Genomic DNA, 68,226 nt, shown 5'->3' on the forward strand with positions numbered 1-68,226 from the left:
CTCGTGTAGCTGCTCAGTCTGGGAGCATTGGGAGGTGCACACGAGTCCTGGGCTCTGCTGCTGTGGTGGCAACAGCCGCTTGTCCTCTCCTGCGCCGCGAGCCCAGGCAGCGGAGCAGAGCGCCCAGGGACAGCGGGACGTGCCAGGGCCAAGGCGGCGCGGCTGGGGTCAGCTCCCGCCCCCTGCCCGCACCGGTGTCCGCGGGGGCCGGGCCGGGCCGTGCTCCAGCCTGGACGTTGCTCTGTCCTGGAGTTCCCCTCGCAGGCGGGTTTGGCTGCCTGTCCGCAGCCTCCTCTGCTCATGCTGGAAAAATGTGTTAACTTGATGTTTCTGGTTGAACGCTTCTTGAATTGGCCCAGCCCTGGCTGCCGACATTCCCAGGGCTCCCGGTGACCCCGGCGTGCTCGCCCGCCGCGTTCCTGGGCTGCCGGTGCTGGGACACGCTGCTCCGCGGGCAGTCTGGGCTGTGCCCGGCTGGTGCCGCTCCCGGGGACACCGGGTGCCCAACCGCTGCCCCAGCGCTCCTGCCACGGTGCCCCCTCCATCGGCACGGCTGAGGGGCTCAGAGAGATGGGAGCCAGGGGACGCTTTTTCCTATTTTTTTTTCTTTTTTTCTCCTCTTTCTTCCATTTTTCTTGGTTTTCTTTTTTTTCTTTTTTTCCCTTTCCTCCCCCCTTTTTCTTTCTTTCGTGGTACTTCCCTGACCAGCCTCTCCCTCCAGGTCAGGCTGGCTTCCCTGTCTACAAGTACGTGCCCTACGGCCCGGTGGACGAGGTGCTGCCCTACCTGTCCCGGAGGGCCCTGGAGAACAGGGGCTTCATCCAGAGAGCGAAGCGGGAGCGGGAGCTGCTCTGGAGGGAGGTGAAGAGGCGGCTCCTGGCCGGCAGCCTCTTCCGCCGCAGCCCCTGACCCGACCCGGGCAGCCCGCCGGGGGCTCCTGTGCCTTCACCTACAACCACTGCTGCCACTCCCCGTCCTGGTTCTGCTGCAGTTTTCCCCCCCCAGCACCCTTTGTCATGGGAGGGGACGCATTCTTGTTGCTGTTCTGGAGATCACTGCTATGGGATTGTCCCAGCCGGGGCTGCCCGAGGGCTGTCCCTCTGCCAGCCCGGGGGTTCTCCAGCAGTGCCTGCCCTGGGCTGTCTCAGGGGAAACACTGGGGCTCCCCTGCCAGCCCCCCACCCTGGCGATCACCCTTCCAGGGTTCTCCCGGTGCAGGATTGCACAGAGAGATCCGGCCGCCTGCTTTGTGCCACGGGCTCAGGTCCAGCATGGGCTGGGTGGCCTGGGGACAAGCTGGCATTGGTCAGAATCTCCTCCAGCCTCTGCCAGGGCTTGGTCTCTTCTAGCTCTGTGGAGGTAGGTGCCAAACCAGAGGCCACAGTGACCACTGAAGAGTCACTGAGAGGACCTGTCCCTGCAGCCTGTCCCAGGGTTCCCTGGCTGGACAGGTCCTGGGCAGGAGCATCGCACCAGGCTGAGCAAAGCCCAAGCTGCTCGGGGTGCCCCAGCACCCATCCAGCGGGGCAGGGCGGCCGAGGGGAGCGGGCCGGCCCCGGCCCCGCGCTGTTCCTGCCCCGGCCCCGCGCTGTTCCTGCCCCGGCCCCGCGCTGTTCCTGCCCCGTCCCTGCGCTGTTCCTGCCCCGTCCCCGCGCTCCCTGGCCCCAGTGATGACCGGGGTGTTGGCTGCATGGGAGCACCAGGAGCTGCGCCAACACTCAGCTCCACCGTACACTGGATTTGCAGAGAACTGTGATGATTAAATCATAAGTGTTCTTGCTTCTGTCTCTCTCTTGGAGTTGCTGGGCAACACCATCTGTCCCCAAGCTGTGCTTCAATGCCCTGGTCGCAAAGTGGGGTTGGTGCCTGAGCCAGGGCTTGGGGAAAGGAGCCAGGGAGGGGCTGCAGCAGGTGAGGCCAAACTTCCCTGGGCTGGGGCATGGAGAAGCGGTGGAGCTGTGGTGCGTTTGGGCTCGGGGGAGCCAGGAGTCCTGGAGCACGCTGTGAGGTGGGGTGGCAGCTGGAGGAGAGCCTCTCCCCAACCTGCCATCTGCTTCTGGGGCGCTTGCACCCTGCAGGCTTTCACTGCCTCCCGTTGGGGGCAGGATTTTGTGGGCTTGTTTTGCCTCTGCAGGACCACAAGCATCTCTGGGCTTTCCTGCCCAGCAGCTGAGGCAGGGTCTGCTTTTTCCCTGAGCCTGTTCCTCTGCTGCTGGTGAGCCACCCCCAAGCCAAAGGGGTGAAATTCAGGGTTCCCAGAGATGTTCCCCCTCTGGCTTTTCTCCAGCTGTGACTCCCAGGCCTTAAAAACCACCTGGGGGAGCAGGGAGCGTGGCTGCAGCACGGCGGCAGGGCTGCTGGTATTTGAAAGCAGTGCTGGCACAGGCAGCAGCTGCGCCCCTGGTATTTTGGGGAGGATGTGCTGCCAGCCCGGCGCTGCCTCTCCAGCCCGTGCCGGGCGCTGTGGCGGTGGCACAGAACACGCTGCTGCCCACGGCCGGCGCTCTGCCGCTGTGCTGGACCCAGGGCTGGATGCACGAGCAGCTGTTGCCAGCTGCAGGCTTCTGCAAAGCCCCCCGGGCACCTGCACAGCTATCGCAGGAGCGGCTGTTGCAGCCCCCGTAGCAGCAGCTTTGCGCATCTGTACAGAGCCCTCTTTTTGGAGTTAACCCCCTCCCCAGGCCCTTTCAGGACAGAAAGGTCTGCAGCATGTCTCTGCGGTGCACGTGCTGCTGTTTGCAGGGCTGCGTGTGGGGTCAGGGTGCAGGGAACCGCCTCCTGCCTCCCAAGGCACTGGATGCCCTTTCAAACCCCCAAATCCCCACGTTCCCAGCAACCGTTATCCACACCCAGCCAGCAAACAGCAAGTGCTCCTCTCATTTCTGGGTGCATTGACCCGACCAAACCCTCCCTATATATATCCCTAACCCTACCTATATATCTCAGGCTTTGCCCACCCTACTCCGTTCTAGCTTTTGCAGCTGGAAGCTGTTTTCTGCCTGTCCCGAAGGCAGGGGAGCCATGACCGGTGGCGGGTGTGCCGGCAGCGCGGGCTGCAGCGCGCGGGCCGCAAGGATGCTGGCTGCAGCAGCAGGGGGAGTTGCAAGGGGAAAGAGCCGTGTCCTTGCAGCAACCATCTCCACAGCCCTGCGCTCGAACGCCGCGAGCAGCCCGAGCGCGCACGTGAGCTGCGGCTTCTCCCGAGGAGCAGAGCCCGGCTGTGTCCCGGCGGGTGGTGACAAGCACCTCAAATCGCATGACTCCCCGCTGCCCCACCGTGCGGTCCTGCTCGCTCAAACAGCTGCGGGGGGTTTGAACCGTTGGCAAAACAATGTATTTTTCCTTAGTTTGGTCTTCAGAAATACTATAGTACCGATGTTTCTTTTTTTCTCTGATATTTTCCAAAACACAGTCCAACAGGGAGGCAAGTACCTGGTGGGTCATTTCCAGCCTGAAATCCGAAAAGGGAACTGCAGATGGTGGTGTGATGGAAAGCCTCCTGCCACGCTTGCAGGGTGCTGGCACAGGCAGCGGCCGCACTGGGAGCGGGATGGACGGCTGGTACCCATGGGATGGGTTGGACAGCTGGTGCCCATGGGATGGGATGGACGGCTGGTACCCATGGGACGGGATGGACGGCTGGTACCCATGGGATGGGTTGGACAGCTGGTACCCATGGGACGGGATGGACGGCTGGTACCCATGGGATGGGTTGGACAGCTGGTACCCATGGGATGGGATGGACGGCTGGTACCCATGGGATGGGATGGACAGCTGGTACCCATGGGACGGGATGGACGGCTGGTACCCATGGGATGGGATGGACGGCTGGTACCCATGGGATGGGATGGACAGCTGGTACCCATGGGACGGGATGGACGGCTGGTACCCATGGGATGGCATAGACAGCTGGTACTCATGGGACGGGATGGATGGCTGGTACCCATGGGATGGGATGGACAGCTGGTACCCATGGGACGGAATGGATGGCTGGTACCCATGGGATGGGATGCACAGCTGGTACCCATGGGATGGGCAACCCCAGGGCAACCCCAGCCAGCCCAGGCCTGAGCACCATCAGTCCTCCCTCCACCTCCTCCACGCAGCATCCTCAGCAGCTTCTCTGGCTACCAGAGGGACCAGCTTATCTCCCTGGCTACAGCCCAACTTCTGCCCTCGTGTGGGTCAGAACTGGTGAAAACAGAGCAGCAGCAGCATGGGATCTGCTGCCTGCAGGCACAGAAAACTGTTTACTGAAGCAAGAAAACAGCAGAAATCAAACGCATCCTTGCACAAAGCAACAGCAGGGAAAGGTGTGGTGGTGTGAGCCCGCCCTGGCTCATCGGGAACAGGGCAGAGGAGCACCAGGCACAGATGGGGGTGATGGAAAGAGCTGCTGGGAAGGGAATCCCAGTTACGGAAACAGCCGGAGCAAGGCCACAGCTGCAGGTGGGCACAGCTGCAAGGGGATGCGAATACCAAGCCCAGCTTCCTGCCCAGCCTGGGAGTGACCTCCTGCCCAGCCTGCGTCCTCAGACAGACAGCGGTGCTGAGCTCAGCCTGGGGCTGAGGGACACCCCAAGAGACCTCACTGCAGCCAAGTCACCGTGGTCTTGGTGCTCCTGCTCCAGCCATGGGGGCCAAGCAGGGACACCCCGGTGTTTCTGGGCACCCTCCAGACAGGTCCAGCAAGCCAGAGGGGCGGAACAGGGAGACAGGGATGTGGAGGCAGGGGAGGCTGGGCAAGGGATGCTGCTTCCTGGTGCTGCTGCCAGACAGGGGACTGGGGGCATGTGGAAAGTGCTGTGGCTGTAGAGGGGAAAACGGGGGCTACACAATGGTCACAAGCCCATTTGAAAGCTCAGGTCTGAAAAGGAAAGTTGTTGGGTTTAACCACCAGACTTCCTCTGCATCAAGGGTGCTGCCACTGGGATGTCAGCCACAATGTGCACAGGGCATGGGGAAAAGGCAGCCTTGGGCATGGTTACTGCCATTTCAGTCCCCACTGGTGGCCCAACACCAACGTCGCTCACTGGGAAGCAGGAACACATTCAGCTTTGCCTTCCCAGCTTCACACCACAGAGAGTCCTGACTGTTCCCTGCTGTGGCATCACACGTGCAAAGGGCACGGGCCAGTCTCTGAAAGCCAATGCCAAGAACACGTTTGCAGGAGGCAGTCTTGCAGATGTGAAACCGCCTGTGCACTTTGCACAAGCTGCTGCTCACGGCTGGGCTTTGGGAGGTCAGCGAGGCTCATGCAGGCAGATATATCGGGATGTAACTGCAAAAAATAATTCCCACTAACAAGACCATCAGAGACTTCCCCATTGGGAACCTCTTGTCTGAGCAGGAGAGAAGCCTTCCCCACACACCCGCCCTACGTACTGCAAACTCTAAAGGATGTTGGTGGTGAGAACCCACCGAACTCATTTACTCTTTGCTGGGTGGGAAGATCCCAGGTCCCCAGGACACTACCAGGACTCCCTAATCCTCTCTAGAAGGATGCTGCCCAACCCATGCCTGGTGTGATGGAGGCTCCACACACACAGAAAAGCCCCGGGGGTGTGTGGTGCTCAGCCCCAGCTCCGCGGAGGTGCACACTGTCCGCACCCTCCTCCACAGCTCCTGGATGCACTCGGCCTCGGCAGCAGGTTGGTGTAGCTCTTTAGCTGCATTCGTGCTACCACATGGGAGATGGTTGTGGTGTCCTCCATCCGTGCTCTGTCATACAGCTGTCAGATGTCCCTGGAGCTCAAACAAGCTCAAGCTGTCTCCTGCAGTGGCCATGAGGCTGAGAAGCCAGCTGGCACAGGGTGGTGGCCCAGACAGTGATGCTGTCCTATCAGACCAAGAAGGCTGTTTGCCCAGGCTGCCTCACTGAGCCGGGGGTGTGGGAGCACTGCGGGTGCCAAGTGTGTCCCCCCGATTCCCAGCTGTGTTATGGTGGGTTAACCAGTGGCGGCTCAAAGGCCCATCTGTCCCTGTTCAGGGACTCCCATGGCCCTACCACTGCAGGCACTGCTGGGCTCCTGTGGGTCCCTGGCTCCCAACAGGCTGGTCCAGGGGCTGTTGGACACCCAGGACTGCTGGACACATAGAGCTGCCAGATGAGCAGGACAGCTGAACCACCAGGACAGCCAGACTCTGGGGCTGTTGTGTACTCAGGACAGCCGGATCCCAGGGCTGGTGGGCACCTGGGGCCATCAGACCCTGGAGCTCTTGGGCATGCAGGGTTGTTGGGCTCCGGGAGCTGCTGGAACCCCAAGTCAGGGCTACGGGACTCCTGGACACCTAAAACTGCCAGACCACCACTGCACACCTGGGGCTGTTAGATCCTTTGGATGGGCAGACCCAGGGATGTCAGGCACCCAGGACAGACAGACCCTTGGGACGGCCAGAGCTGTCAGGCCCCTGGAGCTGCTGAATCCCCGGGACAGCTGGTCCCTGATGCTGCCAGACCCCGGAGCCGCTCGACCCCGGGCACCTGGGAGCTACTGGACCCCCGGGCTGAACTGGAAGCCAGGACTTCGCAGACTTCGCCCCCCCGGCAAACCCCCCGCCTCTTCCCGGGGCTGCCTGCCCGGCAGAGACCCCGGGCCCGTCGGGGCCGTCGGGGCGGCGCTGCCCCGCGGCTGGGGAGGCGGCGGCCGGCGGCCCCCGGAGCCTGGCCCGCCGTCAGGGGAACCAATGCGGAATTTCCTGGCTGGCGGCGGGGCCCCTCCCGCCGCTGCCGAGAGGGGCGCGGGGGAGGCGGCGGCGGAGCGATCGCACTGCGGCTTCCGCCCGCCGAGCAGCAGCCGGGACAGGGCGGGTACCGGGCACCGCGGAGCCGGGGCGGGGGGGGCCAGAGCGCCCGGCCCCGTATGCGATGGGCTGGGTCAAGCCGGGCCCCGCCGCTCCGACGGTCATGGCGGCCCGTGGGCTGCGACCGCCCCGCCGCGCCCGAGCCGGAGCCGGAGCCGCGGTGCTGCTGCCGGTGCTGCTGCTGGTGCTGAGCCGCGGAGCCGCGCAGGAGCTGAGCCCCCGCGGCAGGAACGTCTGCAGGGCCGGCGGGTAGGACCGGCGGGGCGGGCAGGTGTGGCGGGGCGGGACGGGACCCCCCCACCCGCCGGTCGGGGCCGGGGCGCGGTGGGGTGCGGCGGCGCTGGGCGGGGGGACACTCGCCGCTCCCCTCCCCCGGGCCAGTAGCGGCGCTGGGCGCCTTCCAAAACAAAGTCCGTGTTGTGCGGAGCTGAGGCGGGGGGAGCCGGGGAAGGGGCGAGGAGCTCAGCCCGAGCGGGGCCGGGAGTGAGGGGCCCCGGGCGTGCTGCGGGGAGCCGGTCCTGGGCACATCGGGGCCTGTCCTGCTGCCCCTTGGGTCAGTCCTGCTGCGGGGAGCCGGTCCGGAGTGCGCCAGGGCCGGTCCTGCGCCCTCGGGGCCGGTTCTGCTGTGTGGAGCCGGTCCTGGGTGCCTCCGGGGATCGGGTTGCACTGTGAGGGGCCCGTCCCGCCCCCCCGGGCCAGTCCCACTGACGAGCCAGGGCTGGCAGGATGCAGGATGCTCTGGGTATCCTGGTGGAGCTGCTTGGGATGGCAGAGTAGCAGCTCGAGGGCTCTTGGGTTTGGCTTCACAAAGTGGGCGCTGGCACTGCCGACTGTCCCTGGGGTCACGTCCTGCCTGCCTGGCCAAGGGCAGAGCCCCGGGAGCTGGCAGTGCCTTGTCCCCCTCTCCCAGCACTCTCCATGTACCACGAGTGGCTTTGCAGAGCATCACCTCTGTCACCTCGGGCCAAGCTTCTCTGCAGCACTCAGGCTTGGTGCTGAGCAGGCTCCTCAGCCAGGCTGGCCCCAGCAAAGGGGGGAGTGCGCCCACCACCACTCCCTCCCAGCTGGGAGAGCAGGATCCCTCCCTTGATGGGGGGCCCAGGCCATAAATGCACCTTTACATCTCGGCCGTGAGGTCAGACGAGTCCACAAGGAAAACATGTGCTGCAAGCGAGAGGGGCCGCATAATGGCTCCATTCAGCAGGGCCACAGGGCGCTGGTGCCCCCTCCTCAGATTACAGGCTGAGTTTCCGAAGGGAGGCATTTCATGAGCCAGAGCGGCTGCAGCTCCCGGCGCCGAGCTGCTCCTCGCAGGGGAGGATGCGGGGAGCAGCCTCTCCTCGGTGGCCCATGAGCTGCCAGGCTGGTTCCCTGAAAAACTGCCACCACATCCCGGGATGGCAGAGGGGATGTGAGCAGTGTCCCCCCGTTCCCAGCATCCTGCCCTATGGGCTGGGGATGGGGTGTCTGGGTGCTCCCCCTCGCACAGGGACTGCCCCATCCCTGCGGGGTGCAGGGGGGGGACATGCTGCACCCAGGCCCGCAGGGCTCAGAGTCGCTCCCTGTGCCACCCACGGGTGCCGTGGGGTGTGAAGAGGCACTTGCTGGTGAGCAGGACAGGGCGCACAGGATGGGCAGGTGGTGGTGTCCATCCTCCTGTGGAACGGGGCGTGAAGACAGCCTAGGAGCCAGACAAGGTGGGGAGAGGATGGTCCCTAGGAAGCTGAGATGATGTTTGCATCTTTTTCCACCCCTCACCCTTCTGCAAACCCTTCTCCCTCCCCACCCATATGCCTTGCACCCACCCTTGTCTTTACTGTGCTGCTCCCCTTGGCATGGAGGACACCCCATGTGTCACCATCCAAACCCACCTTGGTGGCCCCAAGAACCTGGGGTAGGTGCTGCAGGTCATTCCCTGTGCCTGGGGCTGGGGGCAACCAGGCTGGCGAGGGCTCGGGGTGTCCCCTGCCCAGGCTTGGTGAAGCTGCTGGTGGACTCTGGACCGCGTGGCTCTGCCAAGCACGTGCGGGCATCCCTCAGCTGCGGCTTTTGGAGGGCTCAGGAGGAGGATTCTGCTTCAGCAACTCCTGCAACCTCCTGAGACCTGGCTAGCGAGCAGTAATCCGAGGAACTACTTAGGGAAGAAGAAAAGGGCATATTTGGGAGCTATTTGATGTTAAAGTTTTGTATACAACGTACCACTTGCTCTTAAATTTGAAGCTCTTTTCTAATCAGTTACAAGTTGGTGTGACCCTGTCCGAAGCTGCCGTTTGGGATGCAGGCTGATGAGAGCACTGCGCGCCTGGCCATTGCTTTGTTCATCTCCTGCTCTCATTAATGCTCTCTTTTGGTAATCTTTGTTTTTTAACTTATTTTTCCTTTCGTTCTCTGCCTGAAGAGTTTCTGTTTACGTACACGACCCTATTCCTGTCCCTGCCCCACCAGGGGCTGGGTTCGGGTTGAGGAGCTGCAGCCGGCGTTGGCTGTGGGGGATGCCACTGGCTGGGAGCCGGTTGTCCCCAGAGCCCTGTGCGCCACACGGGGAAGCTGGTGACACGGAGAAAGACGGAGCTCAGTGCTGGGGTGATGCTCAGGAGGAGCAGCGGGGCGGGGAGCACTGGGGGTGGCCATGTGGCTGAGGAAGGTGACAGCGATGCTCTGGGCTTTGGGGACATGCTGGGTGCCTGCAGGGCTGAGAGTGGGGATGTCTTGTGTGGGACCACAGGCAGCAGCTCTCAGACACACCCCAGGTCTCTCTCTTGCTTTCGGGGGTGTGAGCCCACTCCTCATTGTTTGGGAGGCTGCGCTGGTCTGGGTGAGGAGCCTTCTCCATAGCTGTAGCTAAAGGGCACCAGGCTTCAGGGATCAACATGGGATGCTAATCCACAAGAAAAATATTCTGCCTCTGTAGAGACCCCAGAGCATGTGCAGAGGTTCTGTGTTCTGCTGATTCTCGATGTGAGCAGGATGTGACATGCGCTGGGGACAACGCTGGCGTTGAGCGCTCGTCCCTGCAGGTCTCAGCTCTGGCTCTGCCCACATCCCCGCTCCTTTTCCTCCACATCAGCAAGGCTCCCAAGCCCTGGCCATACCTAGGAGGCAGCTTTTCATCTTTTCATAGTATTTGTAGTGCTTTGAAGGAAAGAAGAAGAAATAGAAAACGTGTTTGCACTGTGCATGTGGGTGGTGGCGTGTCCATGTGGGTCAGGAGCGAGCTTTTAAACACATCTCCCAGTTATCCCAGTTCCAGTGGTCGCAGGGCACATGGAGCCGTGAGACCACAAGACGTGTTTCAGACCCGCACCCCGGTGGGTGCTGGACCCCCTGCAGCCAGCACCGACCCTGCCCGGGACTGGCTGCGCTCAGGGACCGGTCCACGTGCTGCACTGGGAGCACCAGTTACCCAGTGCCACATCCCAGCTGCCTCTCCTTGCAACAGCAGCCAGTTTATTTGCTGTCAAAGCTGCTGATAAACGAGGCGGGGGTGAGCGAAGGGGTGCGGGATGCCATCGGCAGGCGCGGTGAAGGAGAGATTAGCTATCGGTGGAGAGATAAGCAGGAATCCTGCGTCCGACCAGGCGGTGGGTGGGCTGTGGTCCCAGCTGGTGGTGGTCGCAGCAGGAAAAGGGTTTTTCCCTCCTGCCACCATGTTTCGGCAGCTCCCAGCTCCCCGCCGTCAGCTCGGGCTTTCATCACGGGTGATGCTTTTTGGTGCATCACCCACGATGCCCGTTTTGGTGGCCAGGCTGAGCTTTCAAGGGTGGAGGTTTCCCAAGCGCAGGGGTTTCCCTGTGCAAACCTGCGATGGTTTCATCTAAAACCCACCAAACACTGAATTTCTAAAGGGTGGAGGGGCAAAAGCAACCCCAGGTGGGACAGCAGATGCTTTGGTCACACTGTGGGAGGGTCAGGGCACCACAGACCCTTCCCTGCCTGCACCCAGGCATCCCGGCACAGCTTTTTGGGGAGGGCAGCCTGAAGCCCCTTGCAGAGAAGACCCTTGTCTCGAGCCCACGTGCTCCTCGGGTGGGTTGTTGGATGGTTGGGCCCTGTTTGCCATTATCACTGCGCACCCCCACGCATGCTCAGCCGGAGCAGAGCCCCCACTCCAGCCCCGGGTTCCCCACGCGGGGGGTACGTGCCGACTGCGATCGCAGCGTCTTGCAACCGCTTCAGCGGGCTGAATAGATGGAGCTATTTTGAGCTCCGGCTGCAAGGCATTTTTTCCAGGCCTTGAATCATTTTTGTGGTTCTTTTCTGCCTCCTTTCCAATTTTTCACCGTCCGCTGCAAGAAGGGGGACGCAGAGCCCCGGGCTGGGCCGCGCGGGTGCTGCCCGCCGAGGGGCCGGCGCTGGGAGCTGCAGCCAGCCCCCGGTACCCGCGCTTGGCCGGGGGGCTGCTGGCAGCTCCCTCCCCGGCCCCAGGACAAGGCGGTCTGGCAGCCAGACGTGGTCCTGTGACTGTGCTGGGTTTCGAGCGAATACTTCCTCGATGTCTCCTCCTCCTCTTCTGCATTTGTTACATATAAAGAGGAAAAGGGAAAGAAAAAAAAAGAAGAACGCATTCCAGGCTGCGTCGCCGGACCAGCCCGGGTGAAGTTTTGCTTGACTGCAGCATCTGCTCAGGCCGTTTATAACCCTCCAGCATCGCTCCCATCACTGGCAGGGACCTGGCAGTGTGTCACCCCGGGGATGAGCGGGACACCCGAGGGATGAGCGGGACACCCCGGGGATGAGCAGGACACCCCAAGGATGAGCGGGACACCGCAAGGATGAACGGGACACACCGGGGATGAGCGGGATGCCCCGGGGATGAGCGGGACACCCCAAGGATGAACAGGACACCCTGGGGATGAGCGGGACACCCCAGGGATGAGCGGGACACCCCAAGGATGAACAGGACACCCTGGGGATGAGCGGGACACCCCAGGGATGAGCGGGACACCCCGGGGATGAGCGGGATTCCCCTGCCTGGGGTGTTCCTACCGTGTCACAGCATGGGGAGCGTGTCCCCCACACCTGGGTTTCAGCATCGTGAGCGCCCAGCCATTTGCTTGGCGGGTCATTGAACCAGTGTGGGTGAGATGTCCCCGTGTGTCCCACGCCAACAGGGATCTGAATATCTCTGGCTGAGCCTCTGGGGGGGTCTGAGACCCCATTCTGGTATTGGCTGGGGTTAAGCTTGTGCCAAAACCACTTTGGCTGATGATCCTATGCTTCCTGGAGGCGGTGGCACTCCGGGACACCCAAAGGTTCAGGGACACATCCCAGCTGCCTGCAGTTGGCATCACCCAGCTCATAGGTGGGGGATGTCCCCTGTGCTCCAGCCATACCAGCAGGGTGGTTCTGGCCTTTGGGGTGCTGACCCCAGGCCCCTGAGCAGCTAACCCAGGGTTTGGGTCATGTTCGGTCCTCCTGCAGCAGCCAGGTAGAAATGTGCGTCCCCTGAGCTGTGCTGCCCAGTGCTGGCAGGGCTGAGCACAGGGGGCACTTGCTGCCCGTGGGGGGGTTGCAGGTGCTGCCGGTGCTGCAGGGATCCTTCCCACTCTGCTCCGGGTCCTGCTGGCACCTGGCACGGAAGGGGCGAGCAGGCAGGGGAGTGTGCAGGCAGGGGTGTGTGCAGGCAGGGGGTGTGCAGGCAGGGAGGGTGTGAGGAGGCAGGGGTGTGTGCAGGCAGGGGTGTGTGCAGGCAGGGGGTGTGCAGGCAGGGGTTGTGCAGACAGGGGGTGTGTGCAGGCAGGGGGTGTGCAGGCAGGGAGGTGTGTGCAGGCAGGGAGGTGTGCAGGCAGGGGTTGTGCAGACGGGGTCGTGCAGGCAGGGAGGGTGTGAGGAGGCAGGGGTGTGCGCAGGCAGGGGGTGTGCAGACAGGGGGTGTGCAGGCAGGGTGTGAGCAGGCAGGGGGTGTGCAGGCAGGGTGTGCGCAGGCAGGGGGTGTGCAGGCAGGGGGTGTGCAGGCAGGGGGTGTGCAGGCAGGGGGTGCAAGCAGGCAGTGGGTGCAAGCAGGCAGGGGAGGGCAGTGTGGCCCCCACTCCCCGCAGCACCCCCTGAGCAGGGAGATCCAGCAGCCGGGGGACAAGCCGGGTGTCTGGCTGCGGGCACCGTGCCGCCCCATCCTGGGAGCCGGCTGCTTTGCCGGACCCTCGGGCACAGAGCACTTGTTTTCCTCTGGGATATTTGGAGCCTTCCCTTTTTACCCAGCTTTTGGGTGTTTGGGGGGCTTTTTTATTTTTACAGTAGCAGTTGCAAACCTGACTTTCTTTGCTTCATCGCTCCCGATTAATGGGAGAAACTGGTCCTGTCCTCACTCCCAGCACCTCAAGCGGGTGCCTGTGGGAGCCCCCAGCAGATCTGTGCTCCGGCAGCTCCCCTGGCCCCGTGGGGGTGCAGCAGCCCCTGGCCAGGGTTCAACTGACCGGATCAAGAGCCCTCACCATCACAGCATTGGTGCTCCCAGTGGGTTTTTGGGAAGGACCAGGACTTGCTGAGGGTCATAACCATTTGTGGTGCCTTTTCTCCCCTCTGCAGCTCCTCGGTGCTCACGTGCTGCCCGGGATGGAGGCAACAAGGAAGCGAGTGCTTAATAGGTGAGCACCGGTGTTTTGCTTCATTGGACAGCCTGTGCTGTGCCCTGCTGGCCTCACCACCACTGCCAGGGGCCACCCTGACGTGCCCTGCAGCCGGGACCCCCTGTCCCGGGGACATCGGGGGGTGTCCTGCCTCCCCGTGGGCTCGAGGCCAGCAGCGTGTGGATGGAACGGGTGCTCAGCCCCAGTTCTGGGGTGCTGGTCACAGAGCCCAGCCCTGGGGTAGGCCCTGCCCCACAGTGGTGCCCTGGGTTGCCCCAGCCCCCCGTGGGCTCCTCCGTGGGGACCCTCAGCCGTGCTCCCAGGCTGGGGGATTTCTCTCTCTGTTAGTCAGCTTTGCGTCTAAGGATTTGGAGGTGTTGCTCTGAGACCCAGTGGACAGTGAGGTGTCCCCCCGGGTGAAGTGTGGGGACAGGGAAGGTGCAGCTGCAGGGATGGGACCCACAGAGTTCCCATGGGTTCTGGGCAGTGTGGGGAGCCAAGCCAGAGCTGTCGGTGGAGGAGAAGCCGCCAGGACCAGCCTGTATCCATCGTGGCCACCTGGGGAGCGGCTGCCAGGGCAGGTTGGCTGTTGGGCAGGGGCCACTGGGCCCGCAGGCTGGGCAGCCCTGGCTGGGGCCACGCCGGGTGTCACAGCCCTCACTAGGGTCCCGGTGAGCCCGGCGGGGATGCTCGGCATGGAGCCCTGGGAGGTCTCATCCCCTGCACTGCCGTGGTGATGCAAGCAGCTGTTTTGGGGTTCCTGTGCTGCTCCCCATGGTCCGGGCTGGCCTTGCCCAGGAGAGCTGGAGGATCTCCACACGCTGGCCACAGGGCTCATCAGTGTGCAGCTGATGGTGAAGACCACGTAACCAACTAACCCACCGTGCATGAGCCCTCGTAACCGCTCGCTGCATGCGATGGGTGCCTGCGCACCGGGAACAGGACGCAGTGCCTGCGGCCGGCAGGAAGGGACGGGACAGGGCCTGCCAGGACAGTGGGGGTAGGACGGTCCCGCCAGTGCTGCCCCATCTCCTCGCCCCCGCCTGCTCTAACCGTTAGACTCACTGCTCCTAACCTGTGTAATCTGTCTATTTTAGGGGTTTCTATAGTATCCATCACCGTAGGTCTAAGAACTCCCAGGTAAGGTGGATGGGGTGGGTGGTCTGCTGTCCCTCTCCCGGTGGCTGAGGAGCCTTGTCCAGGGCCACGGGGGATCTGCCTGCGCCTGCCTGCGCCGCGGTGCTGCCTGCGCCCGTCCTGCGCCTGCCCCGCCAGGCAGGGCCCCGGCAGGACAGGGGCTGGTGGCTTTTGGGGGCCGGTGACCTGCATGGGAGAGGCGGTGGTGGGGGTGGCAGTGACGCCACTGCCATTCATAAGGAGTGCAGGGAGGGGGACAGGGGGACTGCGCTCGTGGCTGCCTGCAACTCCCACCCATGTCCCTGTTCTCCCCCGGCGCTGCCTCTGCCGGTGGCACAGAGCTGAGCGAGGGACGCTGCTGCCGGTGCAGCGGGTGGCAGGGACGGGGCCGCGCTGGGTGGCAGGAGGCTGGTGGCAGGGATGGAGCTGAACAGGGTGCCAGGAGGCTGGTGGCATTTTCCTGGTGAGTGTCCCATGCAGCCTGCCTGGCCGCTTGCCAGGATGGTGCTGGTGCCACAGCTCAGCCGCAGCCAGAGAGCTACGGCGCAGCCCTTCCCCTGCTCTGCGGGGCCGGGGGAGTTTTGGGCTAGCAGGGACGTGCCCGGTGGCACCTGCGCTCATGCCGTCTGTCTGTCCATCCGTCCAGCTGTGTGCGAGGGGAACTTCACCTGCAAGGAGAACGAGGTGTGTGTCAGGCCTGGCGAGTGCCGCTGCCGCCATGGCTACTTCGGCGCCAACTGCGACACCAGTGAGTACCGTGTGCCCATGTGTCCTCAGGGGGTTTGACAGGGCGGCCCTGAGGTGCTGGCTCATCTGGGGTGACTTTCCAGAGCAGAACATCAGGGATGGAGCTGCAGATGCTCTTCTTCTGCCCTTTTCTGTCCCCCAACCTTGTCCCCAGGGCGTCGTCCCTTTGGAGGGGTCTCCTCTGAGATCCAGTGTGCTGGGAGGATGGGGTCTGTGGTCAAGAGGTCCCATTGGGACTGTGGGTCTCCACTGGTGCCCAGTGGTGGGGTTGTCCCACGGGCTGATGGCTCTGCCCACAGAATGTCCCCGGCAGTTCTGGGGTCCCGACTGCAAGGAGATGTGCAGCTGCCACCCCAATGGGCAATGCGAGGACGTGACGGGCCAGTGCACCTGCAACCCCAACCGCTGGGGTCCCAAGTGCGAGAACGTCTGCCTCTGCAAGCACGGCAAGTGCGACCAGAAGACGGGCAAATGCACCTGCGAGCCCAACTGGTGGGGACCCCAGTGCTCCAGCTCCTGCTATTGCAGCCACAACTCCCAGTGCGACCAGCAGACGGGCAACTGCCTGTGCCAGCCCGGCTGGTGGGGCCGCGGCTGCAACAACCAGTGCTCCTGCAACAACTCGCCCTGCGAGCAGTTCACGGGGCGCTGCCAGTGCCGGGAGCGGACGTTCGGGCCCCGCTGTGACCGGTACTGCCAGTGCTACAAGGGCAAGTGCAACCAGGTGGATGGGACCTGCACGTGCGAGCCGGGCTACCGGGGGAAGTATTGCCGCGAGCCGTGCCCGGCTGGCTTCTACGGGCAAGGCTGCAGGAGACGGTGAGTGCCTAGAGCCTGCTGGGCCTGATCCGGCACCGTGGGCTTGGTAGGGAGTGGTGACAGGAGGCTTTGGGGATGCTGCACTGGGTGACAGGTCCCTCCTTGGCCGTTGCAGGTGCGGGCAGTGCAAGAGCCTGCAGCCGTGCACGGTGGCGGACGGGCGCTGCCTGACCTGCGAGGCCGGCTGGAACGGCACCAAGTGTGACCAGCCCTGCTCGCCCGGCTTCTATGGAGAGGGCTGTGAGCAGCTCTGTCCCCCCTGCAAGGACGGGCACACCTGCAACCACATCAACGGCAGGTGCTCCCATTGCAACCCGGGCTGGATCGGAGACCGGTAATTGTGGGGGGCACGGACGGAGCTGGGCCGGGGGAGCTGTGCGCGGCCTCCGGTGCTCCCGGCGAGCAGCAGGGCTGGCTGCAGGTTTGCAGCCAGGAGGGGAGGGCAGGGATGTGCCGAGCCCGCTGGCACAGCTGTGGGACTGGAGGGAGCCTGCGAGCCCCCTGCCCCCAGGGGATGGTGGGTGCTTGCGGAGAGGCTCAGCTCTCAAGCTGGGATGCTTTCTTGTGCCCAGGATTGGTTCCAGGGCTTTGCAGCACCCAAATGGGGTGGCAACACACAGCCCCATCTCCCTGCCCGCAGGCGCGGGGCTGGGGGTGCCACAGGTTCCCTGGAGCCCTGGGTGCTCCAGCCACCTGCCCTCATCCCTCCCCAGGTGTGAAACCAAGTGCCGCAATGGGACGTATGGGGAGAACTGCGCCTTCGTCTGCAGCGACTGCGTCAACGGCCAGTGCCACTTCGAGACCGGCCGCTGTCTCTGCCACCCCGGCTCCCACGGCACCTAGTAAGTGACCCTGGCGAACACCTCGGGGTGCAGGCATGGGTGATGCTCCAGCACCTCCTGTGCCCTTGGGTCCTGCGTGGTTCCCACCTGAGAGGCTTCCTGCAGTGGAAGTTCTCGCGGGCAATAATTCGGATGGTGTTTGGAGTGGAGGGGAAAGGTCTCGCTCACAGGGCCGTTAGAAGCAAGGTAACGCCACGAGGTGGGGGGTTTTGCTTTAGGAAATTGTTTGGCAAAAACAAATGCTGTCGACAAAACGGCGGTTTAGGTCTTTTTGTTTTTTTAAGTCCACAGTGGAATTTCTAACTGAAAAGAGAGAGAAAACCACATCCCAGAATAGCAAATAGCCTCATGGGCACGGCATCCATGGGGTGCTCCTGCTGCAAGCTGCAGCTCTGGCCAGGGTCTTCCTCACCCCCGGGAAGAGCCCCCACATCGTCCCCCTGCCCAAGGAGGGGCCACAGGGACGTCACCGTCCTGCTCACATCCCCTCGTGGGTTTTCCAGCATGAGACTGCAATGCTGTTTGAAAAGGCGAGGAAAGTGTTTCCCCCCGAGCCGGGACGTGCAAACCCTCCCCAGGTCCTGCCGGCTGCTGCTCAGGTGTTCCCAGCAATTAACTCAAGGGTGATGGCAGCAACAGGGGTTCGGAGCTGGCGTCCTGCCCATGCCAGTGTTTCATTCAGGGCTTATAAACAGGGAGTGTTTGCATTTTAGGTGTTTTTTTGGGGGGGCTACACCAACTGCTTGTGCTGCCGGAGGAGCTGGCTGGGCACCGGTGCCAGCCCAGCGTGCCTTTGGTAGCCCAGGCAGAGCGGGCCCTGGGGCTCAGTGGGGGTGTGGCAGGATGCTTTCGGCACGGTGCCAGGGGACAGCACGTGAGTTAATCTGTTCTGAGACCCCGACACAGCACTGGGGATGTGGGTCCTGGGTTGCAGCATCTTGGAGCTGCAACCACGGCTGAGCTGTGCTGGACGGTGCTCGCCGGGTGGGCGCAGGGACGCCCTTGGTCCTTGGGTGGATCCCTGTGACTACGTGCCAACTAGTGTTTTTGTCAGCAGCATATAATTTTGCTAAAAAGGAGATGATTTCTGGAAGGAAGGCAGAAGCGATGTCCTCGCTGTGCAGGAGTGTCCCCTCAGCTCTACGTCAGGAGGATGCTAAAGGAAAAACTGCTAAAATACTGTGGTGTGCAAAAAGTGGCTTATCTGGCATTGCCAGAGGCCCCCGGACTCTCTTAGAAAAAAACACCCCCTCTGCTCTCCCAAAACCTCAGCCCAGGGCAGAAATAGTGGGGTGAGGTTTGGGTTGCAGAGGAAATATCCCAGCTCCCATCCTGCCACGTTTGCTGCCCTGGCGCAGCTGGCCGGTGCGGCCGCGGGGGCTCAGCGCCGTCCCGGCGGGCACCCGGCACCTGGCAGGCACGAGGCTCAGCCGCGCCGGCGCTTTGCAAGTCTGCAGAGCGTGAAATGGGCTGAGCCGCCTCCGGGCACGGCGCCCAGGGCCGGGGCAGCTGCGGCCCCGGCGGAGCGCGTTGGGGCCGGGATCCACTGGCTCCTCACGGCTGTAACTGCTGCTGCCAGGGAGCAGCTGGTGGACGGTTTGGTGCCCAGCAGCACTGCCAGCATCCCCCAAATCCATCCGGGTCCTGCACCACGGTCCCTGTCCCACAGCTGGGCTGACAGGTTGGGGTGGTCCCACCGACACCGAGAGCCCCGGTTCCTTTGACGTGTGCCTGGCGCATGTTTTCTGTGCTCAAGCCCTTGATGCTCGTGGTTTGGGGCCTGTTCATGTGTGTCCCCATTGCCTTGGTGATGCCCCCAGGGAGGTCATTGCACCAGCGGTGGAGATTTGACTCCAGGCCTAGCTGAATCAGGGGGGTCCGCCTTGCAGAGCTGATGCCTCAGTTAGTTGTGTTTTCCTTCCTGGAGGCCAAAAAAATACAAATGAAATCAATCTGTTCACTTTCCCAGCTTGCGGCTGCCACCGTCCTGCCTGGCTAAGGGCAGGGGCCAGGGGGTGCCCCGGCCGCATCACCGCCGAGCCACGCTGGAAACCCTGCGCATGACACCAGGGTGTCTTTAAATGTGACTGCTGGGTTAATGACCTTTCATAATTGCTGTGCCTAATTGCGAAGCCTTGCATGGGGAGTGGTGAGAGCATCTGAGCTCCAGCTGGGCCAAATCCCCCAAGTGATGGGCTCAGCCACCGGGTGGGTGATGGGCTCCTGCTCTCCCGGGCGTGGGGTTCTGTGTCAGAAGAGGCTGGGGAAGTGTCCCCCGCTTTTACCCACGGCACTGGGGGCTTGGGGGGAGCCGCAGCCCAGGTGACAACGGCTCTCACCCGGCCCCTTCCCTCCAGCTGTAACCTGACTTGCCCTCCCGGCCGCTACGGAGCCAACTGTGCTGAATCCTGCGGCTGCCACGATGGCGCCTGTGACCCGCTGACGGGCGCCTGCCACATGGGTGAGTGCCGGGCGCGGGCCGGGGCGCGGGGCTCTGCCGCAGGCGGCACCGGGCTGAGCGGCCGGTTCTGTCTTACAGAGGCCAACCAGCGGATGGGGGTGATCGGGGCAGGAGCGCTGCTGGCGCTGCTCCTCATCCTCCTGCTGTCCCTGCTCTGCTGCTGCTGCGTCTGCCGTAAGAAGGATGAAGCCCACGGGTGAGTGCTGGTGCGGGGGGGCTCTCAGTGGGCTCTGCCGTGAATCACAGCATCCCAGAATGTCACGTGTTGAAGGGCCCTGGAAAGCTCATCCAGTGCAATCCCCCCATGGAGCAGGAACACCCAGATGAGGTTACACAGGAAGGTGTCCAGGCGGGTTGGAATGTCTGCACAGAAGGAGACTCCACAACCCCCCTGGGCAGCCTGGGCCAGGCTCTGACACCCTTACTGAGAAGTTTCTTCTCAAATTTAAGTGGAACCTCCTGTGTTCCAGTTTGAACCCATTATCCCTTGTCTTACCAACCCCAACCCCAACTCGTGTTGGGGTTACAGGGACCACACCGGGACAGCAACGCTGTAGGGAAACTGAGGCAGAGCAGCGCTGCCTGCCCAGCACCGGGTGGCCTACAGATCCTCGGGGTCTGAGTGGTCCGGCTGCATCCTCGGGGCAGCACCCATCCAGGAGCTGGTGGGGGGACTCAGGGGCAGCCCTGCCTGGGGATGCACTGCCCCATCTCCCCAACTTCCTTTCCCTCTTCTGGTCCATCACTTCATGGAGACCCACGAGGTCCCCTCCAGTCTCCAGGGAGCTGGAGTCGCTCTGCAAAGGGAACCCTAAAATACAGTGAAGGCATAGAGATGTGGCCACAACCCTTTATACAACCCATGGGGTGACACCTGGGGTGACGAGATGTGGCACCGCCAGCTGTCCCACATGGGGACATTCAGGGCCAGGAGGGTGAGTGTCTGCAGCTGCGTTTCAGCAGCACTGGGTGACATCTCGCCATGGAGGCAGGGCTGGGACAGTCCTGCTGCAGGGGGGAGGCTTGTGCTGCTCAGCAAGGACCGAGCGGGTGGTGGGAGCTCAGGAGAAAGCCTCCCCTTGTGCCGCCAGCCACTGCACAGGAATTTTCCGGAAGCCTCCCCTTGCGGCCTTCCCAGCTCAATCCCAGCCCAGCACATCTGGCTTGGAGAGCCTGGGGGCTGCGTGTAATAATCCCACTGCTAAAAGCACAAACGCAGCCTCACATGGTGGGATATCACACGGGGAGGGGGAAATAACTCAAAATAGATCCATCTCTCCCAGTGTTCCTGGACACAGCAATGTCCCCAAACAGCTGGGTTGCCATGGTGCTGTCCCAGCAGCAGTCCCTCGCCAGAGCATCCCAAGGGACTGCGGTGGCAGTGGGCACGTCGCAGGTTGCCTTGCATCAACACATGAAGCTGCTCACTCCTGCGGCTGCAGTTAATTGCTTGAGACGTCAGCCCCCGGAGGCTTCAAAACCAGAGAGCAAATAAAGAGAAGCCATGTGTTTGGTTTGGGGTTGGGATGATTTTTACTTATTTAAAGATTCACAGAGTATTGGTCTAGTATTGCGGGTGTTTTGGGGCTGGGCTGCCAGTGGCCATGGCTGGATCTGGCCCTGCTCTGCATCCTGGTGTGGTGGGAGCTGGTGGCCAGTGCTGGCAGCAGCCCTGGAGTGTCCCTGACCCCCTGTGCCCCCTCCCCACAGCCGCCTCAGGCCCTTCTGCAAACCTCCTTTGCATCTGCAGCATCCCTGAGCTCCTGGCGCTGTCCATGTCACCGTGAAGACTGTCCCCACCATGGGGCAGGTGCCGGTGCCTCTCTGATGGAGCTGTCACCTTCTCTTGCAGCTCCAGCCAGGACCCGGCAGCAGCCAAGAAACCGCCAAGACGCTTGTGCGGGCGTTTCAGTCGGATCAGCATGAAGCTCCCGCGCATCCCCCTGCGCCGCCAGAAGTTGCCCAAGGTCGTGGGTAAGGTGCTGGGGCCTGGGGGGGGCACAGAGCCAGACCCCTGGGGCTTTACTCCTGGCAGGGCAGTGTGTGTGACTCACGGCATCCTTTCCAGCCCCAAAGCCAGGACGGTGAACACGGCAGAGCAGTGACGGGGACACGCGGGTTCCCAGGACTGTGGCAATACTCCGTGTGACCTTCCTAGCTTGCCAGGGCTCAGCCCTTTCTCAGGCTGCAGGTTCTGGATCTCAAAGTGCGCTGTTTTGCTTCACATGGGCAGGTTCGCTCTGCCTGGAGCTCTGCTGGGCAGGTTTGTGAGGTTTTAGGTTCCCCAGGTAGAGGAACGCTCCCCGCCACTGCAGTGAAATGCCTTGTTTGCCCCTTTGGCCCTGCCCCAGCTGTGCGCGGGGCAGGAGCCTCCGAGCGGGGCAGAGCCCACCCTGCTGCTGCGCACAGTGGGATGGAGGGGCAGAGATGTGGGGTGAGCTCCCCACACTGCCCGGCCACAAACTGGGGTTGTAGGAGGCTGCTGGCGCCCAGCAGAGCCCCTGACCTGGGACTGTTGGGGATGTCAGGGGCCCCCCACATCCCGGCAGCAGAGGGACACGGTCTGCTGCACGCTCACCCCAGCGTGAGGAGGGGGATCTGCTGCCTCACAGGGGACGCCGGTGCGGGGAGAGCTCAGCCCTGTGCCCCCGTCCCAAGCCCCACACCTCCCGGGGGTGCGATGCCAGTGGGATGCCCCAAGCAGCCGCATCCCAGCGCTCGCTGTGAGGCCAAATCCCCCATCCCAGGTGGGGCACGGAGGTGGCCCCTGTGCCAGCACGCTGTGCCTGAGCTCCAGCATCAAAGCTGGGGGACAACTCACTGCGCGGGGCACAGCAAAGCCCTGCCCCTGAGCAGGGTGCGCCGGGGCCGGAGAAACATTCCTGCTGCAAGGATAACAGAGGCCGTGTTTGTGGAAGGGGCCGAGCAGGGCTCAGGGAGGACAGAGGGTGCCTGTGTGTAGTGAGGGCAGGGGGGGTCTGGGGGCTGCCTGCGTCTGGCTGGCTCCCACCCAGCTCCTCTGTGTAAACAGGGCGGCAGCAGCCCTGGGAAGGGCAGTGGTGCCGGAGGGATGCTCGGGATGGTTCCGGGTCCCAGCAGGACTGGGGCAATTTCCGGAGCCTGGTTGTGGGGCTGGGGCTTGTTTCACTGGAGGGAAAGGCTTCGGTCAGGGCTTGCCTCATGTTCATGGTATCTTACGCAACACAGCTGGTCTGGGTTTCTGCAGCCCCTGGTCCCTCTGTAGTCTGGTCTGGTGATGCCTCCAGCTCTGCTGAATCTGGGTCCCCCCTCGGAAAGGGGGATCTGCCAGGGTGCCTGTGGAAGCCACATCCCTGTGGTGCCCAGTGACCATGGTGCCACATTGGCTCTGCCTGGAAGCCACAGTGGCCAGTATGTGGTGGCAGAGGCCGCCTGTGCCCCACGTTGGTCCTGCCCCAGCAGGAAGGTCCAGCAGATGCTGAAACACCCCAGCTCAGAGCTGGAGTTGCTCAGGACTCTGGGGGGGTGTCATGGTGAAATTGGTGCTGGCCAAAGCTGAGGACACCCGGTGGATGGTCGCTGCAGGACTGCTCACATCCTTGCAGAGCTGCTGCTGTGGCCCTGCGTTCACTGGCGCTGGCCGAGTTTTCCCCTCTGGGCTCAAACATGACTATGGTCATGAGCAGCACAAGCCTATATGTGGTAGAACCTCCTCGGTTCGAGCAGCAGGTTTTGAAGCCTCAACAAAGCTCATCAGGTGCCTGGACCCCCAGGTACCCCCCTTGCAAGCTGCTCCCCAGCCTTGGCACCAGTTTTGGATCCACAGCATCTCCCTTGGGATTGCACTGAGCCAGCAGCCACGTGGCCACGTCCTGGGCTGACACCAGCGGCCCCAGTGCCAGGTTTGGGCATCCCCGTGTCATGGCAGCAGATGGAAGCTGCAGCTCATGGCCTGGATGGTGTGCCTGCGATGGATAAAGAACTGGCTGGAGGGCCGGGCCCAAAGAGTTGTGGTGAATGGAGTCAAATCCAGTTGGCGGCCGGTCACGAGTGGTGTCCCCAGGACTCAGTATTGGGGCCAGTTCTGTTTAATCTTTTTATCAATGATCTGGATGAGGAGATCAAGTGCACCCTTAGTAACTTTGCAGATGGCAAAGTGTGGGAGTGTGGGAGTGTTGATCTGCTGGGGGGTGGGAAGGCCAGACAGAGGGATCTGGATCTGGCCCAGCTGGATCGCTGGGCTGAGGCCAATTGTCTGAGATTCAACAAGGCCAAGTGCCAGGTCCTGCACTTGGGTCACAACAACCCCATGAACCCTCGAGGCTGGGGAAGAGCGGCTGGAACGGGCCCTGGGGGTGTTGGTGACAGCGGCTGAACATGAGCCAGTGTGCGCCCAGGTGGCCAAGAGGCCACCAGCATCCTGGCTTCTATCAGGAATAGTGTGGCCAGCAGGACTAGAGAAGTGATTGTGCCACCGTGCTGGGCACTGGGGAGGCCAAACCTTGAATCCTGGCATCAGTTTTGGGCCCCTCATCATCAGAAGGACATTGAAATACTGGAGAGAGCGCAGAGGAGGAGACGAGGCTGGTGAGGGGCTGGAGCACAAGTGTGATGGGAGCGGCTGAGGGACCTGGGGGTTCAGCTGGAGAACAGGAGCTGAGGGGAGACCTTCTGATCTCTGAACTGCCTGGAAGGAGCTTGGAGCCAGGGGGGGTCGGGCTCTGCTCCCCAGGAACAAGCGCCAGGAGCAGAGGAACTGGCCTCAAGTTGCGCCAGGGGAGGCTGAGGTTGGATATTAGGAAAAAATTCACCACAGAAAGGGCTGTCGGGCATTGGAACAGGCTGCCCAGGGCAGTGGTGGAGTCACCATCACTGGAGGGGTTTAAAAGGTGTTCAGATGAGGTTTTTAGGGACATGGTTTAGTGCTAGAGTTATGTTATGGTTGGACTTGATGATCCTGAGGGTCTCTTCCAACTGAAATGGTGGTGTGGGGTTCAGTTGCCCAGAACACAGGCAGTTCCAGTGTGGGTCTGGGTTGTGTGTCACGCCGCGGTGCCGGGGCCGCCCAGCTCTGCACCGCACGGGCCCGCTCCGCACCCCCCGCCCCACCTGCTCCCCGTGGCAAAGCTCAACCAGCCCCGGGTGGTGCTGACCACGGGGACCGCGGGTGCGTGGCGGCGGCCAGGAGGGCTCTGGGGCCACCCTCTGTGTCCCTTCCATGGCTCCTCAGCACTTTGTCCCGGTCCTGACAGCGATGGGCTGCTGTGCGAGCAGGGCTGTGGCCGACATCCCCACACACCCCCATGCTGTAGGCCGGGGAGCTTTTGGGGTGCAGCAGCAGGAGAGGACCTGTGGGAAGCTTCCATGTTTCCCCCAGCCCCATCAGCCCACGGTGTATCAGCTAAGGGGGATAAACCCCAGGGGACCAGGCAGCACCCAGCCCTGGGTGCGCTGCACGTCCTCGTTTGATCCTTCGGCCACATCCCGGGTCTCACCGAGCCCCAGAGACACCTCATGGCTGCGAGTCCCAGCCGCCCGTCACGCCCCGCTCAGGAAGCATCTCCCTTCATCCGCTTCCAGCCGGCTGCTTTCAATTTTCCCTTTTTGGTTTTTATTACGAGGAAAGCCATGTTGAAACTGCTGCTTCCCCCTCTCCAGGCCATTTGCTCTTTAAATATCGACGCTTTTTTTTTTCCCTTTCTCCAAGAAGCCAAACTATGCAGGGGCGAGCGTGCATCGCTGCCGTCATTTTCATGAGCTTGCATCTCTGAAGCCAGATTCCCTAATAAAGAATAAATGTTCCAGTGGGCATCCCAGTAACGCTTAAGAGTTATTTTATTGTAAAACAGGGACATGGTGCAAGAATCAAACAGTCTGAGCAGGAAATTGCAGGACAACTTAAATGGTTGGGATGCGCAGGCAGGGGTTACAAATACCTGGAAATGTCGACGTACAGCAGCTGAGCAGGGGGAACCCGCCCTGCGCCTGGGTTTTGCGGCCCCTGCTGCAAAGCAGGGCTGTGCTGCTGCCACCACCCCAGGGGACAAAAGCCAGCGGGTGGGGGGGACAAGGGCATCTAGTGATGTCCAGCTTCCTGGGGGGGGTCAGTCCCCTCTGCCCACGTCCTGGGGGTGCCCTGATAATGATGCTGAAGCTGTAGGTGCTCAGGGAAGCCCCATTGAGTTGTTTGGCAGATGAACTTACCCAACAAAAAGCCTCTAAAAAGGATGAAACAGAAGCACCGGTCCCTCCCAGCCCAGACAACTGCCACTGCTCAGCTTTTGGGTTTTTATAACTGTTGAAACCAAAAATATATTTAACAAGTTTTTCCTCTCCAGTGGTTTTTCTCCTTTGCTGAGTTTCCCTGCGGGCAGCCCCGCAGCAAAGAGGGCAGTGCTGGCACGAGGCGGGACGTTCCTCCTCGGCGTTGGGCTGGGAGAAGCTGGGAAATTGGAAAGTGGCAGAAGGGAAGAATGGTTATACACATCCCCCTGCCATAGGCATCCTTTTACCATCCTTCTAACCCCTTGTGCAGAGGAGAAGGAAAATGCAAACAGTGATGGTGAAATAGAAATTTATTGCAATTAAAACCAGCAGCTCATTTCTTTCCCCGGGAAAGGGATGGTCGCAGCACCAGGACTTTCTTTGCTCTGGCTGTGCTGGGTTGCACAGCTCATGGTGACCGCTGGGACACTGGCTGGGTCCTCGTGGGGCCCAGGGGTCTGGGTGGCTTGTGCCTCCACCATGTGCATCCCCGATTTGGGCAGCTGGAGACCTGCCATGGAGAGGGGGGACAGACGGGAGGTGTGAGGCTTGCCTGGGCTCTGCTGACCACAGCCACTTGTCCCCAGGCATGGGGGTTGCTGGTCACCACCACTGCTGGTTGGTGACTTCAGTGGGCGCTTGGCTGGGGGACCTGGTGAAGATGCGCAGTGAGAGCTGTCCCCATGCCTGGGATGCTGTCCCTGTGCCTGGGATGCTGTCCCTGTCCCTGTGCCTGGGATACTGTCCCTGTGCCTGGGATGCTGTCCCTGTCCCTGTGCCTGGGATACTGTCCCCATGCCTGGGATGCTGTCCCTGTGCCTGGGATGCTGTCCCTGTCCCTGGGCCTGGGATACTGTCCCTGTGCCTGGGATGCTGTCCCTGTCCCTGTGCCTGGGATGCTGTCCCTGTGCCTGGGATGCTGTCCCTCTGCCTGGGATACTGTCCCTGTGCCTGGGATGCTGTCCCTGTCCCTGGGCCTGGGATACTGTCCCTGTGCCTGGGATGCTGTCCCTGTGCCTGGGATACTGTCACTGTGCCTGGGATGCTGTCCCTGTGCCTGGGATGCTGTCCCTGTCCCTGGGCCTGGGATGCTGTCCCTGTCCCTGGGCCTGGGATACTGTCCCTGTGCCTGGGATGCTGTCCCTGTGCCTGGGATACCGTCCCTGTGCCTGGGATGCTGTCCCTGTGCCTGGGATGCTGTCCCTGTCCCTGTGCCTGGGATACTGTCCCTGTGCCTGGGATGCTGTCCCTGTTCCTCTGCCTGGGATGCTGTCCCTGTGCCTGGGATGCTGTCCCTGTCCCTGTGCCTGGGATACCGTCCCTGTGCCTGGGATGCTGTCCCTGTGCCTGGGATGCTGTCCCTGTGCCTGGGATACTGTCCCTGTGCCTGGGATGCTGTCCCTGTCCCTGTGCCTGGGATACTGTCCCTGTGCCTGGGATGCTGTCCCTGTGCCTGGGCTGCTGTCCCTGTCCCCATACCTGGGATGCTGTCCCCATGCCTGGGATGCTGTCCCTGTCCCCGTGCCTGGGATGCTGTCCCTGTCCCAAACACCCACTGTCAGGTTGGGCGGGGGGAGCTGTGCAGCATCCCACCCTCCTGTCTGACATGGGGGACAGGGGGCTCCGGCAGGATGGGCGCTGACAGCAGTTCCTTGCCCTCGCAGTGGCCCACCATGACCTGGAGAACACCCTGAACTGCAGTTTCATCGAGCCGCCCTCGGTGGTGGAGCAGCCTTCCCCATCCTGGTCATCCCGCGGCTCCTTCTCCTCCTTTGACACCACAGATGAGGGGCCGGTGTACTGCGTCCCCCATGAAGGTGAGCAGGGGGACAGACACTTCCCTGGGGGACTTTGGGGTCATTGCCAGAGGCCACCTCCTGCTCAGTGGAAAGACGTCACCCTTGCACGGTGGGGACTGTGCCACCCGCCTCCTCATGCCCCAGGAAGGGAAGCAGGTACCAGTGTTGCCTCCCACACAGTTTCAGACCTCCCTCCTCTGGCACTGGCTGCTCCAGGGTTGTTTTAAGAGCTCTCTGGTGCTGGGGTCTCTGCCTGGGAGGAGGGAACAGGGGGACCTGGGGACACAGTGGGGTGTGGGGGGGAGCCGGGTGAGATGCTGTCCCACTGTGCTGCGGGAGCATCTCAGTCCTTCCCCTCCCCGGCACATCCCCATCTGACATCCCCATGCTCTCTTCCCACAGAGAGCGTGGGTGACAGCAGGGACAGGGGGACACCTGCCAGCCCTGGGGACAAGTTGGTGGCCCCGGCCAGCGGGGAAGAAGCAGGTGAATACACCTTCCTGAAGGAGACAGGCTCTGTCAGAGCCTTCCCAGCCGACAGCAGCGAAACGCCCCTGCTCAAGTCCTCGGACAGCGAGCGGTCCTCCTGCGGCTCGGGCTCGGCCGGCGCCGTGCTCTACGCCCGGGTCGCCCGTCTCTCCAAGCAGTCCAAGGAGGAGGAGGATGCCGCCACGGAGCCCCGCAGCCCTGGGAAGCCACCGTCCCCAGAGAGGACCAAACCCCGTCCTCCGGACCCAGCCACGAAGCCCAAAGTCTCCTGGATCCACGGCAGGTACAACTCCAGCCAGTCCAACTCGCTGCCGGCGCCCAGCCGGTCCCCGGAGCCAGCAGCCACCCGGTCCGGCAGCCCCGAGCACGGCCAGGGCTTGGCCAAGAGGAAGAGGAGCCCAAGTGAGACGTCAGCCGGCGTGCAGGGCAGAGCGGAGGAGAAGGGCAGCACGCGGGGCAAGGAGAAAGCACAGAAGCAACCGAAGGATCCCGGCGTCCCCGAGGGCAAAGCTGGCCTTAGCGGGGAGCCCCAGTCGCCCTCCAAACCCAAGCAGAGGAACAAAACTGGCTCAGAGCCAACAGAGAACATCAACGGGGCAGTGCAGAACGCCTTCCGAAAGATGGGTGCATTCCAGCCGGAGCGGCGGGCTGGGGACAACAAGGATGCTCCCCGCAGCCCCGGCACCAGCAAACCGCGCTCCGAGCCCCTCCATCCCCAGCTGGCCTCCGAGCTGGCCGCCCAGCTGAAGGAAAAGACTCAGAGCCTCAACAAGGGGGATGGCGGCACCCGGGCGAACGGGGTGGGCGCCCAGCGGGAGAAGCCAACCCCTCCACAGAAAGCCAAGCGCTCGGCGGCCGCCGGCGGCCAGAAGACCAGCAAGCCCTTGCTGCCCACCTCTCCCCACCTGCAAAAACTGATCCCCGGGGTGGCCGAGCCAGCGGCTGGGGAGGCCAAGCGGGTGGAGAAGCCGAGCACCAGCAGCAGCCATGAGCAGGCTCTCCCCAGCGAGCAAGTGGCCAAGAAAACCCCCATTAAAAAGCCTCCCAGGAAGAAAAGCCGAGAAGCCAGCCTGGAGCCACCCCGAGCAGCCGCTGTGCCCGCGCAGGCTGTGCAGTGACCGGAGCCGGGCACCGGCCCCGCGCCGGCCGTGCGCCGGGAGGAAGGACGTTTGCTGGCATAGCCGGTGGACATGGAAGCCTGGGCTGGGCAGGGGGCACTGGAAGAGCCTTGAGCCTCCGTTTTCCCCCGCTCCGTCTCTCTCATCCCCCTTTTTCGTTTAGTCTCCCCTGCCCCAGGACCTGGTCCTCCCCACCCGTGCCCTGCTGCCTGCTCCCTGCCCGGCTCTGGCCGCTTGCCCTCCCGGCAGGGCAGCACCGCAGGGAGCCGGCCCAGCCGCCAGCCCGGGGGGTCCATGCCTGGCATATCCCCCCACTTTTTTGTAGCAGTATTATCAATCGCATAAGCAGCGCTTGTTGTACTAGACGTACCCACGGTATATTCTGCAGTAACGGAGCCGCTCGCTTCCCGCACCCCACTCCAGTCTGTGCGGCTCGTGGTGCATGGGAGAGGGAGGTGCTGCTGCTCGGCACCCAGGGCATGGCCGGGCACCTGCCCTGCTCCATCACCAGCAGCAAACCCCGTGTTCCGGCACCCTGGGCTCCAGGCACGGCTCCACGTTGCCAGTCCCACCGCAGCTGCACCGTGCCTGGAGTGGGGTCGAGCTGGTTTCGACCGATGCCACCTTCCCCTCCGCCCCGGGGCTGCTTCTGGCCAGGAGGAAAGCACTGTTCATGGCCGGAGCTGGACGTCCTTCAGGCTCCCACATCCCATCCAGCGGAGTTGGAGGGATCAGTTGGTACGACAGAGCCTGGCACCTCTGTAGAGCGCTTTCCTAATAAAAATGTATTTCTTACACAGCTGGGTGCCGTCTCTCTGTGCCTCAGGATCCCTGTAGACAGGCAACATGCCGGGCATGACCTTGTCTCGCTCAGGTGCTCAGCCCGGTCCTGAGCAGGTGCGGTGGGGAGGTGGATGACTTGGCAGCAGGTACAGGTGGTGGCAGACAGGGAGGCAGATCCCCGCTGCGGCTGCTGCTGCGTGCTTACCTGTCAGCACAGACCAGCCCTGGCAGCAAGGTGAGGAGCCCCTCCATCCCCCTCTATCCAGCATCCTCCCCCAGCTCCGCAAGAGCCCCAGGGAGCACACTGGTCTTGTAGCCAGGATTGGCCCCTGGAGCTCAAGAGGGATCTGGCAAAGAGAGCCCATCCCTGGCTGGGTGCTCAGGGTGCTGGGACACAAATGTGGGGGAACATGGGGAGCTGGCAGTGGGGTGCAGGGCTCTGACCCCAGTTTTCTAACCCACCTGCCAAGGGGACAAGGCTGGGACAAGCCCAGGGGCCAGATGAGATGGACTTTCTCCCACACAGCTTCTGCCCAAGATTCCTGAGGAGTCCTGAGGAGTCCATTTGCCTGTGTGCTGCCTATGTGCTCTGTGTGCATTTTGCAAGCTGTCTTCCTGCTGCTTGTGCTCTGCCTGCTCTCTGCCTGCACTTTGCACACTACCCGCACGCTGCCCGCACGCTGCCCGTGCTCGCTGTCACAGCCGGGTGTGCAGCAAGGGTGCTGCCTGGCCCAGGAGACTGTGGCAGCAAAGCTCTGCCTGTCCTGCCGGTGCCGGTGTGTGCCCAGGGCCCACAGCCTGTGGGGCTGGAGATGCTGGGTCCTTGGGGGCAGCAGCTCTGCCCCTGCCAGGCTCCTTCAGCCTCAGCCGGAGCCTCCGCGGCACCCACCACTCTGCCCAGCTCTGCCCAGCTCTGCCTGAGAAGCTGTAGCCGGGTGGACCTTCCTGGCCACCAGAAATGAAAGCGGGAACTGGGAGCCAGGAGAACTGGTGCCCACCATGGAGCCATCCTGAGCTCTGCCCGCAGTGGGAATGATGTCACAGGAGAAGAACCATAGAATCACAGAATCATTTTGATTGGAAAAGAGCTTTAAGATCATCAAGTCCAACCATTAACCCAGCACTGCCAAGTCCACCACTACGCCATGTCCCTGAGAACCTCATCTCTGTCTGTCCAACCCTCCAGGGATGGTGACTCCAGCACTGCCCTGGGCAGCCTGTTCCAATGCCCAACAGCCCTTTCCAGGAAGAAAGGTGATGGAGGGCAGCTGGTGGACATCAGGATGGGATGAGGCCAGCTGGTACCATGACAGCAGCCCAGTCAGCATGGTACTCAGGGATGGGGCTCTGGCACGGTCCTTGGTATTGCTCAGCATTGTGTAGCTGGAGCTGGTGCCAGCGCAGTGTCTGACACTGCCTGGGGAAACATCACCTCACAGCAAAAAGCTGAAGAATAAAAGGAATTGGACATCATGTGACTTGTTGGTGTTGCTTACCAGATGATGAAGGACAACGGCTGAAGCCACTCCTGGGACATCACGTAATGCAGTAACAGAAAGTGATGAATCAGCTCAACATCACCAAAGCCAAAACTGACAAAATCAATAGAAAACTGGGCACACTGAGCCTATGAGACCTGGGACAGCATCAAAGCTCCTCTTACTCCACTGCAGAGGCCATTGGAGAAACAAAAGAGGCTTCCAGAAGGCTCATAAAGGCCTAGAAGAAGAAAAGGAGTCAAATTCAGGCAAGAAAAGTGCAAAATTAAATACAATTAAAGAGGAAAGAGGTTATTGCAGACATCACACCATTCTGTGCAAATCTCTTCATATCAGCGCTGAAGAGCATTTGGGGAGAACCAGCCACAGTGCTCATGATGGTGAGCCAGCAGGGTGAATTTGGGATATCCCCAGGCTCCTCCCAGGGCACGTCCTCGCTGGCACCCTGCGGTGCCGCAGGGACGTTGGGCACCGCGAGCTCGCCCCAGCGCCCAGGCTGTCCTGAGACAGCGGAGCCTCACCCAGGCCTGAGCGCGTCCACAGGCTCCCACCACAGCCCCAGCAGGCCAGAGCTGAGCCTGCGAGCGAGCAGCCTCCAGGGAAGGCAACATCCTGCGTCACAGACAGACACACGTCCTGGCAAGAGGCTCCAGTCCAACCAGGCAGCCATACGTCATGTCAGGACAGCTGTGGCGTTGTCTGGCTGAGCCTTGAGAACGTGTAAGAATGGACATCCCCAGCTCCCAGTGACTGTCCCAGGCTGCGCCGCTTTCCTGGGGAAGAATTTTCTTAGGGGTCAAACCTGAACCTCCCAAGCGGGTCAGTGGCTGTTGTCCCCCTTCGCATCATCCAGCACCACCAAGAAGGATTTGACTCCATCATTGCAGCGGTCGGCTGCTCTCAGTCCCCCTTCACCTCCTCATGGCCAGGCTAACCCAGCCCAGCCTCCCCCACCTCTCCTGGTGCAATGTCCTCCAGCTCCATGACCATGTTGGTATCCCTCCCCCAGGCCTCTCCAGTTTTTTCACATCCCTGTTGAACTGGGAGGCCCCTCCACCGGGTGAAGAAGCAGCAGCTTCCTTCCCAGTATCCCCCACTATGGGCTTTGCCTTTCTCTGGAGAAGAGCAACCACAAGCTGATGTTCAACCTGAGGTCCACTGCAGCCTCCAGGTTCTTTTTAGCAGAGTCCTTCCAGCTCAGATGGGTCAGGTGCTTCTCCAAGAAAAGTCCTGTGATACCACGGGCCATCACCATCACAATGGATGAGGCATTGCCACACCTCAGCATCGCGGAGGGCTGAATTCTCTGCATAGTGTGTCCATGGATCTCTTTTCTAAACATCCTGCCGTGGCCTGCAGGCTTTCCTACCGCCACTATATTTTGGTATCTCTGACTGATGGCATCTTGTGATAGACACCAACTTTGTTTAAGTGTCCACAAAGCAGCAGAGGCTGAAAACCATAAAACAATTTCCCTGCACCTCTGAGTTCCATCAGAAAGATCATACATAACGTAAATACACCTGCTTTTCTTAACCACTTTCCACCAGTCACTTGGACACACAGAAACCTTTGACCTCAAAGGAAAAACAGCTGAACCCAGCCACAGGAGGAACTGTAATGCCGACCAAACCCAGGTCTTCTGCTCACCCAGGATGGAGCAGAAGCCACTTTCTTCTGAAGCCACCATGAGAAGCCACCTTCCAAAAAGTCACCATCCCCAACAGACAGGTCAGAGGTTTTTGCTGACAATGTGATGGCTTGATTAAGCACATTGCACGGCCTCCCATGAGCGAGGAGAAGCAGTGGATGGGGCTGGCAGGAAATGCTGTGATGGAGCAGGACCTGCCCGGTGGCCACCATCCCTCCTTTCCACCAGGACATTGTCCAGGAGAAGCAGAGGAGCACAAAGGCACTTGGGGCCCCTTTTCTTTTCCATCAACACCGTAACACTGGTCTTCCTCCCAGTTCATTCCAATTTCCCAAACTGAAGAAGGAACCACTGGGTTGGACAATGACGTATTTGTTTTGGCTTGGCCGGCGAGCGGCAATAAAAGCGATCTCATTGCCAACAATCCATTTCCTATTTCAGGCCCTACCAAAAATAAACTCGGAAGGGAAACTCCAATGAGAACGAAACACGCATGAGAGAACGGGGTCCTGAAATCATACAGGGAATTTCTCTCTCCACGCTCACCGGGAGGGGGGACGGTGGTACCAGGGCTATTCCGTGCTGGAGGAGGGATTGTGAGGGGCCTGGGGACATCCACCAGCTCCACCAGCACTACAGCATGAGCCAGGGTAAGCTGAGAGGAGTATAAATGTATATTCAGCCTACATACAATGTAGGGGCTTTGTGTGGATACATGCTATCCATGGGGAAATTCCTCCTTTACCCCCAAAAGTGGATGTAATGGTCCTTGGCTGCCTTTCCTGGGTATGTTCGGATCCAGGATGGCCAGGCTGGGGGCACTGGAATGTCCCCTGTCCATGTCAGTGACATCTCCACACAGACACCATGCAGCTGGCACGGGGCTGCCTGTGGCCGGGCTGAGCCGATCACCTGTGGACTGGGCCCCAGAGAGGAGCAGCCACCTCAGTGCCACCAAAATCCTTTCACATTCCTCACCACAGCCGTCAGTGACCTCATCAATGTCCCCAGAGGACGGAGCAGCCTTTTTGCCGGCCATCACCTCCTGCTTGCGTGTCCCCCAGCTCAGCTGCTGCCAGCCCTGGGCACGCAGGAGCCGGCGGTGCCACCAGCACGGTGCTGCGGTCCCTCGGGGAGCCGGGGTCCCCACCAGCACGGGCTGTGGCTCCGGGACCTTCTGCCACCAGCCCTGGAGCAACATGAACACCTGGAACCAGCATCTGCAGCAACCCCTGGGTTGATGGAGCCTTTGGCTGGTTTGTTCGCAGCCTTTGCCCCCACAGGGGGCTGCTGGGGGCAGTTTTGTCACTGCAGCCTTTCCCTGTGCCCAAAATGCCATGAGACACAGGACATCAATACAAATATACACTCCAGGAGTATAAATTTTTATATCTATATACACACACACATAGGTATACACTCCTATATACTCCAGGAGCAAATTTATATATGTATGTTTTTATATATATGCATAAGTACTCTCGCATATAGTCCTGGAGTACATACTATATATACTTATAAGCATACAAGTATAGATATCTACGCTTATATATTTTAGATATATACTTATATTTTTATATGCTTCTATTTATTTTTTGTACATACTAATAGATGCATATATATATGTGTACATATAAACACATGTGTCTATAAGCTCCAGGCTGAGCTGAGCATGCCCGCAGCACCAGGTGCCAGCCCTGTCACCGCTGGCCACATGGCAGTGCCACCAGGCACCTCCAGACACCACGTCCACAGATCAGGTCTTTGTGGCATTGAATCCAACAAGTGCCACGCTGGGCATCTCCCGGAGGAGCTGGGGTGCGGGAGCCACGGGTGCGGGGTCCCCCACACGGAGCTGTGGGGAGCAGGACAGCGGGGTGTCCAGCGGGACTGTCCCTCCCTGCACACCCTGAGCCCAGCAACAGCTCTGGGCTCTGTGAGCAGGACTTGGCATCTCCATAGACCAATTTTGTCCCCGCTGATGGGCACCCAGCGCTGGGCAAAAGGCCACAGGGATGCTTCTGTGCCCTGTTCTCTGCTGCAACACTTCACGTCAGGGTCTCTGGGGGGCCCTCCACAGTCCCTGACCCTTCAGACCGAAGGAAGGGGTGCAGGTGAATGTGCCACTTGGGCAGACAGTGCTGCAGCCTGAGCAGCCCCGGGGCACTGGGGGGCTGCAGCTGGAGCCCCCGACTTGGCAGGCGTTGGACGTGTGTGCAACACCTCCCTGGGCAGCAGGCCAAGCAAACCCACTTTGGCTCCATTTCAAGACTCTCCCTCACCCAGTGCAGTAGTGGAAGTGTTTGCATGTGATCCAGGGCACCAAGGCCTCTCTGGCTGCAAGGAACTGCAGAGAATAGCTCAGTAGCTGCAGCGCCTTGGGTTGCAAATGCATTTCTAGCACATGGAGCCATATCTGAGCAGATCCAAGAGCCTGAGCCTTTATTCCAGCCTCCAGAAGCTCTGTTTGGCACCATCTTGGAAAAAACCCTATTGTTGCATTACAGAAACCACGAGCTTTTGAGCAGAATAATCAGGAAGAAGAAAGGCAGAGGCATCCGCAGCGCCACTACCTGATCTATCCCCACGCCCGTGCTGGCCCGGCCACACGCTGTAATGCACCCGGCCGTGTTTAGTCTGTGTGGGAGTACAAATCACGGCGCGATGTCATCGCTCTGCCAGCGTCTGGATTTCATTAGGAGCCACATGATGGGCCGCGGCTGCTGCTGGGGGCTGGCCGGGCTCCCCCCGCGGAGCTGCACGGGATGCAGGGGCGGCAGGTGAGGGCGCGGGGCTGAACCGGCGCCTTGGCTGCAGGTGAGGAGCAGCAGCCGCCTCAGTGGGATGTGGTTTGGTCCCTCTGGGATGTTTGAGGACCCTGAAAATATCCTGAGGCGAAGGGAGCATGGCCTGAAGCTGTTCCCTGCTATCATGGCGACTGCAGGGGCATGGCGAGATGGAGCCCCTGGAGCACCCTTAGCCCAGAAGACAGGACCCCCACGTCTGGGTCTCTGCCCCTCCGCAGAAGCCAGGCTGCTGAAACAGCTGGGCACAGCTGGGAAATGGGCAGCCCTGGGCCAAGGGATGGAAGGAGCTGGCTGCAGAGTCTGCTGCATCCCTTGCAGTCCACATCCTTTGCATCACTTGCAATCCACTGCAACTCTTGCATCCCTTGCATCGTTTGCAGCTTGCTGCATCCCTTACATCCTGCTGCCGCTTGCAGCCCTTCCAGCCTTCGCAGCCCCTGGCCCCTGCACAGAGCTCCCAGCCAAGCCCTCACGCTCCTCCTGACTGTCACCCCCTCTCTCCCAGGACGAAGCGCCATGCAGTGACCCCAGAGCACCCGTGCCAGCCAGCAGGAGCACCCCCAGCAGCTCCCGTCCCTTGCCAGGAGAGAGCCCACGCTCCCCAGGCAGGGCCATGCTGTCCACAGGATGGTCTAGACCCATTGCCCTGTGTCACACAGATGTTCTGATAACCACTCTGCTCTGCAGGGAATGGAGACACAAGGAGCTCCTGGGCTGCTGAACCGTAACACAACTTTGCCTTGGCTGAGCATCTGCATGTCCTCCTGGTGAAGGAGCCTCTCCTCCTGTGCAGCCAGTACGCACATGTGCAGTGTCTCTTTCGAGTCCCCATGGATGCCCCGTCCAGATAACAAAAGCCTGGCCATGTTTTGCAACATGTTTCTGACCAGGCACGTTCATCCCAGCAGGTCAAACCCAGCTGTTCCAGCTCGGTAGCCCTTGCTCTGCCCGCTGCATGAGCAGCCGATCGGGGAGCACAGAGGTTTCACCCAGCACCACCGAGAGCCAGCGAACACCTCCATCCGGATCTCACTTTAGCTGCAGCTCAGGGGTGAAACTCCCATTCAGATATTCAGCTCCAGAGGCCAGAGTGGGGGAAACACATTTACTCCACAATGTTTAAATTGGAATAAATCCGGTGAGCCTGAGGCCCCGAGGCTCTGGCATTCCCTGCCACAAGCTCTCCTTGCCCAGGTGACGAGTGTGCGTGAGGCTGAGCTCAGACACAAGTCTAAAGTGGCCCAAAACAGGAAGGGAGGCTGGGGATAGGTGTCAAAGGCATGTGCCCAGCAGCGCCACGGGGAACAGAGCCGCTGGTGGGATGCTCACCAGCTCCCAGCCCAAGCCCCAGATGATGCTGCTTGTCCCCCACCCCATGGTAAAAGCAGTAAAGCTACATCTGGTGCAACAGCTGCAGCGCATCGGCATCTTTTGGTGACGCTGGACGCCCAGTGGAACCGCGCTCGCAAAGGCTGAGCAGCTCCCAGCTCCGGGGCGGTGACTCAGAGCTGTGGTGATGTGGCAGCTCTCCCCGGGGACACCAGCCTTGGGCAGCTCTCTCCTGCAGATGGGTTTCTCTGGGGGATGATTCCTAATCACAGTGTGCTCCAGCTGCAGAAATGAGCTGTCCTGCTCCACGCATGTGGGCACCCCACTCCTGCTGCTGTCTCTGCATAATGTGGGGTCCAGCAAGGCCATAAAAATGCTGGTTTCCAGCATTTCTGAGCGTGCAAACATGCTCTTTGGGAGAGAGCTACACCCAGGCATCACTTCCTTAAATGGGAAGCCTTTGGAAATCTTTCCATGCTGGGAGATGTTTTTCCTGCAGGTGAGTGCAGGAAGCCTGAGCCCCACAGGGGACACTTTACCTGGCGGAGAGGAGAGCGGCTTCAGTGGGAAACAGAGTCCCTTTGCCCTTCTGGATGTCCTTGCACGTCCCACGCTGGGGCAGGGGCTCCATCCCATGACATGTGCTTGTACCCCTGCTTCTCACCACTCACCCTTCCACCAAAAGTGTGAGGAAATCCCCGTGGTTGGTTTAGGGGCTCGAGAAAGAAGCAGTGGGCCAGGCTCAGCCCCTGGCTCCCTGTGCCAAGGCAAGGAGCATCCCTCTCCCCCATTGCAGAGCCCCTCATCGTGAGCACCTGAATGTGGCCTCATCGTGCCCGGCCGGGCGCATCACCCCGCACACGTGGGCCAGCGGCAGCCAGAGCAGGACCATGTAGTGAGACCACCTGCAAGTCCCATTGGGCTCTTCCCCAGACCCTCTCGCCTGTGTGAGCTCCGTGGTGGGGGTGGCGGGGTGGGGAAGGACAGGAGGAGCTTTCTCGCTCCTTTTGTCCCCCCATCGCTCCCTCCAGGCCAGGTTAAGGCTCTTGCTGGACATCACAAGCCAATTGTGGGGCTGTTCTCAAACCCCTGGGTCCAGCCACTGTGATCTTCTCCTGGGTGCCAGCAGGTCCTGGGGAGCACGGGAAGGGCCCATGTTTTCTCCTCCCACGCCGTACCACCTGAGCTGCTTGTGGCACCGCTGCTGGGTCGGGTACCTCCCACTCCAACTTGACCCCACACCCCAGGAGCTTCACGCACATCCTAAGGGATCATGATGTGCTCCCTGCCTGGGACACCCGGGGCACATGGAGCCTGGGACATGCTGGGGTCACCTGTGCTCTCCAGCCCTGGTGCCACCCACCCGCCCCTCCCCATGCTCCCAGGCCCAGGCTGGGGCTGCGCATTGTTCCCAAGGGGAGACAGCTGCTTTCAGCTCACTGAGCTTCTTCCCTCAACTCAAAGCACCGGCGTGCCCCTTGTCCCTCTGTCCTCATGGCACTTGTGCATGTCCCTGCAGAGCCCCCTGTCCCCCAGCTCATCCAGCACAGCGAGCTCACCCCGAATCTCCGCTGCCATCCCACCGCATCCCGGCCCAGCACAAAGGCAGCACGAGCCCTATGCAAACCAGGGCCAGCTACCTGGTGGCATGCACACGGGCTCAGACATCTGCTCCAGGTCCTCAAAAGCCCAGCCTGTGCCGGCCCCAGACTGCAGACAGCAGCGCCCGGAGCCTGCCGGGCTAATGAGAAGCACATGGGACCCACATCTGGTAGCGATTGAGCAGGGAGCAGCGCTGGGAAGGAGGAAGCACAGATTTCCTGCAGCACAAAGGAAGGGAGAGGAATGTCCGTGGCAGAGTGGAGGCCCCGATGTCCCCCCTTCCCTCCGCCGGCTCGGCCGTGATGCCTTCGCTAGAGGTGCAAAGGCACCGGATCGTGCCTTGCTCCTTTGCTGGCACCGCTGGATCTTGTCCCAGAAGATGTGCTCCATCCTTCCCTGGGCTGAGCCCCCCATTCCTCAGCTGCCCCCCTTTCTGAGTACAGGGGTGCACAGGCTCCCCGTGGCCGCTGGGCACGGCTCTCATGGCTCTACTGGCCCTCTCAGGCTCATGCATGTTCTCTCCCCTCCAGTCCGGTGCTGACCAGGGTCAAGGTCAAGACCTTACTGCTCAGAGTCTGGGGTCAAGACAACTCTCCTCATGCCCAGACACCACTGGGCTTCAGCTCCCCCTTGAATCGGCTTTGCGAACAGAACAGAAGCCCTGACGAGGTGGTGAAGGTGGCAAGATTAAGGCAGGGTCTGCTCCATGGCATGATGATCAGATGCGACGTTTGGATGGGGACAAGGCAAGGGCTGCATTTAGGTCCTCACCAGTGCAGGCAGCCGTGCCGGGGACAGGCAGTTTGCCAGCGCAGTCTTGGCCCCTCCATCCCCAAGTATCCACGGCTGCCGCAGGGATTTTGGGCTGCATTGCCGGGGGAACACCCCCGGACAGCAAAATCCTGTGACAGCAAACCCTGGGTTCAGGTGACACCAGGTAAGGACATTTAGCAAAAGCTTAATGGCAGAGGATGACAAAGTGTCAGCGATGCTCCTGTCCTGGTCTTTCACACCACTCCAGCCAACACTGAACAGCACAACCAATAGCTTTTCATTAAAGACTCTGTTTTCCCTTCCTGAGCAGCTCAACACGGTGCAGCCCCCCAGGCTCTGCGCCACAGCTCTGCCTCAGGCAGCTCCAACACAGCAAGACCTCTGGTGGTTCCCAAGGGTGGGCTTGGGGTGATGTCTGTTCAAAATATGGGGCAACAATTGCATGGGGACATTGCTGCCAAGCTGGGAAAAGAGCAGGCAGGGGATGGGCAGGACAGACAGACATGGCAGGGTTAACCACATGAGGTCTAAGTAGCCCATAGGCAGAGGGGTCTGCAGTCAGCCCACCCAAAGCCTCTCCAGGACATAGGATCTGGGGATCCTTGGATGGAAATCTGAAATTTCCCCACCAACGGGGGGGGGGGGGAAAAACAAAGGAGCAAAATTCAGGGAGATATTAGGGCTGCCCCATTTTGCTGGGGATGCTCTGTGTTCTTCTCTAACATGGACATTTCTACTCCCTTCGAGCAGGCAGCACAGCTTTTGTAAGCTTTGAAGTCATATTGAAACTGCTACTTTTTATGCATTTTTAATACATCTCAGTGGATCTTTTGTTTTGAAAATTCAAGCTGGGCCCCTTTTCATGCGTGCCGGTGAATGAAATGAATTTGCAACTCAGCCTGTGCTAAACATTGATCTCATTACCTGCACCCCAGTGCCCACGAAAAGAAACCATTGCCATCTCAGCAGTGTGTTTGAAGTTTAAAGGCACTTAATAAACTCTGTGTGGTTTAAGGGATTAAAAAGGATCCTGCAGCCGAGTGGTCTTGCCCTTCTCAGGGCTCCCCAGTGAACCCACAGATGCTGTCCAGCTTTGCTGTGGTGCAGCGTCTGTAGGGAACGATCCCCAGCTCATGGGCTGAATTGAAACCATGGAGCCCTGAGCGTGAAATTCCCCGACACGGGGGGCAACCGCATTTCCAGCCGTGACAAAGTCACCCTGTGCAGTAACTCAAAAGCTGCCAAACTCCATCTGAATCGCTTTGAATAAAATGAAAATATTTTAAGCTGTTTTCAAGCCCGAGCAGACGGACAGCCCGCAGACGCTCCCCGCGCATCCCACGGCATGGGCTGAAGAGAAACCTCCAGGAAAACCCTCCCGCCCGTGCCCCGTGTGCGCGGCCCCGCTCCCCCGGCGCCCCGAGCCATCGAGGCACCGCCGCGCACACGGAGCCCGGGGAACGGCGGGAACGGCGGTCGCTGCTCCGGCCCCGCTGCCGAACCGGGAGCGGCTCCTGCGGAGGATGCTCGGCGGGACGGGCGGGGAAACGGGCGGGGCCGTGGGCGGGGCCAGTGGGCGGGGCTGTGAAGAGGGCGTGCTCAGGGGCGGGGCGTTATGGAGGGGCGGAAGCGCGCATGCGGGCGGCGCGGCGGGGCGGGGACGCGCTCCGCGGCGCCATGGAGCGGTTCGGCGGCGGGGTGGGCGGCTACGAGTACGGGTACGAGGTGGCGGCGGCCGAGCAGCTGTCCCGGCAGCAGGAGCGGCACTACCGGCTGCTGTCGGAGCTGCAGACGCTGGTGAAGGCGCTGCCCAGGTGAGCGGAGGGCGGCGGGGCCGGGAGCGGGGGGGCGGTGGCGGCGGGCGGGCGCTGACCCGGTGCCGTGCCCGCCGCGCAGCTCCTGCCAGCAGCGTCTCTCCTACACGACGCTGAGCGACCTGGCGCTGGCGCTGCTGGACGGGACCGTGTTCGAGATCGTGCAGGGCCTGCTGGAGATCCAGCACCTCACCGAGAAGAACCTCTACAGCCAGCGCCTGCAGCTGCACAGCGAGCACCGCGGTGCGGGGGGCGCCGGGCGGGGCGGGAGCCGGGGAGAGCCCGGGGGGGCAGGGCCGGGCCGAGGTGCCGGGGGGAGGCGGTAGGGGGCGCTGGGGGGCGGGCACCGGGGAGCTGGGGGTGCACAGTGGGAGGGGGGGCCGGGTGGGAGCGGGGCCGACACACGAGGGGCACTGGGGAGAGGTCGGGGGGAGCACTGGGGGAGGTGGGGGGCACCGAGGGGCAATCCCGGGGCACTTGGGTGGGGCGTCATAGAGGGGACAGGCCGGGGGCACTGAGGGGGAGCCAGTGGGGAGGTATTGGTGGGGGGGCACTGGGTGGCAGTCCTGGGGCACCGGGTGGGTGGCAGGCGGGGAGGGCTCTGCAGGGGGGATGGGGACACTGCGGACGGGAGGCAGGGCCGGGGCACCCAGGGGTGACAGTGGGGGCACAGGGGAGAGGCTGGGGGCGCAGGCAGTGGGTGCATGGGGGGTGTGGGAACACTGGGGTCCGGCCTGGGGCACTGCGAGGAGGTGGTGGGGACACTGGGGGTCACACGTGGCCGGTTCCCTGGCCTGTGGTGGTTCCGCAGGGCTGAAGCAGGAGCTGTTCCACCGGCACAAGGAGGCCCAGCAGTGCTGCCGGCCGCACAACCTGCCGCTGCTCCGCGCCGCCCAGCAGCGCGAGATGGAGGTACGGGGCTCGTGTCCCTTCCCTGGGGGGCTCCCAGGGGAGCAGGGCCCTTCCTGCATCGCAGCATCCAGAGGGTTTGACTGATTGTCGCCCCGCAGCCTCGGGAGCCGCCAGCCGTCTCGGCTGGTGTTCCCAGCACAGCCTGAGGTTCCCCACTGTGCTGGTTTGACTGAAAATGGGTTAATTTTCTTCATGCAGTTAGAAACCTTTCTTTTCCGTAGCTAGCACACTCATTATTTGGATATAGTTTGAGAACAAGAGAGAACACCCCAGTGCAGAGTTAATGTTTTAATTGCTCTGGTCTGAGAGCCAAGGACACTCTGAGCTCTGCCCACAGGTGTGAGGTATCGAGGGAGATGGACGGACAGAGCTGGACTGACACCCAGACTGAGCAGTGAGAGTGTTCCAGCCCATCGGCGTCATGCTGCATTTTTAAGGAGAATGGGGAGCTTCTGGTCTCTGGGGTGTTCTCGCTCTTGGGCATTTTTTCTCTTGCTCGTTCTTTCTTGGCTCTTTTTGCTGGAGCTGGGGGAGTTTGGCTCAGGACATTTAGTTTGGCCTTTTGCCGTTTTGTAGAGGCCTCTGAGCCTTTCTGCCTTTTTGTTTTTATTTTCTCTGTTCGGGACCTGCTGCTGCTTACTGGGACTGGCTGCTCAGTTGTGGACAGAGTTTGTGAGGAATTGCCTTGAGTATCTTATTTCTATTTTATATATATTTTTACTAGTAGTGTATTTTGTTATTTTATTAAGCTGTGTTATCTAAATCCAAGTCTCTCCCTTCCCTTTCGGTTCTCTCCCCTGTTGGGAGTGGATGGGAAGGGGTGAGTGAGCGGCTGTGTGGTTGTATCGCCAGCCCGGGTTAAACGACGACACCCACCCAGACTCGGGGCTGCGCTCCTCTTGCTCTGCCTTTTGTCCCCCAAGACTGGGCAGCCCAGGCTCTCACCAGCTGGGGCAGCTGCACCCCAGGCTCGATCTGGGAACCGTGGACGTTCAGGAGCCCGCTCCCATGGAGCGATGCTCCCCACAATGCTTTAACGAGTCCTTGTTATAAGAGGGACTGAACCCTGTGTACAGATAGAGAGCGAGTTGATAGAAAACACAGAGAAGGTGTGTGAAATCTGCCTTTACGACATAACAAGTAAAAAGCAGAGAATACTCAAAGAAATGACGTTTTACTTTGTAGCACTGATAACCAGGAACTACCTTGAGATACTTAAGCATAGAAATAGTTTCTTCAAGCATTCCAAGACGTTTGGAGAAACTTGAGCATGAGCGGCGTCTTTAGTCCCAAAGGACTTATCTCTATATTAGTGATGAGAGACAGAGACTTTTACAAGGTGAAGGAAAGTGCAGGTAGCTAGTTGTTGTAATTGATGGCGTTTAAATGTAGAGGGGAAGGTGCTTTGCTCCAGGTAAGGCAAACAGGTAACTGTTCAAATACAGCTCTTTCCTGACCTCCACAGCACCCCGTCAGCGCTTGCTGTCGGATCGTTGGTGTTTCCGTGTCCCTTTGTTTCCTGTCGAGGTGACTGAAGCCAGGCTGGGCCTCTGTCAGCCATCCCTCTTGCTTCTGTCAAAGTAACTTATGCTTGCAGCAAGTAATAAGCCATACTGCCTTTTTTAAAGCATTTCCAATATTGTATTTGCTCATTAAGCGTGCCACGTGTCATTTCTCCTTGTCTTACATGGCGTGCAACTTCTTCCTACTTCCTTCCCCGGCCCTTCTTCTTTTCTTTTTCTTCTGCCAGGTGTTACTAGGGCTATTTCTTAGTCTTTTTATGCTCTGATATTTGTGCTGTAGAGCATTTCGGGAACAGGGCGATCATCGTGGTAACATTCGGTATGTGTCTAAAGGAGCTGCCCTCTGCGGTTAAAGGTTTGGAAGCCCAGCTCCCAGGAGATGGGTTGGGATGAGGCTCCCAGCAGGGTAGTACAAGACCGAGTTTTGAGATGTTCCTAATGGAACCCACAGCATTTAAAAAAGCTTTGCCTGTCATACAGTGTCACCGGAGCTGAAGCAAAAGCTTATGTTTAAGCCTTACTTTTCTCCAAGATTTTGGCACTTTTATGTAGCCCAGAATCAGGTGCTGACCCTAAACAGTGTGTAGACACTTTAATCTCCAGCACAGCAGGTGGAGACGGTGGTTGGTGTCTCCCCAAGGCAGCTGGGAGAAAGGAAGGAAGGTCTTTGGGGAATGAGGTGTTTGAATCCCCCACATCTTCCACAGAGTGTGAACCTCTAAACTGAAGGATGCTGAAGGATGGAGCTTTCTTAGGTTCATTAGCATCCCATAGTGAAGGAGGCAGTTAGCCCCTCTGCCTTGCCTTTTATTGAGGCTCAAGTTGTCCTGAATTTCTCTACATTCATTCTAGTAAAGTCCTGCCCCAGGTGTTTTCTGCAGAGCAGCTGGTGTATGGGGATCTTTTGGTGGATCACAGTCCTGCATCCTCCTTAATAGTGTGTAGTTCTGCGAAGCTTTCCCAAACCTACGGACATAATTAAAAATGTAAGGCACTAATTGACTGTTGTACATCCAAGAACGGTTACATGAGGCAGCTCCTGCTCCATGTAAGTAACAATTGCTCTTTGTTTAGGCCTGGCCTTCTGCAGACAGCCCCTGGTGACGTCCAGGGGACAAACCTGCGCTCTTCTACAGGCTGTTCAGGACCAACATCCCTCTCACCCAAATTCTGGGTTTCCCCTTAGTCTTTCCACTCCCCATCAGGTGGATCTGCCCAAGTCTCTTAAACCACCGGCTGCATCCCAGACTTGGTGGCTTCTCCCTTCCCGTGCGGTGGGGTCACAAACCCCCAGCTGAACACCTGCCTGTGCAATGAAGGGGCAGCGTTGTGCAAGTAAAATGTTGAAATGTGCCATTTACTTCTTGCAAGAGAAGTCACCTTCCTATGTTTTAGATGGGATTTGGTGCTTCCTGGCTTTCCCTTGTGAAAGAAGCTCAGTACAGCTCAGGAAAGCTGTATTGCCTCACCTCTGCACACACGCGGCTTTATATCTGAGCTGAGCTGTCCTCGTCCCCTGCAACCCTCCTGCTCTCTGCCACCGAGCTGGGAGGAATGGTGACGCTGGAAGCTGTGCTGCCATCAGAGACCTGGACAGGCTGGAGAGTTGGGCGGGGAAAAATTGAATGAAATAGAACAAGGGCAAGTGTAGAGTCTTGAATCTGGGCAGGAACAGCCCCAGGTTCCAGTGTAAGTTGGTGAATGACCTATGAGAGAGCAGCGTAGGGGAAAGGGACCTGGGGGTCCTGGGGACAGCAGGGTGACCATGAGCCAGCACTGGGCCCTTGTGGCCAGGAAGCCAATGGGACCTGGGGTGGGTTAGAAGGGGGTGGTCAGTAGGTCAGAGAGGTTCTCCTGCCCCTCTGCTCTGCCCTGGGGAGACCACACCTGGAATCTTGTGTCCAGCTGTGGCCCCTCAGTTCCAGCAGGACAGGGAACTGCTGGAGAGAGTCCAGCGCAGCCACCAAGATGCTGGAGGGAGTGGAGCATCTCCCGTGTGAGGAAAGGCTGAGGGAGCTGGGGCTCTGGAGCTGGACAAGAGGAGACTGAGGGGGGACTCATTCCTGGGGATCAAGATGGAAAGGGGGAGTGTCAGGAGGATGGAGCCAGGCTCTTCTGGTGACAACCAGTGACAGGACAAGGGGTAATGGGTTCAAACTGGAACACAGGAGGTTCCACTTAAAGATGAGAAGAAACTTGTTCCCGGTGAGGGTGGCAGAGCCTGGCCCAGGCTGCCCAGGGGGTTGTGGAGTCTCCTTCTGTGCAGACATTCCAACCCGCCTGGACACCTTCCTGTGTAACCTCATCTGGGTGTTCCTGCTCCATGGGGGGATTGCACTGGATGAGCTTTCCAGGGCCCTTCCAACCCCTGACATTCTGGGATTCTCTGGCAGTTTCTGCTGTGTTGATTTTCCTCCAGAGCTGACCAGTGGTGCTGGTTTCTGCAGCCAGCAGATCCCGGCAGCTCCCGCAGCGCGCACCCCGCGCCTCTGATGTAGCACATGGTCGCTCTGCTCCGTTTCTCCTTCAGAGGCCACTCAGAGGTTTCTCTGCTGAGGTTTAGGCAGGTGTCAGCAGGACAGGGGGGGCTGTCTTTTCCTGATTGAGGCTATTTTGCAAAGTCCTTGTTTGGTATTGTTCTCAGTCTGCCCAAACCAGAGCGCCAGCACCCTGCTGCACCAAGCGAGGCACCAGCTTGCTGTTGTCAGTGCAAAATAAATGGGCTTTCCAGTTGCAAAGTTGGGTTCTTGAGGAGTTCAGCTCCTTTAGTGAATAAACAGGATTTGGGGGTGATGTGCAGCTCCAGCTCTTGTGTGTCCAGGGAATGTGGAGGCTCAGGGAACATCTGAGGTGGCACCTTGATGAGCTTCAGTGCTCTCTCTTACTCCTCCAAGTCTTTCTTCAGCCCCGGCGGTGCTGTGAGGGGTTTGCGGTTCCTGCTCTGCTGGCTTCTTTTGTTGCTCTTGGTCTTTCCTGGCCTCCAAACCCACAGCAAACAGGCTGGTCCCAGTGACGTCCCTGTGTTTTCTGGTGCGGTGGCTTTGCTGTGCGACTCGGCGAGTGGAGGAGGTGGGAGCTGGGGCCGCGCAGCTCTCTGCTGTCCCCAGGACCCGTCAGTGCCTCAGGACAGCGCTGCTGCTCGCTTGCAGTAAAAGAGATGAGAACAAGGCAGGAGGAAGTCAGATATTTCACCTTTCTTCCTCTCGACTGTTATCTTTGTCAGGCCGTGGAGCAACGAATCCGAGAAGAGCAGCGAATGATGGATGAGAAGATAGTCTTGGAGCTGGACCAAAAAGTGATAGACCAGCAGAGCACCCTGGAGAAGGCTGGGGTGTGCGGCTTCTACATCACCACCAACCCGCAGGTCAGGGCTGGGCAGGGAGCGTGCGGTCTGGCAGCGCTCCTGTCCTACGTCTTTATTATTTTATTTCATTTTTAATCTTGCTCTTAGTGAATTCCGAGCTGCCGGCTCGGAACGACCCGTCCTCTGCCTCCGCAGCGGGTGGGCAGCGTGCGCTGGGCAGACCCAGCGCTGCGTTCATAGCAAAGAGCAGAAACCCGTTAGACAGGGCAGCATCCCCAGCTTGCTGCAATGGTTTTGCCAGTGTGGAGGGAAGAAACACTCGTGCCAACAGCCCGCAGTCCTGTGACTCATGAACGGGCCTGAATTGTGCTGAAATAATTGGCTGCGTAGGTGTATTGCTTTTGTACCTAGCTCAGCTGTACAAATTGCCTTCAAGAAGCCTTTTTGTTAGGCATCCTGTTAATTCTTGCACGTGACTTGCTGAAGATGATCTCAGACTGTGATTAGAGAATTGTTCTTGGTTTCCCCCACGCATCTGCTCTTAAAACTCGCGAGCAGTCGCCTGGGTTTCTCTCTGTTGTCTTAGTGCCACCGCAGGAATGAAAAAATGGAACTCCCAAGGTCTTGTAATGCCACAGAAGTCTGCAAGGAATGCAGAAATGGGCTGTTCTGAACTCTGGGTTTTGAGCTGATTAAATCTCATGTCGCTAAAAACCTACTAGTGAGAAAAGACTGCTTAAGCTGAGATAAACAGGCATTTCTAAAACCCACACGATTCCTGTTGTGTAGCCTTGAACAAGCCTCTTATTTTTCCTGTGCTGCTGTTTCTCATCTGTATAATGAAAGCAGCTCTTTCTCTCCCTCCTGCCCCTGCCTTTTATGTTATTTTTGTAAGTTAATAACTCCTAACAGAGTTCCCATTTGCCGGCTGTTGTTTATGTTTGGCTTTACGACAGCTGGCAAACCAGAGCTTGGCTTGTACCTGTGAACAGCACCATCGTGTAAGGAGTCACCGCTGGGATCTGGGGTGTGTTGGAACTGGGGTGGTCAGTAGGTCAGAGAGGTTCTCCTGCCCCTCTGCTCTGCCCTGGGGAGACCACACCTGGAATCTTGTGTCCAGTTGTGGCCCCTCAGTTCCAGCAGGACAGGGAACTGCTGGAGAGAGTCCAGCGCAGCCACCAAGATGCTGCAGGGAGTGGATCATCTCCCGTGTGAGGAAAGGCTGAGGGAGCTGGGGCTCTGGAGCTGGACAAGAGGACACTGAGGGGGGACTCATTCCTGGGGATCAATATGGAAAGGGGGAGTGTCAGGAGGATGGAGCCAGGCTCTTCTGGGTCACAACCAATGGTAGGACAAGGGGCAATGGGAACAAACTGGAACACGGGAGGTTCCACATGAATTGGAGAAGAAACTTGTTCCCGGTGAGGGTGTCAGAGCCTGGCCGAGGCTGCCCAGGGGGGTTGTGGAGTCTCCTTCTGTGCAGACATTCCAACCCGCCTGGACACCTTCCTGTGTAACCTCATCTGGGTGTTCCTGCTCCATGGGGGGATTGCACTGGATGAGCTTTCCACGGCCCTTCTGGTCCCTGACACTCTGGGATTCTGTGATTCTGTGATCTGTTCTCCCAGCGTTTCCCATCAGCTGCTGTGTTTCCTCCAGTTTCTCCTATAAAATGCCTGCTTATGCAGTTGATACATTTTTACAAAAGTTCTTGTTTCCATAAGGTAAGGTCTGCAAGCCTGAGTCACAGAATAGAGTTCAGTGGTTCAGCTACTCTGCTGTGTAGTCTCTGCGCTAAATGGTTTGTGAGCTACATGTATCTAAAGAACAAGCAGATGGCGAGGAAACCATCAGCTGATGTTGGTTGATTACAGCCATGGAAAAGGGAGTTTTTTCAGGGGAATTAAATCCCCAGAGGGAATCTGATGCCCCAGCACAGCGTAGACGCCCCCAGGGTGACGGCTCTGCCCGCTGTGCCGCCCCAGAGCCCCCGCTGGTGTGTGGCCGTGCTGGGGACGCGCTGCCCTGCTCCCGGGGACACCCGCACAGCTGCCTGGCCCGCGCTCAATTTATTGCTGAACCGTGATCAAAAATAATCAATCTGAATCCTTAGCGAACTGCAAAGCCCCAGGATTCCTGACACAGCTGCGGTTTGCAGCAGCTCTCTTAAGGTGTTCCTGTCCTGTATTGTGTAGAAATGCTTGAACAAGATGAAGGCTTTGCTTTGTGTTTGCTTGTACTTTCTGTTGTTCCCTGAAGATGAGGAGCTGTTGGGTGGGTGGTGCAAACCAGTCCTTGCTGCTTCCTGCAGCATCGTGTTCTTGCAAAAACATCTCTCTTGCTTTGCAGGAGCTGACTTTGCAGATGAATTTACTGGAGCTGATTCGGAAGTTACAACAGAAGGAATCCGAGTACGAGAATGCCTTTTCCTGAATGAGCGAATCTGCTGTTTACTTTCCAGAGTTTTCTTCTGACTTCCCTCTATGGAACAGACTGTTAACGCACTTGCTTTACGTTGTGTCAAGAGGAGGCTGCTGGCTGTACTAGAAGTAGCTGAGGCCTTTAGATGAGCGTAGAGCCCCGGGAGCCTGGGGCCGCCTCCTCTCGAGCAGGGTGTGCGCTGCACGTCTTGCTGGGATGAGAGACAGCGGAGGGTGTTAATCACCGCGTACAACCGGCAGCCTCGGTGAGACCGTTTAACGAGCCGGGGAGCGAACCCAGCGCGGCCGTGCGTGGGTGAGCCCGGTGTTGAGGTGCATCGGGCCGAACGGGCGAGCCGTGCGATCTCCGAACTGCCGCCTCCTCTCGCGATGGAGGAGGAGCAGCGTGTCTCTGGGGGGCAGCGAGAGGCGAGCGGCTGCCACGGCAGACAGGGTGATGCCGACTCGCCATCGATGCTGCTCGCCGTGGCCGCTGCGGAAAAAAGTCCAAAGTTCATCTACAAGAAGATGCTTCTGTGCGTGTTGAGGCAGAAACAGCCTCCTCAACAGGCTCACCCTTCCCAGGTTGATCTCTATTAGCGTCAGCTTTATTAAAGGAGGATTTCAGGCCCCTGCCCAGCGTTGGACTGTGATGTTTGCAGTGTTCCCACCCAACTTGGATAGCAGAAAAGGCTTGAGAGCTTTTGCTTTGTTACTTTAAACCAGTTTGCAAATGGTGAGAAATAAAACATTCTGTCCTGCCTTTTGTGGCTGCAGCTTTCTAAATGTCAGGGGTTGCAATGACATTTGTCCCATCCCTGCTTGAGGAGTGTGGGGTTTGGGGGGCACCAGGTTAAAGCTGGGGGGGGGGGTTGAACTTGGAGTGCTTCTGAGACCTTTCCAGGCCGAGGTGATGACCCCAGGAGCCTGAGTCGCATCCCGGGACTCTGCACAGAGGGAGTGGGGCACTTGCTGTAAACAGCAGAAGATTGTTTCGGGTGCAGGAGCTGTGCTGTGACAGGCGGTGGCTGCCTTGGGAACAGGGTGTTGCGAGGGACAGTCTGCGAGCAGATCGGTTCTTGCAGGTGGAGTTCAAGTTGGAGAAGCTGGTGGGGCTGGCTCAGACACTTTGGGCCGTTGTGTGTTGGGAGGGTTTGATTACACCTGGGTCACTGTTTAAGGCAGGGGCGTCCAACTCGTTTTCACGGGGTCCACATCAGCCTCGCGGTTGCCTTCAGAGGGCCAAATGTTTTAGTACTGTATAAATGTAGTAGTTACATCCTAAAATTACATTCAGCCCTTTGAAGGCAACCGTGAGGCTGACGTGGCCCCCAATGAAAACGAGTAGAACGCGCCTGATTTATGGGTTTTCTGCATTCCTAGAGCAAGGCTTGTATTTGGCATTTGTGTCCTTGGTGTTAGTAGCTCCTCTTGCCCACATCCTCTGCTACTGCTGCAGCAATCCCTTCCCAGCAGAAGAAGATTCAGCGTGCTGTTAATTACTAAGGCTGAGAAATGGGTCGGTCCTGCTGCCCGAGGCACCAGGAGCTCTGACGTTCACAGGAACGCAGGGCGCTGGAGCTGGAGTGAGCCTGCTGGGGAACCAGCTGAAGGACAAACCCGCAGAGGTGCTGGGAGGGAGAGGTGGTGGAGGAGTTGCCCGCTGCTGCAGCCAAACACACTGGAGATCGGCAACTACAGAGACCAACGGGGCTGTTCCACATCCAGAGCTGAGACCCCCTCCAATTGCCATCATGGGTGGGTGTTTCCTCCCCATGCGAACGTGCAACTGAGAGTCAGCAGCTGGAGACAAGAGGTTCTGCTCTTCTGGGGCTTCCACCTTGTGGACTAAAACCCCTAGCAGGAACGTGGGTTGATGTGGGACCAGCGCTGTTGCAGGGTCCCCATGAACCACCTTGAGTTGTGTTGCCACTTGAGCGTCAGCTGGGAGCCCCCCACTCCTGCTGGATTGGGGAGGAGCAGAGTGGGCAACGTTCCCCTTGGAGACACCTTCATCCAGGCGGGGAGCGCGCGTGCAGAGCGGGTGACGAAGGCGTCTGTGTCCCTCTGGCTGCGGGCAGAGCCATTGGCAAGGAAATTGCTTCCCGAGGTGGGATGAGGAGGGTGGGAATGAATGTTGGGTCCTACTGCAGGAAAGGAGAACACCCAGCTGCTGAGGGTAGCGTAGTGCTGACCCCCTTCTCTGACACGAACACTCCGGTGTTGATGGTGCGGCTGGAGCAGCTCGGGGGCAGCGGGTCGGGGCTGCTGCGGGGGGTTCAGCTGCGATTTGCTGTCCTGTGCCGCAAAGAGCAGAGCCCAGAGCTCCCCGCCAGGGACAGCTGCTCCTGCCGGCTCCACCGCCGGCTCTCCGGGGGCGGCTGGTGCTGGGATCGCGGCGGCTGCTCCGGCACTGCCATGACAACGGCAGCTCCCGGCCCTGCCAGGCAGCCGATCCGAGCTGGAATTTTCCATGCCTGTGCTCAGGTTGTGTTTCAGCGAGGTTTTCTGTGCGAGGCGGAGAGCAGCAGGTGGTCAGACGTGGTTAATTGGTGGACAAGGTTATCTGGAGAACAGAGCACCCGGAGTAGCTCATGAGCAGGGAGTGTTCGGTTGGCACCATTCCAAGCACTGCTGGGCCATACGACACCAGCACACACCAATATTTTTCCAAGCAAGTGCCTTTGTGTCACTAGAGGGTGGCGCTGTCCCACAGCCCTGGCTGTCCCCGCGCTGCCGCAGTTTGTTACTGCCATGTCAGCTGGTCCAAAGGAGCTGGACGCGCCATGAAGGGTTTCTGGATTTCGTCCGCCTGTGCAGCTCCTGACCGGTGCCCCAGGAGCACACGGCTGGGAACCCCTTTGGTGGCAGCTCCGGTGGCTTCAGCCACCCATGGAGCTGGACTGTAAGTTCCTGCCCAGGTCTCCTCGTGTGCCAGAAGCAACGTGGCAACAGCCGTCACGGTGCGGGGTGACCGGCGGGAGCTCAGCGCTGTGCCAGGAGAATGATGCGTGTAAAAAGGGACAAGTCTTGTTTCCTGCTTCCTTCTTCTGGACTTGGGGCTGATGAGGAGGATAGCGAGGTCCCCTCCATGTTGATAAGGGTGAATTTATGCACCTGGGAGCCCTCAGTGTTGCACAGTGGGCTCTATTACCCCTCACGAGTGACATTTGGGGTTGTGACTTACGGGTCCATGGAAACATCAGCTTTAGTGTTCAGAAGCCATTGAAAAATCAAATGGGACATTAGGAAGGAAGCAGAGAAGAAAATGAAAAGCGTTTTGCTGCTGTGAGGTCTCGGGTGCACCAGCACCCTAACATGGGTCCCCTCATCCCCAGAGGGTGCAGGGGAGCAGGACCAGGCTCTGCAAAAGGCCCTGGGGACACCAGTGATCTGAACCACCTTTCAGTGACTCCTCTGAAAATGTGGTTCCCGAGAGGGTACAGGGTAGAGATAAAACTACAGGTGACATGGAGAGGGAAGAGCTGGAGTGTTACATGAGGCCTGTAGAAGGCAGGTTCAGGTGGAGCAGGTGCCTGCTTGGGCTGGAGAAGCAGGAGGTTTATGATGGTTCAAGAAGAGCTGAGGCACTTGCGGAAAATAAATGCATTTCACTTGGAGATGGGGAGAGATGACTCCTGTTCACCGGCTGCAGACACCTGGGGCCAGGTGGAAGCACCATCTGCTTTTGCTCAGTTGTTGTGCTCTTGCCCGGGCACCAGCTTTCTTCACTCCTGAAGGCCTGTTGAAGAATTCGCCTTCCGCTGCTGCCCCTGCAGCCGCTGCCCCGACACCTCTGCTGCTTCCCGGCCAACACCCGAGCGCAGAGGCGGCTCCTGTCCCGCAGAGCGCGGGCGCAGAGGCGGATCACTCCTGGGAATGGCCAAGGAGGAGAGGAGCGGGGTCCGAGCCCTTCGCTCCGTCAGAACCCGGGATTTGGGATAACGGCTCCATCCTCCGCTGTTCCCTTCACGCGTGGCTCAGGCTGCAGCGGCCACTCCAGCGTGTCCCCCGACGGGGCTGCTGTCCCCGCAGCCGTGGGGCCCCGCCCACGCTGCTGCTGCGCTGCCAAACATTGGTCAGGCTCAGCGTGGGGCTGGGGGTGCTCCCCGTCACCCCGCCCGCTGCCGCCGGCTCCGAGCGGGACAGCCCTGGGGCGGCGGCTCGTGTCCCCCTGCAGCGGCCCCGGCCCCGCTCCCCCCGCCGCTCCCGGGCGGCCCCCGGGGGGCTCCCGCGGCCGCCGGCCCCGCCCGCCCCCGCCCTTCCGCCGGCCCGGGAGGCGGAGCCGGGGCGGGGGCGGCGGCGGCGGCGGCGCGGAGCAGGTGGGGCCGGAGCCGCGCGGGGCCCCCGGCCGCGCAGGTGAGCGGGGCTGGGGGAGCGGGGCCGGGGGCCCGCGTGGCGCTGGGGCTGAGCAGGGCCGGCACTTTCCCCTCTGCCCGCCCGGGGGGGAATCCGGAGGGTGAACCCCGACCCGCGACCACCCCCAACCCGGGAGGCTCCTTGTTCACCCGGGGGCTGTTGGGCTGCACACCCGGCCCGGCTGCGGCTGCCGGGCGTGTTGCGGTCAGGCAGCCCAGCTCTGCCAGCCCCTCCGTTCGGGGGGTGTGGATGCAGGTGGCGAGCGGGGCTGGGGGGGTCTCGGCCAGCGGGGTTGGTGCCAACAGGCCTGTTGTCCCCACGGAGCAGTATCATGTCATCAGCCCGCGGTGACCTCTCTGGGACCCTTTAGCCTCCGAGACAGGTGGATCCGGGGAGCGGGGCTGCACCAAGCAGCACGAGCCCTCAGAGCGGGACCGTGGTTCGGGATGTGGGGAGGCACGTATCGTGGCGTGGGCAGGGGGGTGGATGGAAGGGGAGATCATCCCCAAAATCCCAGACTGCCCCATGGATCAGCTGTAAAGCGGCACCTTCAGGTCCCCAGGGCTGTGTCCTCCCGCTGTCCTGGTGACAGGTGCCAGCCGGGGCTGGTCCCTGGTCCCTGGGTGTGTTTCCTGGTCTGGCCAGGGATGTCCACGTCCTCTCTGGAGCTGCTCTGCGCTTCCTGCTGCACACCTCAGCACTGCACCTGGGCTTTCCATGGGGACGCGGCGAGGTGCTGAGTGTGGGGAGACGCTGCGTCTGGCAGCAGGATGGGAGAGGGTCGAGTAGATGTTGAATAAGGTGGAGGGGAAGCAGCACAGACACCTCCAGCAGGGCCAGAGCAGCCTGGTTTGGGCTTTAATACCGCTGTGTTTTAAGTAGACAAGCCTGGGAGATGCTGCCCTGGGGTCCTGTGGTTTCCCCTCCCACCTGGTGTACGAGCACAGGTGCCTGTGCGGGGTGGCTGGTGTCCTGTGCCACCGCCCTGGGACGGGGACATGCTCCGGTGCTGAGCACCACGCTGGCTGAGGAGCGAGAGACACCTTGAATGTGCCCTGGTGGCTTTTCCACCCTGTCCCCACCAGCAGCCACCTCCCTGCAGGAGGGGCCGCTCACCCCGTCCTGCTCTCCGCAGGGGTCACCGCTGCGGAGCCCCCGCCCTGCCCAGGGCAGGACCTGCCGCTGCAGGATGGCGAGGTGGCTGCCTCGCTCTGCCGACCTGACCCGCTTCTGCCAGAAACTCAACCGCGTGAAGACTTTGGAGGACGACATGATGGAGACATCCTTCAACAGATGCCTTTCCACCATCGACTTGACACTGCTGGGCATCGGGGGCATGGTGGGCTCCGGGCTGTATGTCCTCACAGGCACCGTGGCCAAGGAGATCGCTGGCCCCGCTGTGATCGTCTCCTTCATCATTGCCGGCTTTGCCTCGCTCCTGGCTGCTCTCTGCTACGCCGAGTTTGGAGCCCGGGTACCCAAGACAGGCTCTGCCTACATGTTCACCTACGTGTCCGTGGGTGAGATCTGGGCCTTCCTCATCGGCTGGAACGTGCTGCTGGAGTACATGATCGGGGGAGCCGCGGTGGCCAGGGCCTGGAGCGGCTACCTGGACTCTATCTTCAACCACAAGATAAAGAACTTCACCGAGACCCACGTGGGCACCTGGCAGGTGCCGTTCCTGGCCCGCTACCCCGACTTTCTGGCAGCCGCCATCCTGCTGGTAGCCACTGCCTTCATCTCCTTCGGCGCCAAAGTGTCCTCCTGGCTCAACCACGTCTTCTCAGCCATCAGCATGGGCGTCATCCTCTTCATTCTCATCATGGGCTTCGTCCTCGCTCAGCCCAAGAACTGGAGCTCCCAGGAGGGCGGCTTTGCCCCGTACGGGCTGTCAGGCATCATGGCCGGCACCGCCACCTGCTTCTACGCCTTCGTGGGCTTCGACGTCATCGCAGCCTCCAGTGAAGAGGCCAGGAACCCGCAGCAGGCTGTCCCCAGGGCCATTGCTTTCTCCCTGGGGCTGGCCACTGGGGCCTACATCCTGGTGTCGGTGGTGCTGACGCTGATGGTTCCCTGGCACACGCTGGACCCCGACTCTGCCCTGGCAGACGCGTTTTACAGGAGGGGCTACGCCTGGGCAGGGTTCCTGGTGGCCGCTGGCTCCATCTGCGGTGAGTACAGGCGGTGGCGGTGGGAGCTGCCCACCCTGCTTGCGATGGGGGCTGGGAACAGGGGTGGTTTGGGTCTGACATGGTCCACCTTCTTCTGCTCATCCCCCAGCGATGAACACCGTCCTGCTGAGCAACCTCTTCTCCCTGCCGCGCATCGTCTACGCCATGGCCGAGGACGGGCTCTTCTTCCAAGTCTTCTCCCGAGTGCATCCTCGCACGCAGGTGCCCGTTGTTGGCATTGTGGTCTTCGGGCTGCTCATGGCCCTCTTGGCTCTTGTCTTTGACCTGGAGGCCCTAGTGCAGTTCCTGTCCATCGGCACGCTGCTGGCCTACACCTTTGTGGCTGCCAGCATCATCGTCCTGCGCTTCCAGCAGCAGAAGGCGGATGCCGCTGCGCCAGTGGCCGGTGGCCGTCCCAGCCCCGAGCCCCACGAGGGTCCATCTGCCAGCGAGCTGAAGGAGTACGAGTCCTTCTCCGACAAGCTGCAGCTGGTGGACAGGGACAAGAGCAAGGAGCACCGGGAGCCAGGGCAGCTGAAGGCAGCTTTCGAGCCCTACCTGGAGTTCCTCAGTGACTTCTACCCAGGCGAGGTGGTCACGGTGGCCGTGGTGACCCTGATGGTATCTGCCATCTGCCTCTGCTCCATCTTGGTGTTTGGCAACACCCACCTCCACCTGCCTACCTGGAGCTACTCCCTGCTGTTGGTCCTTTTCAGCTTGGGCTTCCTGCTCAGCCTCCTGCTCATCTGGGCGCACGAGCAGCAGCGTGGCACACGGACCTTCCAGGTATGCTGGGGGGCCCGGGCAGGATCAGTCCCTCTGTGAGGTTGGTGGGGTGGGAGCATCTGCGATGGACCCATGGGAGGTCCTGGTCACCCTGCTCTGGTGAAGGCACCACAGCTGCTGAAGGAGGAGGAGGATGGTGTCAGCAAGCACGGGGTGCAGGGAGGCATTGGCACCTGTGGTGTCACTCTGTACCATCACTAGTCCCTGGGAGGGGACATGGCCAGCAGCTCCGTGTCCATCCCACGGGATTGCTCGGGCCCATCTTGGGCTCCCTCCTCTGCATCCCCGCAGCCCCCTGCTCCCCCCTGCCTTCGGTCCCCCATCGAGCTGCGCAGTGGAGCTCTTCAGCCTCCAAATCACTTTCGTGCACCTCGTGCTCCCCCCTCTCCAGTTTCCATCCTGTCTGCCCAGTGCAGTGCAGGCACATGGACACTGACACCAGCGGTGACACCACCTTCCCTCTGCCCGCTTCTCCAGTGAGGACTCTGGATTGCACTGGGGGCTTGTTTGGTCCTTGTGACGGTGCCTCTGGGCTGTTTCTGGAGCCTGTGCCCACCCCACCAGCCCGGTGTGCAGCCTGGTTCCCAGCTCCTGCTTCCCCATCCAGCCCTTGTTCCTTTTCACTGCCTTCCTCCTGGAAAAAGAAAATCATTTTCAAAAAGCCCAGAGTGAAAATCACTTTGTCCCCCATGTTTACCAGTTCTGGCTTTTGTCTGTGCGGTTTTAAGGATGGTCTCACCACCCCCGGCTCTCTTTCTCCCGCAGATCCCCCTGGTGCCCCTCTCCCCAGCACTGAGCATCATCCTCAATATCTATCTGATGCTGAAGCTCAGCTACATGACGTGGCTCCGCTTCGCCGTCTGGCTGCTCTTGGGTGAGTGCTCCTGCGGCGGCTGCTTCGGGCAGAGGGGAGCTGGGCTTGTCTGCGCACCAGCCGGCGGCTTCAGGATGGCTTTTCCCGCAGTGATGGGTTTATAAAGCTCATCGTGCCCCTTTTGGCTTCCAGTTCCCCTTCAGAGGCACAAGCCGAGGTCTCCCAGCGCTTCCCTGACCCTCCCTGGTTCCCAGAGTGTTAACAGTTTGTTCTGTTAAGGTTTGGATCCTCCTCCAAGCTCTGGTCTGGAACCACCCCTGGCTCGCTGGGGCTGGGGGAGCCTTTCCAAGCAAGGGGCTGCCCCTCCCGGGGTCTCAACATGCCCCAGGGTCCTTTCCCACCTGCAAGCAGCTGGTTGAAGCCCCCCCGGTGCCGTGGCTTGTGCTGCTTTGACAGGGCGCCAACTGTATCCTTGCCAGCCGCTGACCTCTGCCCACAGCACCGCTCTCCCGTCCTCCACCGCAGGTTTGCTCGTCTACTTCGGCTACGGCATCTGGCACAGCAAGGAGAACCTGCGGGAGCCGCGGCCCCAGCGCGTCACCGCCCGGTACGTGGTGTTCCCCAGCGGCAGCCTGGAGGAGAGGGTGCAGGCGGTGCAGCCCAGTCCCCAGCCCCCCGCCGGGCTGCCGGACACCGACAGCGAGGACTGCAAGAGATGATACCCAAGGGATGGGGGCACCTGGTGATGGGAGCATCTGACCCCCCTGCATGGTGAGGCCAGAGACCCCCTCTCCTCCGCCCGCTCCTTCGGCAGCAGAGCCACTGGGGCTGCCCTGGGCTTGTGGCTCCATCCGGAGATGTCGAGGGTGCTCATCCTTCCCCACCAGCTCCCCGCAGAGCACGGGGGGGACTGGCTTGCGCCCTCCCCATCCCCAGCGCTCAGGAACTGGGGCTCAGCCCACTGCCTGCCCTGCTCACCAGGAGCCGCATCCTTCCCCTGCGCACACCCAGGCGCCAGGCAGCAGATCTTTCTGCTGGCCCATCCGCACAGCCAGGGATGCAGAGTTGTGCAGAGGGATGCAGAGGGTCCCCTGGGACCGGGGCAGGTAGCCCAGCGCTGCCCATCCTGGGTCTCATCCTGGCTGCAGTGTGGGATCTCATGGAGCCCCCTGCCTCCTGCTGAGCCCTTCCTGCGGGAGGAGGCAGGGCCAAAGGCGCTTCCCCACCAGGGCCGCTCTCCTAAAATGCTGGGAATGAGGGGGCCGAGGAGCGGCTGGGCAGGGACCCCGGGAACACTGGTGCGGCTGGCACGGCAGGAGCCCAACTGCACCTTCCCAGCCGCTGGCGTTGGCTGTTTCAGGGTGGCTGGGGCCGGGCTCGGCTGGAAGGTGCTGCTGTGGTCCTGCCCGGGCCAGGCTCTTGCCCCAGCCCTGTGCTGGGTGTGGGTGCTCAGGAGCCCAGGTTTGTTGCGTTGTCCCCGAGGTCCCCAGCAGCATCCCTGGGCTGGGCTGCCTGGGGCTGACTCCCCCGTCCGGCCATCGTGGGGGCTCAGCCCCCGTGCTGCAGGTGCTTGTCAGTGTTGCCCCCTCCCCAGCAACCATCTCTGGAGCTCACCCAGGCTGCCGTGCTGTCCTGGGGGTCCCCAGCAGCACTGCTGCAGCCACCCCGGGCTGGTTTGCCCATGAGCAGCCTAAAGTGGAAGGGAAGGGAAGGGCGTTTTAGCACAGTTTGGAAAAAATATGTGAAGGCAAGAGTCGAGCACAAAGCTGCCGAGCTGCAAGGCCTCGCAGCATGGACACTGTGCTCCCTGCAGCCGTCCTGGACGTGCAACCTCATCTGCATCCCGCGAGGAGCCGGGGACCGCGGGCGAGCCGGTCCCATTGCTTCTCACTGGCCAGTTCCTGGGGGGCCATGGGGGTCTCTGTACGATGTGCCGGCTCCCTGGTGAACCCTCGTGTCTGCCCACTCTGCTCCACGTCCCGCCCCCGCGCTGCCGCTGCTGCCAGCGGAGCTGCGTGTCCCCCCCGTGCTGTGGCCCCGCTTGGCACCTCTGTGTAGTGGCTTGTGAGCAACGGGCTGACGCGTTCACCCTCATAAACGCTGGTTCTGTGGTGGCTTTGGTTTTCTGTGCTGTGTGTCCTCCCACAAGAGCCCACGTGGGGAAACTGCTCAGGAAAGCCCCTGAAAGCTTGGGCACAGTTGTGCCACCCGCTGCCACCTGGCACAGGTGTCAGGAACACAGGGACGGGCTCCGGCCAGACCCGTGGACCCCCAAGGGCTGGGGCAGCCGTGCAAGGGCAGCGTGGAACCTGAGATTTACAAATCCATAAATACAACTGTGTTCAGCCAGACGGGCCTGAACCCCTTTGTCAGCAGTGAGGCTGATGCTGAGTAGCGCGGGGACGGGATCGCTGGAGCTGCCAAGGGTTAGAAGGTGAGTGGGTGGGAGAACTTGTGAACCAGTGCAAATAATGGGAATTACAGTGTGAGTCACTGGAGATAACCCACAGACACCCCGTCCTCACTGCTGGCGCTCACTAGGGGAGTTTCCTTCCTGTGATAATAAAGTCTTTATTAAAAAAATAAAGTATTCAGCAGGTATCCAGGGAGGCACATAGACTTAACTCTCCTTATCAATTGTTGACTTTTAATCTCTGCTGTAAATCCATTGTCAGCAGGATAAAGGCGAGTAGAAAGAACTGTAGTGATGAACCGGGAGCAAAGGAGCCCAGGGCAGGGTTGGGAGGAGCAGTGAAGTCCTAACAGAGAGACCACCCTTCTGTTCTCTTTCGGAGGAAAGGCGATGGGAGCCGCTTTGCAGAGTGGCGTCGGCTGTCGGCAGGGCCGGGCGCACCCAGCGCGGCTCTCGGTTGGCCTTTAAACCGGCCAAGATCGCAGAGTTGTCAGATGAGCCTCCTAACCACTGATAACCTATTTAAAAGGTTCATTTGTAAAAATGCAGAGAAATTACTGCTAGGCTGCACCATAAAAAGCACACGTGGATTCAGGGTACCCCCTGCACAGCCCGGAGAGGGAATTAAAGGATTGAGACATAATTAAGGGCAGCCTGGGAGGCAAGTGTGCCCTCCCGAGAACACTTGTGGGGGGTTTTTAAATAGGATTGCAAAGCTGTTTGGTTCATCTGTGCCATACACCATGTTATTGCAGTAATGTGCCCTGTACAGGCGTATAATGTTGATTTTAAATTGTCTACCTGTTAATGTCCACAAAAAAAGGGGGTTGTCAGCATCTATTGCCCCCAAGGGAGCCCTCCTACAATGAAAATTGTCTCTGCAGGATAAAAACAAAGTCCAAACAGAACACTGCGAGCAGTGCTGTGAGATGGCAGCCTGTCACTGCGGGAGGAAGAACACCCGTTCCCCGCCTGTACCCCGTGGGTGATCCAGCCGCATTTAGAAGCGAACCACCCCCACGTGCGGCTCACAAACCCCGTTCCACAGCGCGAGGGGACAGCCGGGCTGTTCCACCGCGGCTCATTTCACACCGATTTGCCACAGGGGTATCGGTCTGTCTCCAGATTGGTTTTAAAAAAATCGTATTTTCTGGGCCTCGTGGAAATGGTCTCATCGGCCTGGCTGATCTGGACAGAAATCGATGTGATTGAAAAGCACCAGTGCGGGATGTGGGTCAGCAGTGTCATGGCCGATGCTGCGGCTCTGGGGACCTGGGAGGGCTCTGGGGACTGGGGGGGACTCTAGGGACTGAGGGGGGTCTGGGGACCTGGGGGAGCTCTGGGGACCAGGGGGGTCTGGCGACCTGGGGTGGGCTCTGGCGACCTGGGGTGGGCTCTGGGGACCGCGGGCAGGAGCAGCCCCAGCACACGGGCTGGGTAAGAGGGTTATGGTGATCCTGGGCTGATAATCCCTGCGTGGCGTGGGAGGGCTGGTGGAGGAGCAGCTGGTTTGGCGGCTCCTCACAAAGTGGGTGCAAAGGGACAAAAGCAACAAAAATTCAGATGGGGAATAACGTGGGGGTTGTACTAGGGAGAAAATGGATGCTGGGGATGCTGCCCACCAGTGTTTAAATGTCAGTGACGCTGACCCAGCCTGTCCCTGCTCCCCCAGCCCTGAGCCGCAGCTCGGGGGGTGTCCCCAGCCCAGCTCTGGGGGGGACCGGAGGGGACGGAGCTGGTGATGCTCTTGGGGCCGCAGAGGCAGGTCCGGGGGTCCCGCGGGGTCACCAGGCTCTGGCAGGGGTGACAGCCGCAGGTGCACCCAGCGCTGGTTCGAGGACAGTTCAACCACAGAGGCTCTGCTGAAACCGGCAGGATCTGAGCCGGCCGAGCCCTGTCCGTGGTTGAGAGAGGACAAGGGCAGCCCCGAGCACTGGAAGAGGCTGCGGGGCTGGTACCCGGGAGAGAGCAGCTCAGTGTCCTAATTAAATCCCTTCCCAGCCTTGTGTTTCTGAATTATCCCCTCCCCGCCCCCAGCTCTGAGAGCAGCGCAGCCGGGCTGGGAAAGCTGTAAGTAATCCCCCCCTTATCCCCCTCCCTCCTCCTCCTGCGGATCCAGCCAGGGATGAGGTAACACCCGCGTCAGCCCGAGATGCCAGGGCGGCCGATCTGCTCCGTGCGCCGGAGCGGAGCGGAGGGGCCTCAAAAGATGGCACAGCCCCTCGTCCCTTCGTGCCGCCGGGTGCGGAGCTCGGGGTTCCGAGCATCCCGGCGGCGTTTGTGCCGGTGTTCAGCAGCATCTCGGCCGCGCTGGGCCACAGCTCTGCCCTGTCTCGCCACACGGCGCTGACGTTTTCTAGCGAGTTGTGTAAGCGGATGCACGAATGACGTGGTCTCACCCCCGCAGCAAAAGCTTCTTGCTGACAGCAGACGTGCCGGTGTCCAACCACACAGCCACGAAAGTACGGCGGATAAATGTGCACCACATGCACTGCCGACAAGGCAAGAAGCGATGGACTTAAACTGTGTCACAGAGGCACCCGAAGTCAGTTTTAGGCAGATAAGTTCCAGAACAGACTTTATTCTAGCCAGAAAAGTGTAGCCAATAAACCATCTAGAAACAGGGTTTATACAATTATTTAGTACTCCAACAACAGAAAATACAGGTTCAGGTATCAGTCGAGGATGTGAAAAATGCAGTTGTGATTCGTGCTAAGATGTTTAATGTTTACAGGTATAACCAAATGAGGCACGGACTCTGAACCTGGAAAAGGGAAAGGTGGTTAAGTTCTATGTAAAAAGTTATGAAACTTGTTTAGGAACTTATATTGATAGAGCAAACTAACATTTTAAGGGTTAAGCAACTATATAATAAGGGCCTACTAACAAGCTAATGTTTTAAACCACATAATTAATATCTACTTTAGAGCTGTATGTAACTAATTGTGTTAAAAAAAGCAGGACTTCATTAAATGCCAAGATAAGAAGTTTTACAGCACCAGCTGCAACCTTGAGGAGACAAGATACCCAAGATTTACAGCAAAAAGGAGGCGCCAGTCTGGTTTCAGTGGGTTTGGTAGCTTGGGTTCCAGCCAGTTCCTCCTAATGAGCCAAAGGTACAAAGTCCACTGTGACGAAGCTGAAGGAGCTTCATCCAAAGACCCCCAAAGACCCCTCCTCAGATTCACCAAGTGACATTGCGCAGGCGCAACAGGGGAGGGTCAAGGAGGGGAATATGTAAATGGTTATCTGAGACTCATTTTAATAAAAAGCGGGAAAGGTCATGAATATGTATAGGCGTTTGTGGGGTCATTATGAATGTGTAATACCATACTGTATTTAAGCACACTTCTTATTGTTAAAAGGGTGCGTGTTGGGCGGAGTGAATCCCCCGCGCACCCAGCGCTGTTTTGCTTATGCTCTAATGAACACGTGTTTAAGGAATACAAGGAATTGGATTAAATGTTGTTTATCCATAGAAAAAGCATAAGTTATTAATTTCAAGGAGATTATTGGGGTACAACAACATATGAATACTGAGGGTCCACAATGTGCATGCACACACAAGAAACAAAACCAGAGCCCTCTGACTTCAGTGCACCACAAGAAATAATCACTTGCCTGGGTTTGGCAAGGACTCATTCAAGGGTATATCCAGTAAACAACCACTCACCCGAACGAGGAGGTCAGGCGCTCTCAGTCCTGGGAGGTCGCCTTAGACAGCGTCCCAGTCTAAGGGGAGGGCTCCTGTTCACAGACCCACTGCTCCAAAAAGACCACTCCCAGGGGGCCTTCGACAGGGACCCCATTTTATAGTCTGGTCAGACCTGGCTGTGGGCGTTACAACGTGGTCCAGAAGCTTTGCAGCTACTCTGGGCACCTCCTCTGCTAACGACCCTGTCAACCGACTCAGGGTCCCATTAAGGACCCAGTCAAGGGTCCCACCCCTCCTGCCCCCCCAGCTGGTGGAGGTGAAGTCACCCTGCCCGGGGTAGGGGAGGATGTGACTGTCAGCACCTTGGTACCACCCTGGGTGTGTATGCGGGGACAGGCACAGTGGGGCACAAAAGATGCTGCAGAGGCACCAGCTGCCCCATTGAAGGCTCCACATCTCAGGGGGCTGTGCAACTGCCACACGTTGTCACCAGGGAGATTTAGGCAAGAGACTAGAAACACTTCCCCACAGCAATAACGGCTTTGCCCGAAAGGTTCTGAAAGGCCCGTCAGCTGCTGTGGGAACGGGCTGCAGCGAGCAGGGACGGCTGGTGTTGGGACCCCCCCTGCCGAACCGCAGCCCCGTCCTTGCTGGGACGAGCCGCAGCACCACAGCACGCTCAGGGTTGTAAAGCAGATCACAGTGTTCACGCAAAACCTCTGTTCTGTACAGGGGACAGCCCGGCGTCGCACTGCAGGATCCTCTGCCCCAGCACGGCCTCCAGGTCGTGCTTATTAGTAGCTACTCCAGCTACACCTTCTCTGGTCACCCCTGTGATCACACCAGCGAGCTCCCCAGGAGCTTTAATGCTCGTTTCCCAGGAACAATCCAGCAGCTGGAGGAACCCAGAGGGCTGCAGGAGCACACGGTGGCTGAGCCTTCCGGAAGGCAGAGGGGTGCAAAGGAAACTCAAAGCCTCAAAAGGACACTGATAAAAGCGGGAGCTGCTCAAGAATTAAGGAAAAAAATATTAGTGAAAATTAATAGGTATTTGTGTAAGCTCTGTGCCTTGATAGGGTCAGGAGCTTGGAAAGGCGGCAGTGCTGTCGTATCGCAATACCTTCACAGGGCACCCAGCTGCTACATGGCAGTTTTGTAAAGAAACCAGAAAGGAACAATATTGAAATAATGCTCAGAGAAAGAAACCAATGCTCAGTACTGGAAATGACACTGTGGACAGGGACTCAGCGAATCTTCTGGTGAGTTACTCCAGGGTTAGTTCCTAACCTGAAACACAGCTGAGTTTGGAGGAAAGAGGAACAGTGATACCAGCCGGGAAATGGCCAGGTAAATTGGGAATAACTGATATTTCGGTATAACTGCGGTACAACTCCTGGTGTCAGGCTCCATGTGTTAATTCCTCATAAGCTTTTGCAGCAGCTGCCAAAGCACAGCAAATTACTACAGCTTTGCACACAACCCCTGCAGGCAGCTCCGCTGCAGGTTCCCCTGCAGCCCCGGGGGGCAAATCCTGCCTGCACAATCCTGCCTGTGCAATCCTGCCTGTGCAATCCTGCCTGCATGGTCCTGCCTGCGCAATCCTGCCTGTGCAATCCTGCCTGCACGGTCCTGCCTGCGCAATCCTGCCTGTGCAATCCTGCCTGCATGGTCCTGCCTGCACAATCCTGCCTGTGCAATCCTGCCTGCATGGTCCTGCCTGCACAATCCTGCCTGCGCAATCCTGCCTGCATGGTCCTGCCTGCACAATCCTGCCTGTGCAATCCTGCCTGCACAATCCTGCCTGCATGGTCCTGCCTGCACAATCCTGCCTGTGCAATCCTGCCTGCACAATCCTGCCTGTGCAATCCTGCCTGCATCATCCTGCCTGCGCAATCCTGCCTGCATGGTCCTGCCTGCACAATCCTGCCTGCACAATCCTGCCTGCACGGTCCTGCCTGCACGGTCCTGCCTGCACAATCCTGCCTGCGTGATCCTGCCTGCACGATCCTGCCTGTGCATGGAACAGGCAGGAGCTCAGGTCTCCACAGCTCCCTCCCGCTCTCTTCAAACCCACAGGACAACTGAATGTTCAATATATGCACCAGGGGAGGTTGAAGTTGGATCTGGGGAACGATTTCTTCCCCAAAGGGCTGTTGGGCATTGGAACAGGCTGCCCAGGGCAGTGCTGGAGTCACCATCCCTGGAGGGCTGGACAGATGGACATGAGGTTCTCAGGGACACGGGTTAGTACCAGAATTAGGTTATGGTTGGACTCGATGATCCTGAGGGTCTCTTCCAGCTGAAATGATGCTGTGATTCTATACACACCCCAGTTATATTACCCCATAACACGCTGCTGGCTCACCTGGTGCCTTGGTGCATTGATTTGTTAAGCTTAATTCTCACAAGAGAACAACACCAGCTCTGACTGCAGTGACTAATGAACTGATATGTATGTGTGGATCTTCCCTAGTTACACCAGCTGGTGAATAAGGATGGACTTGGTGTGTAAGAATCCTTTACCCACCTTACTTTTAATATGATTTTAACTTGCATCTCTTCTTTGGAGATTATCGGAAGGATCAGGGTCAAAGGATGTAACAGAAGCAATAAATGGTGACTAAATATTTTAAAATATAAGTCCTCATATTGATTTAAATCAAGCCATGTAACAGTTTCTGTGTTAGATACATGAATTTTTCATCTAGAGGTAGAGGGGGTGTCAGGAGGGTTCTGGAATTTCTAGAAACATCCCATATTTACAGACCTCTCAATATGCAAGAGACTCCTCCAAATGGTGTGAGCAGACAAGCGTGAACCCAAGGCACAGACATTATTGATTAGATACATAACTGTTAAATATTTTGCACATTTATAGGACAGACCCCATCAGGTAAATCATAACTGCATAGAGTTATTTTCAAAATAAAGAGCGTAAACACCTTCTGCTGAGATCTAACAGTAAGCACAATTTCACCAGAAGGCACATTTATTAGGTAAATGAGATATGGAAGGGAGCAAGGGATTGATAACACTCCTGCTCCAGAGGAAGCGGCAGGTAGGAGGAGAGCAGCAGGGGATGTCTGGAGCTCCGGCCCTGCCCTCACGGGCTGAATTCTCAGAGGGGTGACACCAGCTCCCCGGACAGCACTGCTGGGTGTCCCCAGACCCCATCACCTGCTGTGTCAGTGAGTGACTGAATCACAGAATCACAGAATGTCAGGGACTGGAAGGGACCTGGAAAGCTCATCCAGTGCAATCCCCCCATGGAGCAGGAACACCCAGATGAGGTTACACAGGAAGGTGTCCAGGCGGGTTGGAATGTCTGCACAGAAGGAGACTCCACAACCCCCCTGGGCAGCCTGGGCCAGGCTCTGACACCCTCACCCCCAACAAGTTTCTTTTCATCTTTAAGTGGAACCTCCTGTGTTCCAGTTTGCACCCATTGCCCCTTGTCCTGTCCCTGGTTGTCACCAGAAGAGCCTGGCTCCATCCTCCTGACACTGCCCCTTTCCATCTTGATCCCCAGGAATGAGTCCCCCCTCAGTGTCCTCTTGTCCAGCTCCAGAGCCCCAGCTCCCTCAGCCTTTCCTCACCCGGGAGATGCTCCACTCCCTGCAGCATCTTGGTGGCTGCGCTGGACTCTCTCCAGCAGTTCCCTGTCCTGCTGGAACTGAGGGGAAACCAGGCAGGGGACACCAGAATCAGCACGTGGACATGCCTGGGGACAGACCAGCCCTGCCCAGCTGGAGCTGCGGGTAGAGCTGAGATGGCTGCAAGCACTTTATCAACAAGGTCCATCAGCCTTCAGGGAACCGAAGGCCATTACTGGAGTGTAGCCAGACAGGGTTAAGGCAGCACTGCAGACCGCAGGGTCCGCTGGTCTCTGGCTCTCTGGCCTCCTCCCCAGGCCGGACACCGGAGCTGTTTGTGACCACCCTCAGCCCTCTCCCTCCTGCAAGAAACTGCAGCAAGAAACCAGCTCTTCCCAGAGCCCAGGAGAGCAGACAATGCAGGCTGTGCAGAGCACAGAGGTGCTTCCCACAGCTCCCTGAACCGCAGCGCCCGGGTGTCCCAGCAGGGAGGATCCATCCCGGGGAGGGGAAGGAGCTGCAGCCCGTGCTGTGGTCACGGCTGAACCGGCACCGAGCACCTGGCCTTTCTCCAGGCAGCTTGTAGCATCCACCCTGCCCAACAGTGACAAGAGCAAGAGCACACAGCAGGAGACAAGGACAGCAGCCACGATCCAGCCTGGGCTCCATGTGAGGCTGAGGAACTGTGCTGGGAGGCACCTGGAAACGAGTCACAGCTGCACCTGACAGCAAAGACAATCGTGGCTGTGCAGCAGGAGAGCAGCCGCAGGCAGAAAGCATTTCTGCACAGCACATCTCTGGATAGCACTGTGCTTCCCGTGTAATCAGCGTGCTCAGGGGCTGTGGGTCTGAGCACCAGCAGCAGCTGCAGCGCATGAGGTTCCACCAGAGAAATGTCCCTGCACACAAACATGATGATTATAAAGGAGACACTGGACTCTCACCCCTGAGGATGCTCTTGCGTGTGCTGGAAGAGACTCAGAGCCGGTTGT

At 59.7% G+C, this 68,226-nt stretch overlaps 4 protein-coding genes across 5 annotated transcripts in view; all 4 read left to right on the forward strand.

Moving 5' to 3' along the window:
• Positions 1-3,377, forward strand: part of LOC309446580 (proline dehydrogenase 1, mitochondrial-like) — a 13,651-nt gene extending 10,274 nt beyond the window's left edge. The window contains exon 14 of the mRNA XM_082066443.1: positions 722-3,377. Coding sequence (XP_081922569.1) covers positions 722-909 — 188 coding nt within the window. The 3' untranslated portion in view covers positions 910-3,377. The remainder of the gene's footprint in view (positions 1-721) is intronic.
• Positions 3,378-6,635: 3,258 nt separating this feature from the next.
• Positions 6,636-29,815, forward strand: SCARF2 (scavenger receptor class F member 2). The gene is given in 12 exon segments (XM_082066048.1): positions 6,636-6,839; positions 6,841-7,053; positions 13,330-13,388; positions 15,154-15,255; positions 15,554-16,073; positions 16,189-16,407; positions 16,787-16,915; positions 19,273-19,376; positions 19,455-19,572; positions 21,229-21,350; positions 27,284-27,436; positions 27,821-29,815. Coding segments are annotated over 12 exon segments (3,096 nt in total). The 5' UTR covers positions 6,636-6,687; the 3' UTR covers positions 29,026-29,815.
• An 11,291-nt stretch (positions 29,816-41,106) lies between these two features.
• On the forward strand, positions 41,107-50,206 carry DGCR6L (DiGeorge syndrome critical region gene 6 like). 2 transcript variants are annotated; one of them, XR_014185472.1, is made up of 6 exons: positions 41,107-41,284; positions 41,367-41,527; positions 42,096-42,196; positions 46,943-47,083; positions 49,373-49,636; positions 49,840-50,206. XR_014185472.1 is itself a non-coding variant. In XM_082066399.1 (5 exons), the coding sequence occupies exons 1-5, from the start codon at positions 41,148-41,150 to the stop codon at positions 49,454-49,456; spliced, it is 624 nt and encodes a 207-aa protein (XP_081922525.1). In that variant the 5' UTR covers positions 41,107-41,147; the 3' UTR covers positions 49,457-50,206. The 2 variants fall into 2 exon arrangements, 1 of the variants encoding a protein (XP_081922525.1); XM_082066399.1 differs by having other exon boundaries at positions 49,373-50,206.
• Positions 50,207-54,912: 4,706 nt separating this feature from the next.
• On the forward strand, positions 54,913-59,100 carry SLC7A4 (solute carrier family 7 member 4). The gene is made up of 4 exons (XM_082066167.1): positions 54,913-55,973; positions 56,083-56,759; positions 57,525-57,633; positions 58,099-59,100. Exons 1-4 carry the CDS (start codon positions 54,992-54,994, stop codon positions 58,290-58,292), a joined length of 1,962 nt encoding a protein of 653 aa, XP_081922293.1. The 5' UTR covers positions 54,913-54,991; the 3' UTR covers positions 58,293-59,100.
• Positions 59,101-68,226: the final 9,126 nt, after the last annotated feature.

The sequence above is a fragment of the Streptopelia decaocto genome, assembly GCF_964273445.1.
Source record: "Streptopelia decaocto genome assembly, chromosome: 15".
Lineage (NCBI taxonomy): Eukaryota > Metazoa > Chordata > Aves > Columbiformes > Columbidae > Streptopelia > Streptopelia decaocto.

Coding starts and splice junctions, on each gene's coding strand:
- DGCR6L (XM_082066399.1), top strand. CDS start 41,148: ATGGAGCGGTTCGGCGGCGGGGTGGGCGGCTACGAGTACGGGTACGAG. Junction 42,197..46,942: donor CCCAGCAGCGCGAGATGGAG/GTACGGGGCTCG, acceptor TATCTTTGTCAG/GCCGTGGAGCAACGAATCCG. Junction 47,084..49,372: donor ACATCACCACCAACCCGCAG/GTCAGGGCTGGG, acceptor CTTGCTTTGCAG/GAGCTGACTTTGCAGATGAA.
- SLC7A4 (XM_082066167.1), top strand. CDS start 54,992: ATGGCGAGGTGGCTGCCTCGCTCTGCCGACCTGACCCGCTTCTGCCAG. Junction 55,974..56,082: donor GGCCGCTGGCTCCATCTGCG/GTGAGTACAGGC, acceptor CTCATCCCCCAG/CGATGAACACCGTCCTGCTG. Junction 56,760..57,524: donor GTGGCACACGGACCTTCCAG/GTATGCTGGGGG, acceptor TTTCTCCCGCAG/ATCCCCCTGGTGCCCCTCTC.